The sequence below is a fragment of the Bemisia tabaci genome, chromosome 10 (assembly GCF_918797505.1).
Source record: "Bemisia tabaci chromosome 10, PGI_BMITA_v3".
Lineage (NCBI taxonomy): Eukaryota > Metazoa > Arthropoda > Insecta > Hemiptera > Aleyrodidae > Bemisia > Bemisia tabaci.
The window spans coordinates 20075885-20147973 of NC_092802.1; the positions used below are offsets into that span (position 1 = coordinate 20075885).

A 72089-nucleotide genomic window follows, 5' to 3' on the forward strand; every position below is an offset into this window, starting at 1 on the left:
GCGTTGCCACCCATGTAAGTCTTGACAAATCATAAACGCAAAGATTGGATCATTTCTAGATACAGCTACGGTCAACGTCAGAGAGTTTCTTATTTTTTAAATGTTCAAATTCGAAGGCGATCCTGGTTTTAAAAGTTGATGTGTGGATGGATTAGAAGCCTCGTGCAAGGAAAAAATAAAAAACATTTTTACCCAGTGCTCAAACGACTAAAGTGGCACAGGTTGAAAATTGAAGAAAATTGGCGCGCCGTAGCGCAACGCGTGCGCATCCTGTGCACTGCTTAAGCGACATGCCGCACGCACGCACCAAGCTTACGCGGGCCCGAAAGTTCTCTTCTGTTGCAACGCACAGTTATGAATTGAACTGGAATCACTATAACGTTAATAAACAGCCGGCATGCATAAATACGCATCAAAAAAACAAATTTTCTCAGTAAAATATTGGATATATGTAAGATGATCAATTTCAACAAATGAAACAATTCAAAGTTAATCAACTAAATCAAATATTCAACCGTTTAATTAAAGGCTCAGAGCCTGGAAATCTTTAATAGATATTCTTTTGGATTTTTGTACAGTTTTGTTGTTTTGGGCTGCGACTTGTAAGAGATCATAAAAATTTTCTTCAGATGTTACCCTAGACATTAGTTAAATTGTATGTTGTGACGGATAGGCGGATTAGGCATATCGACGGTGTAAGTGGGCAATCACATAACTCGGTTTGTGACGTCGCAGACTTCCTGTCAAACTTCATTTTTTAGACAGAAAACTACGCTACGGAAATTCTTTAAAACTGCCGTGACTTTTCTTCTCTGTGCGAAGAAAATTCTGCAAAATTTTTAAGGAATGATGTCGATTTGTTCTCTTTCAAAAAAATAACATACAGGCGGAGATTTTCAGACACCGCAAACGAGAAAACTTCGTCGCTTGGCTGACATAAGGGCGTAATTACATATTGAGATGAGCCCGGAAAAGCACTGCATTGCATAGAGGACAAGGTTGATTGCAGAGTTTAGTTACGCCCTAATGTCAGGTAGGCGACGATATACAGTGTTTAATATTGTGAACAAAGACTCTCACACTATCCAATGGAATCCTCTCATCAAGTAGTGCCAAGAGAACCAAACTTTCATTTACATAGGTACCATTAGTGGTTAGATACCTTTCGGATCGCAACACTAGCTGCTGTACCTTCATGAAAGCTGTACAATTTTTGAGGTCTGGGATGACCCCCAGGTCGTTTTTCGGGGCCCTAATGTGACAGATGTTCGCCTCGATGTGTACCTACGCCGAAGAATGCCCGGTAATGTCAGACCTCTCAGCAAGCAACAGTATGGCCTTTTTTCATTATCACGGATTTGCCATTTCCATTTCCATTCTTAGTCTCTGATACAACCACGTGGCCATTTACTTCCGAATATTTTGAGGTGAAAGAAGTAGTTAAGTCATAAAAATTGTCATTGATCATGCTAGACGCAAAATTAAAGTGATTTCCGCGCACAATAGGAGGTTAACATCGGAAGAAAATCTATGGTGAAAATGCAGAAGCGCGTACCTCGATTTTTGACAGTTTTGAGTTAAGAAGAAAAGTTGTGTCGCCGTGGGTTATGAAAGACTTAGGGCGAAATGTTTGAAAACCAACTTGATAAATCAAGAAGAATGATGTCTCTGAACTTATCCATGCTAAAAAATGTGATAAATTATTATTATATATTATTATATGTAATATGAGACTTTAAAGGCCGAAAATGTCTGATGGTCGATTCAATGGTTAGTTTATCAATCACTATAACTTTGTACGGGATCAAAATAGTTCGTGCCAAAGCTGGAATGAGGAAGTTTAATACCTTTAAAATGAGGTAATGAAATCTTGTTAAAATTGGTGCACTTTTATTTTCAAGGTGTTGCACATTTTAGCTATTCCTGATATCGTGAAATCACCCATAAACGTGTTGTTGAAGATGTCGCCTATCTGCCAGAAACAGATTTTGATCGAAAGAAATCGGGAAGTCACCTAAAATAGTGGACATTTTTTCGCGTATCTCGGGCTTAAGTGCAGAAATGCGTATCTCGTTCTGTCTCCTTCATTTGATCCGGCGCGCCTTGCGGACACCGCGCGCCTTTACGCACTCCGCGCGTCACCGCGCGCTCCTCAGCGTTTCTCCGCCAACAGCGCATCAATTGATCAGCTGTTCTGTGTTTTAATTTATTTTTAGGAATTGGGTGGTTTTAAAAAATTGCTGAGTGCTTATCACTCGAAGGCCCCTTAGGACCTATCATTTCTTCATAGGTACATACCTATTACCGCAGCAGCGCGCGACATTCACTCTCTGGGCCAAAGCAATCATGAACTGACAGTTCATCACAACGGTCAATTGTATTAGAGTCAATCGAGTCATACAATGTTTCATCCACCGTATTGGATCAACTACAGCTTTTAAAAAAGTTTTAAGTATGCAGGAACTTTATTTTTTATCTTAATTATCAAGAGCAAGTTCAAAACGCTAATTTCAGAAATGCGTATATCGTTATGAAATGTCATTTTCCAATCATACAAATGCTTGATCCGGCCGTAAGATCAAACTAAAGTCTCTGCGGGCTGATTATTTAAATTGGTAAACAAAGCTATAGACAAAGAGGACATAGGGAGTATGGAGCGATCCCATTGCTTGAAATGAGTGGCTCCTGTAGACTAAGGGAGAAAATGATGGACTTTTAACTATATGGATTCTTGAGTGTTGCCGTTAGTTAGTCTATTACCTAGGTACATCATTTGTCCATTGCAACCACCAACTACCACCAATAGGATCTACCCATATTCCCTTTGTCTCCTTTGTCTACAACTTCTATCAATTTCAATAATCAGCTCGCAGATAAGGAATTTTATGCGTGAGACTCTTTTTTAGCCTTTAAATGATCAAAATCCGCCAACAACAGGTATAAAACACTGATTGCAAGTGCCGAAAACGCGAATCTCGGCATATCTGCCATATTCTCTAACAGCTCGAGAAACTTTTCTAAATGCTAATGAAGTCTGAAAAATCATGTTATTCTTGCGCTATCCTCAAGAAATATTACCCTTCTACTGACAATAAGGAGGAATGTAGACAGTTTTTTACTCTCGTGTAAAATCGTACTCTTCAAGATACGCACTTCTACACACTGAAAAAAAATTCTCGGCGTTTTTACCAAGGTCCGTTGGTACCTTTACCATCTCACTTTTTTTACCAATTATTAGTAATTTTACCAAGACAGACTGGTAAGCTTACCTAAAAACCGGTATTTATACTGTTTTCTTTTTCAGGTAAGAATACCACTTTTATTGGTAATCAATGCCCGGTAACTTTGCCATTTTATCTTGGTAATTCTACCACAGTCGATAAAAAATATTGGCGTTTTTACCAAGGTTCAGTAAAATTACCGGGAAAGTTCAATAGTTTTACCGAGATTTCTCGGTAAAATTACCAATTCCATAAATGGTAATTTTACAAAGAAAAAACTGGGATCAAATAGAACCCTGAATTCTTGGTAATTTTACCTAGATTTTTTTTTCAGTGCACTTTCACCATCGAAATGGAGCTCTTGCATATTTCAGAAGTTGGCGATTTAAATACTGATTCTTATGTACAATTTCGTGAGAAACACGATGGGTTCATGGTTTCCTCTGAGACAAACTTTTTTTCTCAAGTTTTCAAGTTTGGGGAGTTTTTGAGGGTTTTAGTGTTCAAAAAGACGGCTTAGCTCGGTGAGCTGGTTATACCGACTCAGCTGATTTTTTTTTGTTTGTTTCTTTTTGCGTTAATAATTGATGTATAGAAACCTTTTGTTGCAATTCGCTCCGGGTTCCTCCTATTTTCTCGGTCCTTTACTAGACTACCTACAGACTTCCTACCCAGCGAATTGTACCCCCACTCTAAGACCGTCCATTTCCTCCACTCTCACTTTTTGTAGTTTTACTATCAGTGAGAATACCCACCGACCCTTCCAGCTGATTATTGTTAATCTTTCCCACTCCTCATTTCTGCCCGGACTCTTTGACCCCTCTTGTAAGTAGTGCGTTGCTTCTCGCGAATTTTCTGAAGTGAATACTTGTATTTTTGAGAAGTGAATACTTGTGCTCTTTAGAAGTGAATACTTTTTCTCTTTAAAGTGATAGTGAACAAATTGTAATCATTGGATAGCGAGAAACGTAAGTACTTAATGTAACTTTTTTAATTACTTTTGTTGCATGTTTATCTCACATTTCTTCCACTAGATCATTTCCTTATCAAAACTTAAAATTAATATAGATACTCATTTTCTGATGTCTCCACACTACGGCATTGCCATGGGAAAACAAAAATTTCAAATAGAAATCAAGAACGAGACTAAGAATCCCTCCCGCGTAGAGATCGCTTCCGCAGAGGGCTAAGCTACGGGGTCCTTTCCACGGTACTTCCGGTGCAAGTTTTTTTTATACTGTCAACGCTCGCTCATAGTACAAACTACGCCCGGAGTCGCTAAGTTTCGGTGGTCAGGCCAGCGACGTAGAGTACCTAGTCCCTTCCACCCCCTCTAACTTTTTACCTAATTGAGGTAAAGATTTGAAACTTGGGGAATATTCCTAGGTCAAAGGGAGCTACTTTTTGGCCCCCCTAAAATTTTCAGGGGGGCCCCCCTTGGGGGGGAAACGGCCCCCAACTTTTAATTTTCAAATGGGAAGACCCCCTTTGTGATAGTTCTTTCGAAAGAGCATAAAAAAAGAAAACTTTTCGCGCAAACCCGAAGTCAATATCTCAAACCGTTTCAAAATGGCGGCCGGTTAAAGTTCAAAATGGCCGAAAATTCACACCGGTTATTTGTCGATGGATTTGCGCAAAAATCGGTATGAAGGGGTATTTTGACACGAGAAAAACGAATTTGACGTTAGATTTAAAAAAAAAACCGAAATTTCCAAAATGGCGGCCGGTTAAAGTTCAAAATGATCAAAAATTGATTTTTTAAATTCTAAGTTCAAATTTGTTTATCTTATGCCAAAATACTCTCAAATTCCAAGTTTTATATTGAGAGAGTATGGCCACTGGTGTTACCACCTCTGATTGGCTCAGCCATCTTAGGCTGAATGGAGCCCTTAGGACCCAAAAATGGCGGACGCCATAAATTAATGTAATGCAAAATGACTCAAAATGTAGTTTTCTTTCCTTATCGTAACGAGAAATTTACTCGAATGCACTATTGCGACTTCTTTACATATTTTTAAGGCTAATCGTGTGCAATTTTGAGAAAAATTATCTTAGATGTAGTAAGGTTGGCAGCAAGTGCAGTTGGTGATAACCGTCAAAAGTTGGCAATGACCCCCCTCCCATCCACAAAAACCGAAAAAAAGCACCGCCATTTTTGGGTCCTAAGCCTCTCCATGGGGCCCAGTGGCCATACTCTCTCAATATAGGTACTCTACAGCGACGGAGCCACTAGGTACTCAACTTGGTGTACATGAAGTGACTGGGCGTAATTACGCCATTTGAGGGCCTTTTCACTATTCTTAAATCAGTTATAATGTCAGTGAAGTTTTTAAAGTTACGTATTTTTCTTAATGAGTAACCAAAAGAGTTTTAAAAATTAAAACTAAAAAATAATAAAACCAATAAATACGTATCAGGTACATTTAAATGAGAAAGAATGCGGAATTAGGACTGAGAATAAAGGAGAAGGTGAAATCCCAGGCTGAAGACTGAGGCATGTAGAAAAAAGAGACTCTTTATTCTAGGACTGAGGAATCCGAGGATAGATGAGAGTGTTCCATTTTGACAAGACTCTCTCTGACAGTAACATTTGTTTAAGGAGATGTTTACTTGTCCTATTCAATCTTATATCAAAGGAAAACACCTGATTGGTTCATTTGAATTTCGCTTTACTCTCGAGGAGAATTAGAATTTGAATGAGCCGCTCAAGGTTTGCTTTTGCTTTATGAACGTACTGAGGTGTAAAAGGGGGGATTTACGGGTTACATAGACATACCGTCTGTTCAGCGCTCAGAGACCGAAACTTCCGGGTGCTGAAGCCGCAGTTGCGGGTGCTACGCCCGGAACTTTCGGACTTTGAGCCCGGGACGCGGACGGTAGGTGTATATAGCCTGTAAGTACGGCTTAGACGGCAGGAGATTCTTTTTCAGTGTGGAGCTGATTCAGAGAAACTAGGAATACATTTTCGGGATACATGAGTAAAAATCATTACTATGAGGTAAGACGTTTAGAATACAATTGAATACCTCGGAAAGAATAGGGGTAGGTAAATGTGGCGACTTATGCCGGAACACAATAGAATGACTCGAGGATTTGAATAATTCTATAGATGATAAGGGACGAATCAAGATTTTTATCGGGATAAACAGGGCCAATCTGGGATCCACAGGAGTAAATTAGTAACATAATTAGTTCGCCGAAAAAAAATGTAACGGCAGAATAAATTTCACATGATGTAGAACTGTGGCTAAGGCATTTAGATTCATCCATGCCAAATTTTAGGTCTTGAAAAACCATGACTGGTGAATGGCTCCAATACCTTACGCAGCACGGTTACTCCTGCTACTTCTAAATAAATAAAAATCAAGAGCGTGTCTACATGTGAATTGTAAGGCAGGCTCAGAACTTCGCCAGTAAGAGAAGTCTCCCTGATTGTCCAAGATTTTTAATGAAATACTCACTATCCTTGGCATTGTGTTTCGCAGAACTCAATAAAATGCGCCAAGTAATAATAATGTGTTACCGTCCATGGAAAAGGAAATCTCAGTCCACAGAGATTGATTTTTTGTAAGAGACATTCTTCTTTGATTTGGCGTTTCATTCAGACGTTTTAAACCTAGCATAATAGGGTCACAATGTACTAGAGCGCCGATGAAGTCACTTTTGAAGCTGCTTTGTCCAGAACTCCTGATATTTGCTGGCGATGCCGTACACGCGGGTTCTCTGCTTCGGTCATCCCTCAGAAAATATATGGTTCAATATAAAATTGATTTCATAAAAACTGGTAAATTCGTACATTTTTTAATTTGTTAAATAAGTATAGATTTATAAACAAATCCCAAAAACCACTCGCGGCCCTCGATTCTTCCATCAGCCGCCGTGTTAAAACATGCCGTATGGTTCCTAGATGGCTCCTACTTTTCGGCGAACAGGAGGTTACAAATGCATCGTTCATCGACTTCGTCGGCGCTCTAGTACATTGCGACTATATTGTACCTGTACTCTATGTTTCAAACGAGGCAAATGTCTCCCCTCTCGCTCGTTGACCTGTGGACGAACTTCAGCGAGGACACGAGGAAAGCAGGTGCGGAGGGCGACCGCGGCACCGCGGCGTGTGGGGGATGGAAGAGAAATTAGACCTTTTCCTGGAATATGACAGTGTAAAAGAGGGATGCTTTTTAGACCGTTGAGCCGAGTGATACCGATGCTTTGATGAGACGACGTTGTGTGTGCTGAGGAGGGTATGGAAAAAGAAAGGCCTCGTCCTTCAACATCGGAGCCCTTTATTTTCCTCCGCATTCCGCGCTTGACCCTACTGTATAGTTGTTGACCTTAATTCGCCGCATTAATTGACGTTCAACGCAACGTTCAATATTGACAGAGATATCCTGCATAGTGCCGGGTTTTTGAAGTCATCTACCGCGGCAGTGACACCCTTATCGTTTCTTACTCTTTTGTCGATCAGTGATGCAGTGGACGTAACGCGAAACGTTAACGGCATTAAACATAAACGAACTGTGGTGAACAGACTGACCGCCTCACCTCTTTGCGTCGAGTGCGTTATCTCCTGATAAGAACTAAGAGAATCCGTAAAGTGAATCTTCAGCTGTAGTTCCGAAAAAATCCACCACGTCACGCTGCTAAAATTCGACTCCGAAATCAGGGATTATTTAAATATCAAATAGATATTTGAAATTCTAAGACTCATACGTTCTAGCAGCATACGTCTGGAATCCTTAGAAACAAAAGCGAGCTTTGAAAGTTTAATAATAAAAACTATAACTTGATCCCAGTTTCTCTCACGGGATATCTGCATGTGCGAGAATCCAGCTCACGGTGGGCGAGAGATATCTGCAACTACTGAGAGCGATCAATCGCGATTGGTTGCATCGAGGTCATCAATTCATCATGCTTAACCCTACTTTTTTCTGGGATCAAGTTTCAGAGCTTCAGAAATTACTTTTCACGTCGTTTTTAGTGCCAATAGGAAGAAGAATGTAATGGCTAGAACTTATGACTCTTCGATTTAAACAGAAATTCCTTTAACTTTCATAAAGCTCAAGGACTTACGTGGAGCTGTACGGACTCTAATAGCGTGGACCTAAAAATCAAAAACATAGCGGTGGTACCCCCTGCACGGAGAAATTTCTTCCTTCACGGAGCTGTAGATAAACCTTAAAGTGCAAATTCGTTGGCTTCTTGAGTGTGTTTATGTTTAATGTCGTTAAATTGCACCCTCTGTATCTCTGATCGAACAGAAGAAAAGAAACCTGGGACGTAACTGCCGCGGTGGATGACGCCAAAAACCCAACTTCAAACCTTTCAAAGTGCGATATCTTTGTTTTCTGCAGGATCACAAACCGGGGTACGTTACTTGGCTGTTTCACCGTGAAAATCCCGTTTCTTCGAACATTTTTGCGATTTTATCTTGTTAATATTGAACGTAGAGAGTTGCTGTTTAGACAGATCTTTTTATATTTAGTCAATCTACAAGAATTAGGCATCAAAATACGATTCTGTGACTAGCGCAACACTGAACTATTGATCGAAAAAATCTAAGGATTTTTAAATAAAATGCGAATCATCTCAAAATATCCACGACCGGTTACCAATATTATTATTCTTCCAATCTAAACAATGGCGTGAATAGCTGTGGAAATTTTCGTGATTTTTCTTTGTAAGTTTTTCCGAGAATAATCATTGAAATTTCCAAAGCTATTAAGGACGTGGTTGTTTTTAAAAAAAAATAATACGTTCATAGAAATTTTGAAACGTCGCTTTGAACGTAGCGCAATATGTTATCCTTAATCCGAGGTTTCTTATCGGAAATTCGGTTCTTTAAAAACATCGTAATTACTTTTTGCTGTTCGATGTGTCGCATTGTTAGATGATTGCCGTAAAAAGCGTCGAAATTCCATTTCAGGGGGTTTGTTGCCCTAAAAAAGGGGTTGCGGAGCCCTAAATTTCGCGGACGCTCGGATCTTTAAACTACCTCCTAAGGCAAGCTTATAACAAAAAAAAAGAAACTTTATTCATTTTTTCTTCTTTTCCCTTTTTTAGGTCTAATTTGACGGTATATTAAATATTTGATCGGGAAGAAATAACGTCTCAACCACTTCAATCACTATTTTCGCAAGACATCTTCACTATTGTAATTTATTCAAAAGATGTCTTCCATTGAACTCGCTAAAATGAACGATTTATCATCAGCGCTAATCGTAGATCCTTACTTGGGTTTCAAAACCCACAAAATATATGACAGGTATGTATTAAGAATTAAATCTAGAAATTAGTCAAATATTTGGTTGCCTTTTAGTTCTTAGGCCTCTGGTGGCTATTTGAGCCATCGAACTCATGCAGTGCTTCCTTTGTAAAAATGTATCAATAAATTGACTTTGTTTTTATTCATCATAAAGGTTTCGATGACGTACCTACTCATCTAGAAATATATTTGCATCAATTTCGGCCGAAATGAACATGTGTTTTGATCTAAACTCTAGGTGCTTATGACCCATGTGATGTTAAAGCACCTTTATATAAATGTATCAAGCAACAACGACGACAACAACATCTGCTATTGTAAAAATTAACTCGATACTTAAATGTTTTACAGGAGTATGGTTGGGTGCGTTTTTTGAAAGTTGTAGGGAACTTTCTCTCTGGTGAAAAACAAATTCCTTATGAATGTATCAAAGCAATCGATACCCAAGTTTTACCGTAAGAAAAAGAAAAAAATATCTTTGATGAAAGTTGGCAATAGCTGATGTGACTTAATCCTCTTCTGCTGAACCTAGTAGATCATTAAATTATTGGTTTTTTTTGGTCGATTTGGCTGTCCTTCATACCAATGATACTTATATTAGACTTAAATTTTTAGGCGCCTTCAAATAACTTTCATACTTAAGACTGTAATTTTTGTATTTCCTAATTATTATTTCAGCATGGTTTATCAATAATAGGCCTGCTGCAAAGTTTTTCTAGAGCAAAACTGAGAGGGAGTTTTTCTCAGTAGGTAGGTACCTCAAAAATCACGATGAGCGCATGGAAAAGTTTGAAATGCACTCTTATCTTCACAATCTGAAAGCAATCTCGCGGTAGCGTCGGCTTTGTTGGGTATTGTTATTGCGAAAGGGTTGAATGGAACGACTTCCTCTAACGAAATTTTCATTTGTGCCGTAGTATCAATTTTGAAGCGGGAAGCTAAAAAAAACGCTAATTTCTCACGCAAATTGTAAAGTTAGTAGTGCTTCTCAAACTTTTCCAATCCACTCATCGTGATTTTTGAGACACTTACTGATGGAAATAACTCTAATTATTGCTCTAGCAAAAGTTTGCAACAGGCCTATTGCTCATAACCATCTTCTTTGTCATCCGTAGTCTGCAGTCACGCATGAGGAAAATTTATTATGAAGCGAAAGGTGAGAAGGGCAGATTATACATGAGAAAGGCTTTAGACGCAAAAAGGGTTTCTTGGGCTGGATAAAGGTGAACCACCACCCCCCCCCCCCCCGGTACAATTAGAAAAAGAAAACTGTATCTTTGTGGAGTAATTGAAGTCTTTAACTTTTCATCTGTCGTTTACAGCTACCCACCATCACTATCAAATGCCGAAGTATTTAAACTGCAAGAAATTGTTCTTGAGTATTTGCAAGACCAGTCATTAGAGGAGGCCTATAAAAAATTTCGGATTTTTTGTACTGACTACACTGATCTCAATGAACAGCTATTAAGAAAACAGGTAACTATACAGTCAACTCAGTTGATTTCCTTTAATACACTGTGAACTTTTACAGCTTTCCCTACAAGAGACTTGTGAAAATTTTGCGAAAGCTACCCTAACCAAATAGAAACTATCTTGTTCAACATGTTTTGTTTGCGACCGGCACCAGCCAATTTGGTAACTGTCATGCAGATAATTATATTTATGAGGGTTTTCAAAAAGGCATATTGATGTGAAAATAATTTTGAAGAAAGACACCGCAATGTCCTCTTGTCAGTTTTCCATACCAGAATATGGTATAACTAGGGGGCTGCGTCCCCTGGCCGCTCTTAATAATAGGAGGGACGCGGGGAAACCTAGCTGCAGTAGGAGAATTTTAAGATTTGAGGGGATACGTAATTAAGTCAAAAAAGTAGAGATACAATTTTATTTTTTGAAAACTTCTGAAACTGAGGGGAGTTTATTCATAATTGACGGAAATGTACATTCTTAAGCGTATGTCAACATTTTTGAAACGTTTGGAGAAGAGGCTCAAAGTGAAGTGGATTTTTTGCCAAAGCATTCAATCATTCATTTTGTTTTCATCAAAGCAGCGCAAAGGGTCAAATGTTTAATAACCTTTTAATAAAATAAGAGCATTTAACTTTGCTGTCGTTCTGTCCTAACTGTGAGTACCTACCTATATGATTTTATTTCTGAGGTGCTTGAGAAGTTTTGAGATAATCTCGTATTGTGGAGTTTTAATTAACGTGGCTTACCGAACGAGTGAATTTTGAAAGTTTGAAGTGCTGCGCTAAAATTTTTGATCGCAAAAATGAATCAAAAAGACTGAACGAAAAGTGTTTACTTCATAGATCGCTCGTACAAAAGTTCAATTTCTTACGATGAAAAGGAAAATATATGTGGGATTTTTGTTTAACCGTAAGTCTTTTTAAAGTGGAAATCCTGTGGGTAGTTCGGTGCAATTCATTAGTGCTACAAATTGTAGGTATTGTTTTCAAATAATTTTTAATTGACGCCTCTTATTGTTCAAATTGTTCTTCACCGATGCCTTCATTGCATAAGGGTTGCTTCAGTCATTTTTCCCCGTGTTCCCATATTTTATTATACATTTGCCAATTTACAAAATAAGTTTCGAAATTTGAATGAGTCCCTCATTTCTCTTTTTGTAGACACACTACTGGAAAACTACTGTGTTGCACCCATCAGCTTGTTTTCTTTCTTAAAGTGCCTTTCATATTGTAACGTATTTGTCATTATGTTGATAAACATTTCGTTAATACTGAATTCTCAGATGGCAAGTCACCTGCAGACACTTGACGAGGATGTTGGAGCTGGCATTCGACCATGCAAGCGTTACTCCAAAGATGAGCAAAATGGTGTTCAAATTATTGCCACTAGAAAATGGTTCGTACCTCATATGTTACATGCCAACGCCAAAGTCCACGCTAGAATATGAATCCAAATAAGTCTCACAACCTGGACCCAAGTAGCATTTTTCAACGGAAAAATCGCGATTATCCTCGATTTTATCGGCGATAAAATTGCTAGGATCATCAGCATCTGAGCGATTATCCTCGATCTTTTCGCGATTTTATTGCGATTGTATCGGCCCGAAAAAATTGCGATTTTATCGCGATAAGATCGAGGATAATCGCTCAGATGTTGATGATCCTAGCGATTTTATCACCGATAAAATCGCCAAAAAAAGGAGGATTAACGTTGTTAGCCGATTGCCGTTAGGTTCAGCCATCAGGTCCCTTGACGAAGACGAGCGTAAAATCCCCGGAGCCTCCGCGGAGATTCGAGCCCCAATCGCTACGGTGGAAGGCCAGCACATTGCCACTATGCTATGACCGCTATATGACCAATAAGTGCGAATTGAAGCCTCTTATTAATGGATCGGCGCTTCGCAACCTTACAACTTATGTCGTTGCGTTGACTGACACCAAGTTTTCATTGAATTTTTTTTTTTTATTTTCCCTCCTCTGTCTTTTATTTCATACCTTGAAATACGGTCGGTAAAATAAGGTTCTATTGATAATCTCATCATTCTGTCTCTGTAAAATTACCATTAATAGTGAGATGGCAAAGTTACAGATGGACCTTGGTAAAAACGCCAATATTTTTTATCGACTGTGGTAGAATTACCGAGATAAAATGGTAAAGTTACTGGGAATTGATTACCAATAAAAGTGGTATTCTTACCTGAAAAAATCAGTAAAAATACCGGTTTTTAGGTAAGCTTACCAGTCTGTCTTTGTAACATTACCAATAATTGATAAAAAAAATGAGATGGTTAAGTTACCAACGGACCTTGGTAAAAACGGCGGCGGCGCACTATGGTCCACAGACCCTATTTAACGGAACTTTAGTCAAATTTTGAAGGTGGGAAAAATTAAAGTTTGGCACTACAGTTTTATCATACATACTCCCATGGATCGTCACCTAAGTTTTCATCGACTAATAATGATTTATAAGATTGTGACGGACCCTAACAACAGAGCGCGCGACAGGTCTTCATTAGCTGATTGTGGGCCGCATTCGGTGGTGCGTTACAAGGTGTTTATTTTACCGAGTTACGCATCATCTATGTAAATTTTTGGGCAACATAGTTCCACCTGGTGGCAAGTGACTTCCTTTTCACCCAGTTTCATTAATTTTGAATTGAAATTTGTATGCTTTTTAACGCTGCAAACATACGCCAAAAAATGATAGAAATCAGTGAAATTCATAAGTTTTAGGAAGCTCCAACTTTTTTTTAATTCTAGTTAATGCTTTGCGGATTGAAAAATCTTGTTCTACGTATCCTTAAGTTTAAAATGAGGCCAATTTAAATGTCGCCTTTTGTCGCCTAATGGTCGAAATGAATTTTTTTCGGAGTGCACCTCCGTGCATCAAAATGTGGAATATTCCATGCATTTTTGGCGTTTTTGCGACTGTTAAATTTTTTATCGGTACGAAATGAAAGTATTCCGATATATTTTGATCTACTGAGTCCGAAAATGACCTTGGTTTTTTTTTATAACCTCTCACTTTTCCGAAAAAGCGACTTTTTCCCGGGAAAATGAGCAAATTTGACGTATTTTTGCCATAATTGCAATTCATGTTGATAAATTATACTGGACCCGCGGTAAAGAGATTCTGTTATGTATATTAAGCTGCTAAATCCGAATATGACCTAGGTTTTTTTTATCACCCTCCAGTTCTCCGATAATGCCGATTTTCCCGAGCCTTTTAGGAAAAACCTTTTCCGGACTCTAAGTGTGTTAAAAATACATTTTAAAAATGATTTCGATGTGCGATACATCGATTCTTATGCATTCTGACTTGCTAAACCCGAATATGGCCTTAGATTTTTCCTATCACCCCTCATTATCCCGGAAAATTCAATTTTCCTTAGAGAACAAGCTTTTCCGGGTAAAATCGGTTTTTCCGAAAAATTGAAGGGTAATGGACAAAAACGGAGGTCATATTCGGATTTACCGCCTAAAAATACATAAGAATAACCTAATCTCGACCGACAGACATTTTTGTTATTATTTTTATACATGTCAAAATAGGGTGGAAAAAATCTTCAATCTTAAAAGCGCCAGAAATTACATTTGAAGTTAAGTTTCTCGGTCAGGATGTTAATATTTTGTTTAACTAAGATGTAAAATGAAATCAGCGACCCAAAAATCATAAGATCCAACACCTTTTATGGCGGTGCAGTGCATTTTCGAATAAAGTTCCGTTAAATCCAGTCTGTGGACCATAGTGCGGCGGCGGCAGAGAAACATCCTTCATATGTGTCATTCATGCGTTAGTGGGCGTTGATGAAAAATTGCAATTTATTGCAATTTTATCTCCATAAAATTGCGTTCGATAAAATCGCGATTTTATTGCAATTTATCGCGATTTTTCTCCCGATAATATTGCGATAAATCGCCGTCGATAAAATCGCGATTTTATTGCAATTTATCGCGATTTTTTATCCGATAATATTGCAATAAATCGCGACGTCGATAAAATCGCGATACATTCTCCGATTAAATCGCAATTTATCGCGATCACTGCTACTTGGAGAACTCAGAAAAAAGGTTGATTTTCCTAAAGGCCTTGTCCACACGAGCGTGGTTCGCAGAACTTAGTTCGGGGAACTTGTTCCCGGAATAAGTTTTAGCTGAGCTGAAACTATTCCTCCAAACCCCGGAACTTCCCACGTACTTCGAGCATCTATGTTTCTTTTGTTATGAATTTGTTTGTTTTGTTTTTTACTCCTTTATGTCTTGACCTTTGTTTTTATTACGCTCGCGGCCGTAGTAATCTATCATTTTGCAATAATTGTATAGTTTTACTAGGGGGCCCTGCCCCCTGACCGCTACGCGGCCCAACCCCCGGGAGGGCGCCTCGCGCCCTCAGGTCCGCTTTGCGGGCCCTATACGCATATGTATAGGCAAAAATGTTCTTTCATTTTAATACACCATTTTGTGTTCGAGCTGCATCGATTTCAAAATTTTTGACGTAACACTCAGATTCGTAAATGATGAGGAATAGCTGGATGTACATAATTTCACAGTCCACTTACTGGAGAAATTTCCATTTATTATGTTATTTTTAAATACTTAATTAAAAAAAAATCGGATTTCGACCGTTAAGAGTTAATAATATTTGGTCCGTCCCGACGCGACGCAGCGCCTGCCTTCTCACTTTGTATCTGCTGTAAATATTAATAGAAATTCAGCGATCAAGTAAATTGATGCCACAAATCGAAGCCGGAAGAATGCAGGGAAAATTGAGTGAAACCTTATACCTTAGACCTTGAACCTTGAACCCTGAGCGATGCACCGTTCCTCAACTCTTCGAATGAGGAGCCCTTCAAGAGTTTTCCATTGTTTTATTGTTTATTCGAGTCACTCAGGTAGAATCCCACACCTTGACGTTTCTAGCGGAAACGACATATCTCTCACGCTATTTACATTGGACTTAAGTGACATGAGCTTTAAAAGCTCTACAACATTAAAAGTTCGGGGTTTCATAATTTTTTGCACATCTACATCTACTGCAGATGGCATACATGTAAAGATCATCCTTATCGGTCCGGCAGTTCGTCAGAAATAGGTCTTCCAAGATTTTGCTTGTAGCTGTATAATATAGAGAAGAAGATATAATATAGATGGAAGTTCCGGCTCCAGTTCAAGCGAACTCGTGTGAACAGCATCCCTCGTTTTGAGGAACAAGTTTCGGGAAGTTCGCCGAATAAGTTCCTCGAATCGCACTCGTGTGGACAAGGCCTAATGCTACCCTTGCAAAACGCTCGGGCGATGGAAACCGTGGCACACAGGTTTAGTGAGTGACGAAGTAGTATATTAATGAAATAGTAGTAGTATTTAAAAATAGTATTTTATTGCAAGATCTGCCATGTTAAATGCTGAGATTTTTCAAAGCTGAATGTATAGGGTGGTATCCACTATTACAAAATTCGGTAGGATACAATATGTCAGCTCAGCCCTTTAAACAACGAGCTAACATTGCACTGTCGGTCTCATCCACATTCTTTCATTTAGGCAACACATTTTATAATTTTCGTATTTTAGAACTCTATGAAAGATTAAGACTAAGGAGCCAATCAGAAGCGTCGCTCAGCTGGCGATACTATTTTTCGTTAAATACAGTAGATAATTTGAATTTAGAAAAAATGAGGTGGGTGTGATCTAACTACTAATCACAATTGCAGGAAAAAACACGAGGTGATTCCCAGTTTATTTGGTCATGTAGCCCAAATAACGAATGAGGAAGAGAATACCTTGCGTGTGGCGAATAAAAACTTCTCTGTCATGGAGAGCACCCGCAACAATGCCAAGTACCTTTTGCTGGGATCAATATCTTTTGTTAATAGTTCTTGCGATGCAAACTGTGAGGTAAGTGTACTTCCTTTGTGCAAAAATACCTATGCAAACCTCAACGTCGTCTAGTATCTGAACATAGGGGCGGTCAAAAGCATAATATGAAAGGACGCATAGGAAATTGAGTTGAGAAGTTTTTAGAAGTATGACTTCAAATGGAGGGCCCGAATAGGGATAAGTTTTAAAAGAGGATTTTAAGACAAAACCCTCCAAATGTGTCCGTTGAGAAGATTAACAAAATTCATATCAGTGATAGAAGGGCACCTCCCTATCCCGAAGCTGCCATTATTTTGAGGTAAAATACGTTCACATTCCTAACTAGTGTGTTCTGGTAGAGATACTGCAATAAGCGGTTTCTTTTGTTTGGTAATTTTTATACATTTTGGAAAATTTAGCCGAGAATATAACATTTTTTGACTATATAAACGTTTAAAAGTATGCGGAAAAACGAATACATAAGTTTAGGAAACTCAGCCAAAGAGCTTTTTTAACCAATGGTTTCTGTTGATCCAAGCGCGTTGGCAGTATTTTTTTGATTGATTTAATGTGTTTTTACACATTTCTTCTTCTCTCCAGTTCTCACAAAACTTGTAAATGATACTGTGGTAGATAACGGTAATATCCCGACTAGATCATGTCTTTTTGAAGTGAGAACCTACACAAAATGCAAAGAATGAACGTCATCCGAAGTGCAGGTCGAAAAATGCCAGGCTTGTAAAAGAAAATTAGTAGGAGCAAATTCGGAAAGGAAGAGAGGAGATAAAATCTTAATCTATATAATCTTCTGTCGTGCTATGGAAAAACGCTGTATGAACCTTCAGGCGTTGCCAAATTTATTTTAATAAAACACAAATTTCTTGGTAAGCTAATGAATATTTTACTTTCAATTTTTCAGAGAATTTTGTTCGTATTTTGTTCTAAAGTTCCTGAAAATTTCAAGGAAAAATATTCATAATTTTCCTCTCAAATGAATATTTTATCAAAGGAAATTTGGCAAATCTCGAATGATCATACAGTGTTTTTCCTCAGCACGGTAGTTTTGCTGACAGGCAGTGACATAAATCTTCGGGAGTGCGGAGTGAGGCTATACGGAGCGGTCAAGAGGCCGACCCGCCGACCCCCTATTATGCGTTCGAATTGGTAGAGAAAAGAGAAGACACGTTTATTTTAAAAATATTAGCCTGTAAGTGATCGAGACCCAAAAAACTGGATTCTCCGGGGCTCGGACCAGATGTGGCATAGACAAAACAAAAGATGACACGTAGGTTAGAAAAAAAGGAGAAAAGAGCAGTGACCCATATAGACTGCGGCTATTTTTACCTTTCCCGGCACTCAAAAGATATCAAACCGGCGGTGTTGATTACAAAATATTTTCGAATTGTTGCATTCAACCGGTCCGGAAAATTTTAACTCTATTTGGAAGAATTTTGAGGCTTTCATGACACAAATTTTTGAAAAGGTAGCTGAATGAGCACTGTCTTTTCATTGAAAGCTCTACATTAAAAGAGATAAACATCGTCGACGGAGGTTTTTTCCCACCATTCAGAATTTCCGGGGGAAGGGTGAGATTATATTTTTATCATTTGGGGGGGGGGGGATAGACCTCCCCTTCCTTTGTCCATGCTCCCCGTTGGAGAATTAGAACAGGAGATTCAATATTTTCGCCCGATAAATTCAGAAAACTTAACTTTAATGTTACTCTAAGGTACTTTAGGGTTAGGTACACCTCCTTTCACAAACCCTACGTAAATCAAAGGCTAAAAAGCGAGACCACGTTTCTCCACAGCGGTGTTTCAAAATCTCTGCTCCTAGTTTATTTTTTGTAAGAGGAATAAGTCAACGTTATAGCTTAAAATGTACACAACGCACTAATGCAGAAACGAACTAACGTGTATTGTACTAACGGAGAAAAAAAATGAAAGAAGTTATCAAGAAATTACGTTGACTAGTTTTCCAAGAAAATAATAAATACGACTGAAAGCTTACAACGTCGAAAACGGAGATACGTGGAATTGCACTTCCAGCCATCGATATACAAGTGAAGGAGTAAATTTGTAAATGCGACTGCGTCTTACCTCGCTAATTACCAAAACAGTATGGTGCAAAAAAAAATATTGAAACAAATTTCAATTTATTGCAATAAAATTACGATCTATGTATATCATGAATCTTTTTCCATGAATATTTTTTCATAATCTGGTCAATAAATGCCGATTTTAAAGATCCATGAAATGAGCGTCATGTGTAAAAGAGAATAGATGAATTTTGAAGGAAGCTTAATTTTGAAAATTTGACACTCACGGCTCTTTTTGCTATCACGGCAGCAAATACCGGCCCGGTTTATTATGTTCGATACATTTCCCAGGCTTAATTTGCATCAACAACAAGCCGAGTCACCGAATTCGCCGATCATGTGGGTGCACCGTGACACACTCTGGCTTGATACTGCGTAAATGGATAAAAATTTCAAATTTGTACAATCCCATTACATGATAGACGTTTACTTCCGAATTCTCGGGAAATTTTATTTTTTAGACTCCCCGAGTCAAATGGATGGATTTTTAGCACCGCATCTACTCTGCGGTGCTAGAATTTATCAACAGAGAACCAATCTAGAGGGGCTCTCCTACTTCCGCATTATGCAAAAAACGCCAAATGACCCTTCGGACGTTGGCATATCTCCTCCAACAAAAACAAAAATTTCTGGGAAAATTGTAAATATATCACTTTAAATTTTTTAGATAATGATGTTCACAAATTAATCTAAGAAAATGTCAAAATTTCGGGGGAAAATATACATAACTACCTTTTGACTTTTTTGCATTTCTGAGCAACAAAAAGGAGCTTATAAAGTTGTGGTGGTGAGAAGAACGTCTCTCATTGACTTTCTCCTCATGACGTCATAAAAGGTGACGACCCATGGTTTCAACGACCGTGAATATCCGTGCATCATGGCTGCCGTAAGACCGGCATGTACATATATAAACAATCGCAGGTGAAAGGATTGCGCCGGTCAATGATCCTTTTGGTGTCACGAAATCTGTTGCCACGATGTTTTTCCGTTTATAATGGAGATAATCTTTCAGCAACTTTGGAAGTCGTTTTCCTACCTAAAATTCGATGAAATGAAATAGGGTAAAAATGAGTTTCCTCATTTTTTAGGCACTTTAAGAAAATCAATTTTAAAAAATGTGCAACAGCCCCATTATATTTTCGTACCTAAAATATGAACTTGTTAATTTCAAAGTTCTTCTCAATTCACTGTTTCATTGATTTGCAGTTGGTAAATACTTAGCTCGCTACAAGTATCTTCTTTTATGAGAAGATGAAAAATGTCTCGTGGCCTCTGATCCAACTTCCCAGCTATTACTATTAATAAACTTACTTTCAAATTGTGTAGGACAGTAAGAAAGTAATAAAGCGTTTCATTTATTTTAGACTGATATCTTGAATGAATTGATTCGACAGTACACAGGCGCCAGTGCAGAGAAAACGACCGTTGGAATACGAACCAAAAGAACCTTAGCAAAGGATGAAGAAATAACAGTTTTTTATGGGGAGGATTACTTTGGTGATGAAAATAAAGAGTGTGAATGTCCAGCGTGTGAACGGTGAGTAGTCTTTATGTATCATTATTGATGAGGCAAAATGGACCAGTCCACAAGGTACAAATTTAAGCAATCTAATCCATGTTCCTTAACCAAAATTTTACGTGAAACACAATTCGCGCAACGAAAAATGACTAAAATTATCTCCTAACCAAGGTATTTAATATTTTTTGTGCGTAAATTCAAATCTGCTGTTTATGATAAAACAAAAGTCCAACAGCGTCAAATCTCACACTATACATTATCCTGACTCTCTATACATACGCATGAGTCGCTTTTATAGCGCTCTCTGGAGCTCTGCGACGCCTAATGGCCACAAAACTCCGTCTTTCCACAATCGATCCCACAACCCCGACTTTCTGTGGTGCAAAAATAAGGGCATCCTCAATCTCAGTGTTTTGACTCAACCTGAGTACGTTATCAAGACTCTGAAAAGCGCAAGGCGGGGAAGGAGCATTGCTCAAAACTGTGGGAGCACGGCGCGATCTGATCGAAGTAGACTACTGGTTTTCTTGTGAGCTAGGAATTCAAATTTCCTCCAACCAATGTGAAATTAAAACGTCAACACCTCCAGCTAGGAATTGATTTCAGTGGTAATTTTAGTTGTGCGAATCGTGTGATAGGTAGGTAAATGAAATTCTAATTAAGAAACATGTATTAGAATGCTGAAATTTGTACCTTGTCTACTGGTTCATTTAGACAACACGATCAAAATCGTGATCGATGAAAATGTAAATGCTTGAACCTGCTTGCTTCTGCAAAAATTACAATTATAAAAAGTTTGATCCCGAGAGTCAGTGTAGCTTCTTTGGCAATCAACCTCTGCAATATTTGAGTAAAAAATAATTGATTTCATTTTACATGAACCTCCATACAATTCCAGAGGGTACTTGGAGTCTGCACAAGTATTTGAGATTGCAATTATGTAAATCTCCTTCGAAAATACGCTCATAATATAGGTACTTTGCTCAGAAATCCAAAATTGATTTTTATTTTTTTCTCTGCGTTTCATGGCATAAGTACTGAGTAAATGGGAGAGGCTTCTATCCATTTCACGATGAAAGGAGTGGTTGCGATTTGGGCCGAAATCGGCCCCTCCACGGATTCGGAAAATTTTTGGAGTGCGTATTTTACAGAAGTAGTCGGGTGTCGCCATTACTCACATTTTTGGCTCCTAAACTGGGGCCTAAACATGGCTTTGGATCCCAAAGCAGTTGATGATTCGCGTTTTTCGCGGTTCTACCTCCAATTTTGACCTGGGCCCGTGGGCGCCGGGCCACGAGATCCAAATCGACGGTGTAAGTCGGCAATCACATAACTCGGTTTGCAACGTCGCAGACTTCCTGTCATACTTTATTTTTCAAAAGGAAAACAAATCAACAGAAATTCTTTAAAACTGCCATGATTTTTCTTCACTGTGCGAAGAAAATTCTGCAAAAACTTCAAGGAGTGATGTCAATTTGTTCTCCTTTAAAAAAATAACATAGAGGCGGAGCTTTTCAGACACCGCAAACGAGTTATGTGATTGCCGACTTACACCGTCGAAATATGTTGTGAGGGTTTTTTAAAGACATAATATAAGAGAATGTGATCAGCCGTCACCTTCTGGCTCAGTTCAAAATCAAACTTTTCTAACTCTTTAGCCGAAATTGGCTAAAAATCTGTGTTTTCCGCGGTTCTCCCTCAAATTTCGACCCGGGCCCATGGGCGACGGATCGTGAGCTCCGAATATGCGATGAGGAACACAAAGACGTAATATATTTGAACTAGTCGTGATTAGCTCGCTTTGCGAGCTGACACGTCTAGCCGGGGAGTGCCCCTGGACCCCAGTCCTACGCTTCGCGACGAACTTGCGACTCGCTCCGCGAGCCGCCACCGCCCCGCACAGTTTTTAACATTGATGAGACAACATCTATGTCTTAATCTTCTTTTTCACCAAGTTTTACAGAAATTGATGTTCTAGGAGTCCGGACCGCGTTTTCGTGCGGGGCCGCCATCTTGGATTTGGAAATGTTGAAAATCTGACCAAAAATGCGAGTTTTCCGTCGAAATACACCTCCTAATACCGAATTTCAAAGAAATCGATGGATCGGAAGCCGAGATAACAATTTAGACCACGTTCGCCATTTTTGAATTTTGAAAATCGGACCTAAAATTCTAATTTCCCGTCGAAATACACCTCCTAATACCGAATTTCACAAAAATCGATGAATCGGAAGCCAAGATAGCAATTTAGACCACGTTCGTCATCTTGGATTTTTGAATTTTGAAAATCGGACCTTAAATTCTAATTTCCCGTCGAAATATACCCCCTAATACCGAATTTCACAAAAAGCGATCAAACAGGAGCCGACTTAGCATTTTAGGCCACGGCCGCCATCTTGGATTTGGAAATTTTGAAAATCTGACCAAAAATTCGAGTTTCTCGTCGAAAAATACCCCTGGATACCAAGTTTCACGAGAATCGAGCGAACAGGAGCCGACCTAGCATTTTAGGCCACGGCCGCCATCTTGGATTTGGAAATTTTGAAAATCTGACCAAAAATTCGAGTTTCTCATCGAAAAATACCCTTGGATACCGAGTTTCACTAGAATCGAGCGAACAGGAGCCGACTTAGCATTTTAGGCCACGGCCGCCATCTTGGATTTAGAGATTTTGAAAATTCGACCAAAAATTTGAGGTCCCCGTCGAAAAATACCCCCAAATCAATTTCCACAAACATTCGTCGAAAAATACCTCCTAAAACCTTAAATTTCGTCTATAAGGCAGTGACGTCACGCAACAGGATTGAACCTGTTCGGCGCGATGCGCGTAAACAACCGCGTATCTCCAATGTAATACTAGGTATAGGGAGAAATAACTTTTCGCTCTTGCGGGCGTCCTAGGCAGCGGATTTGAATGGGAATAATTTTGATCAACTCCTCTCTACAATAGCTAAGCGTGTACCAAGTTTAAAGGAAATCGCTTCGGCCAATTTTTCTCTAGGGGGGGCAGAGTGAGCCCGTACGGCAGATTTATATACAGGGTGAGCGAAAAGTCCCCGACCCCCCCTCTAACTTTTGAACGAATTGAGCTAAGGAAATGAAACTTTGGGAATGTTCCTATCTCAAAGGGGACCATCTTTTGAGGGGGTCAAAATTTTGGTCCTCCCCTCAGGGGGGGACAGGGGCCCCCAACTTTTTTTTTTCAAATAGCAACCCCTATCTTGTGATATCTCATTCGAAAGAGCATGAAAAACTAAAAATTTTGGCGCAAACCGCAGATCAATATCTCAATTTTTGACCGAGTTATGATAGGTCAAAGGTCAAATTTGACCTATTTTCAAAAAATCATAACTCCGGTTCAAATTATCGTAAAGAAAAAAATAAAACGGGAAAATTTACCAAATTGTGTTCGCTTTTACGTAAAAATTGCAGAAATCACTTCGATTTAATTTTAAGGGGGGGGGGGGCTCGGACCCCCAAATACGTCAATTCAAAGGTCATTCAATTTTCCTGCGAAATAAGCCAATTTCCTCTGGATTTGCCTCCACATTATCTCACAATCAGTAAGGTCAAAATCAGTTCAACATTACGTTGGCAAGTCCCCAAATTTCGGGAAAAGTTAAAAAAACGAAATTTAAGGAGATTAAATTTGACCGTTTAAATTTCGTTTTTTTAACTTTTCCCGAAATTTGGGGACTTGCCAACGTAATGTTGAACTGATTTTGACCTTACTGAGATAATGTGGAGGCAAATCCAGAGGAAATTGGCTTATTTGGCAGGAAAATTGAATGACCTTTAAATTGACGTATTTGGGGGTCCGAGCCCCCCCCCCTTAAAATTAAATCGAAGTGATTTCTGCAATTTTTACGTAAAAGCGAACACAATTTGGTAAATTTTCCCGTTTTATTTTTTTCTTTACGATAATTTGAACCGGAGTTATGATTTTTTGAAAATAGGTCAAATTTGACCTTTGACCTATCATAACTCGGTCAAAAATTGAGATATTGATCTGCGGTTTGCGCCAAAATTCTTAGTTTTTCATGCTCTTTCGAATGAGATATCACAAGATAGGGGTTGCTATTTGAAAAAAAAAATTGGGGGGCCCCTGTCCCCCCCTGAGGGGGGGACCAAAATTTTGACCCCCTCAAAAGATGGTCCCCTTTGAGATAGGAACATTCCCAAAGTTTCATTTCCTTAGCTCAATTCGTTCAAAAGTTAGAGGGGGGGTCGGGGACTTTTCGCTCACCCTGTAGAGTAATATGATCACGCGTCGCCTGTCGGCCCAGATCGAAAACGGAGGTAGAACCACGAAAGCGTAACGCGAATTTTCAGCTATTCTGGGTTCCAGCGTACTGATTATTGAAATTGATGGACAAAGCTATAGACAAAGAACACATAGGGACTATGGAGCGATCTTATTGGTTGACGTGGTTGGTTCCCATAGACTGAGGAAGAAAATGATGGACTAACTGTCGGGTCTTTGGTGGGTTGCCGTTAGTCAGTCGATTACCTACTACCTATGTCCATTACCACCACCCGCTTCCACCAATAGGATCCCTCCAAATCCCTTTTGTCGTCTTTGTCTAAAGCTTTGTCTCTCATAGTTTCAATAATCGGCCCGCAGAGCCATGTTTAGGCCTAGCCCTAGTTTTGGAGCGAAAAAACGTGAGTATCGGTGACACCCGACTATTTCTGTAAAATATAAACTGTCAACTGCCAAATATCCAATAATGTTCTGATTCCAAATCGCTACTCCTCCTTTTATTGTATAAAATTTAATGAAATTTTACATCCCTGATGACAAGACAAAAGATGCGATACTATCTCTTAGCGGATTAGTTAATTTGACGAATTTTATATTTGAAAGAAATATTACCTCGCAGTCAGCCTCGGCCACTCGGATGGCCTCTGGTCTCGACGGCGTAGTCCTTATTATATTATACTATCTTTTATGAACAGTAATATCTTTTATGTATATCAGTTCTTTTTTGGTGATTTTCCAGCACAGTTATACTTTATAGGTATTACTTATGGGAATTTTTTACTTACAAAAACGCAGATTCTAAAAAGGCTGCGAAGAGAGGTCTAATTTGTCAATTTTATTGTTGATTTTCTACTTAATTTGTTGACAGATCAGGAAAAGGTGCCTTCTGGAACATTTCTTCCTCTTAACTTAAGAAATAGCAGTGGCGTGGGCACGAAGCACAGTACTATCAAGTAGTCCTCCCGAATGTCCTCTCTAATTGCCTTCATTCTAGTGTACATTTTAAAAAAATTATTTTCATTTACGAATATCTTTTCCACATTAAAATTGTTTTACGACCAAAATAAGGAACGACTTTTCTTTTTGTTACAAGAAAACAAAATAGCTGTTTGTTTGAAGTTTCAGTCGATTTCTTGATGGCAAAAGATGTATTTGGGTACCATGAGAGAATAATAGGAAATAACTGTTTGAGATTCACGTTCAGTATAGAGTATATTTACAATTTTTGCAGCAGATTGCAACAGACGTATTGCTAGATGCTACATCAATATTAGGTAGAGAAATCGAAGATGATCTTAATGTCTGTTGTGACACGCTTTGTCCTCTCTATTCTGATAAAGACGCTCGATGGACAGGGTGAGGAAGGGGAGAAAAACGATCAATGGGCTGGAGTTCAAAGTCCGTAAGTACAAAAATTCTAATAAAATCATTTTTAAGACTCTCGATGAATGAGGTGAGGAAGGAGAGTAAGAAGAGTAAGAGGCCGCCTTCGGGGGCGCACAGCGCCCTGGAGGTTGGGCCGCGTAGCGGCCAATAGGCGGAGCCTCGTAGTACTCTACAAAGTGTAAGTCTTAGAATTGATCGTTATTCATTCTAGAGTGTATACACTTTGATCTACTTACCAAGTTCCGATGTAAGTCACCGACAGTGGCCAGAGAGAAATAATAAAAATTTCAAGTGCGTTTTTCTCACGACGCAATTTCTCAATGCTCATTTTTCGGAACTCTTCTCAATGGAGATGTTGCATGTGTGAGGAATTTGCGATTTGACTATTAATTCTTATGTAAAAGTTCGCGAGAAACACGATGGTGCCACTTGTTTTCTCTGAAATCAACTTCCAAACTCAAAAAAGCTCTCAAGTTGAGGCCAAAATGGAGGGGATGTCCTACGCTATCCTGAGAGTCCACCTCTACATCAAGACAAACTCTCCATGCAAAGATAGAAAGCAAATACGTTTACAGGGCTGTCACTTTATTTGGGGACTCTAAAACCGAAAACACGGCAATGTATTGCTAATGTATTTGCTCCCTCTCTTTGCATGGAAAGTTTGTCTTGATGTAGAGGTGGACTCTCAAGATAGCGTGAGATATCCCCTCCATTTTCGCCTCAACTTGAGAGCTTTTTTTGACCTTGGAAGTTGATTTCAGAGAAAACCAGTGGCACATCGTGTTTCTCGCGAACTTTTACTTAAGAATCAGTAGTCAAATCGCAAATTCCTCTCACATGCAACATATCCATTACGGCCACATATAATGATACCCTGAGCCGTGAAAAATCGAAACGTGGCATACCAAGAAATGGAGGGGAGTAGGGTGATTCACAAAAATAAGGAAGTTCGAAAAGTATATAGCTCCATAGCGTTTCCCCCATTCCATTTCGTCTCGATAAACAAATTGACGGTGTAAGTTCGCAACCACGTATCTCGTTTGCGATGATTGAAAATCTCTTCTCCTATATCATTTTTAAAGAAGAAAAAATTAACATCATTGGTTGAAATTTTCATAGACTTTTCTTCGCACAGAGAAGAAAGATCGCGGCAGTTTCTAAGAATCGCCGTTGAGCAGTTTTCCATGAAAAAAGTAACTGAATAATAGGAAGTCTACCACGTCGCAAACCGAGATACGTGGTTCCGGACTTACACCGTCGAAATGGCGAAATTTGAACGCTCTAGGTTTTAGGTCTTTCTCCGAAAAAAATTACATTGGTTTGAATAGGCAAAAACAGACCGATCAGGCGATAAACAGGTGGATAAATGCGTTCTGTGGCTGTAAAATGGGCCCAAATGAAAAAAAAAAAATCTCTTAAGACATCTAGGGGCCTATTTAAAGTGAGAAAATCACACGTTTGACCCATGAGGCGGGGGCGGGGGGAGACGCGGCGGCTCTCAATTCACTTTTCAATGTTGAAAAATCATTGCGGCTTCGCACTCAAGTATTAACACACCCAACACAGTCTCCCGATGATTTTGATGCAATAAATCCTTTGAACTCATTTTCTCTAACAAATCATCTTTAGAATGTGAAACTACTTTTTCCTAAAAATCAAGCACACACAGATGCAAATTTTTTCTTCTTCTCTCTTTCCAGCTCCAAGTCCAACAGGGTCCATTGCAAATTCTTTTAAGGCTCTCAGTGACATCTAACAGCTCAAGAAAGTTTATGAATAAGATGGATTAAATGGCGGAAATAAAGTTCAAACTGACTTTGATGCGAGAAAATTGGAATTTGGGAGCGAATGCTTTTACAGAGTATGCATTAAGACTAGTTTCACTTACGAACATTAATATCTCAGGTTTTTTAAAAACTGCACTTATGCGCCTTGTCCTCCAAGCCCCTCAATTAAAGTAAGACACTCAAAAAGACGTACGTATTGAAGCAATAAAAAAGTTTAGAATACATTTTTCCAGGAAAAGTTGTTTTATCTTTAAGCCCTACTAATACCAACAGGTGAAACGCAAGTAGCACAAGGGTTTGAAGAAAAATCAGGGAGTCTAGGACCTTTAAAACTGTTTGAATTGATCATCAGCCTAATACGTACGTTTTTACCAATTTGATTTATCTCTTTTCGTTCGGAAGATACAATGTAGGGAACCTTACTTTTTGGATGACCCTCGTACTATACAGGGTGTCTCACGGATAACGAGCCACCTTGAATATCTGCCGAACGAGTCGGAATTTCGACAAACGGTAAAAGACGTGTTCATTAATATCGAGGGGGACACCTTTTGGCGTATTTGACATTTTCCCAAACCGCGGGAGGGGCGCGGGGCGAGGGGGTGCCCCACCCGTAAGTCGAACTTTTCATATAGCACCCCTACTTTTTTATTTCAGAAATCAATTCTACGCAAAAAAACAAGCCACCCTGTCCATACCGAATGTAATTCGGACAATTTTTCAGTGATCGACAGAGGTTGAAACATTTTTTTCATGCTCTTTTCAAAAATTTCCTACGCCCAATGGAATTGCTGTATCAAACCAAACTCTCCGCCAAAAAAATTCTTAAACATTGCACTTTCGATAAAAAAATAAAAAAAAATCTGCTGCACTCGAAATCTGGAGCACGCGGAGCCCTTCTTTGCGACATTAAAATTCGTTTCACCGAACATTTCCGAGGGGCGCTCATCGGGAGGGAGTAGTAAGTCTTAGACAAGAATTATTATTATTTTTTCTGCAGCATAAGATACCGTGGCCATGAAGAAGCAGTTAAGTTGAAAAACAACGCACCGCGGAAAAATAGCGCCCTCAGAAGTATCAAGGTCCGGCTCAAGTCGTGGACACCCCCCCCCCCCCCCAAAAAAAAAAAGCTAATCCATTTGCTTTTCTACTTTACTGCTCCTTCATGGCCACGGTATCTTATGCTGCAGAAAAAATAATAATAATTCTTGTCTAAGACATACTCCTCCCTCCCGATGAGCGCCCCTCGGAAATGTTCGGTAAAACGAATTTTAAAGTCACAAAGAAGGGCTCCGCGTGCTCCAGATTTCGAGTGCAGCAGATTTTTTTTATTTTTTTATCGAAAGTGCAATGTTTAAGAATTTTTTTGGCGGAGAGTTTGGTTTGATACAGCAATTCCATTGGGCGTGGGAAATTTTTGAAAAGAGCATGAAAAAAATGTTTCAACCTCTGTCCATCACTGAGAATTGTCCGAATTACATTCGGTTTGGACAGGGTGGCTTGTTTTTTTGCGTAGAATTGATTTCTGAAATAAAAAAGTAGGAGTGCTATTTGAAAAGTTAGACTAACGGGTGGGGCAGCCCCCGCCCCGCGCCCCTCCCGCGGTTTGGGAAAATGTCAAATACGCCAAAAGGTGTCCCCCTCGATATAAATGAACACGTCTTTTACCGTTTGTCGAAATTCCGACGCGTTCGGCAGATATTCAAGGTGGCTCGTTTTCCGTGAGACACCCTGGATGAGTTTTTTTTTTTGTCAGTTCGGATTTTGCTCAAACATCTTACTTGACTACGAGGGTCATCCAAAAAGTAAGGTTCCCTACCTTGTATCTTCCAAACGAAAAGAGATAAATCAAATCGGTAAAAACGTACATATTAGGCATACTCTAAGCTTTTAAACAAGCTCAAGTTTTTGAAAATCGGTTGAGGACTTTGCGAGAAAACTCAATTTTCCTGAGACGACCTCCCGTCGTCGCGTGCCCACCTCCGAGGTCAGGATGCGCGGAGAGTCCCTTACTTCAGACTCGGCTTATTGCCTCTAAACATGAAATCGAAAAGGACTTTAAAGGCTTTTATCAAGTAGGCCTTACTTTACTTTTTGAGATAGTCTCCGCATCTTTTTTGACATTTCTGGTATCATTACAGCAGCTCTTTCATGCCTTCCGCGTAAAAGGTCTCGTCTTGGCTCCAAAACCAGTCATTGCCAGCGATCTGCACCTCTAAATCGGTTGAAAATCGCTTTCCACAGTGGGAGTTTTTCCTCTAAGGAATAGACGAAAGCCACCTGAGGCTAAATTAAGAGAGTACGGAGGATTGGGGAAAAATTTTACCACGGTAAGCAACTGATTAGGAAGTGCAGATCGCGGGCAATGACCGGTTTTGGAGCCAAGACGAGACCTTTTACGCGGAAGGCATGAAAGAGCTGCTGTAATGATACCAGAAATGTCAAAAAAGATGCGGGGACTATCTCAAAAAGTAAAGTAAGGCCTACTTGATAAAAGCTTTTAAAGTCCTTTTCGATTTCATGTTTAGAGGCAATAAGCCGAGTCTGAAGTAAGGGACTCTCCGCGCATCCTGACCTCGGAGGTGGGCACGCGACGACGGGAGGTCGTCTCAGGAAAATTGAGTTTTCTCGCAAAGTCCTCAACCGATTTTCAAAAACTTGAGCTTGTTTAAAAGCTTAGAGTATGCCTAATATGTACGTTTTTACCAATTTGATTTATCTCTTTTCGTTCGGAAGATACAATGTAGGGAACCTTACTTTTTGGATGACCCTCGTACTATACAGGGTGTCTCACGGATAACGAGCCACCTTGAATATCTGCCGAACGAGTCGGAATTTCGACAAACGGTAAAAGACGTGTTCATTAATATCGAGGGGGACACCTTTTGGCGTATTTGACATTTTCCCAAACCGCGGGAGGGGCGCGGGGCGAGGGGGTGCCCCACCCGTAAGTCGAACTTTTCATATAGCACCCCTACTTTTTTATTTCAGAAATCAATTCTACGCAAAAAAACAAGCCACCCTGTCCATACCGAATGTAATTCGGACAATTTTTCAGTGATCGACAGAGGTTGAAACATTTTTTTCATGCTCTTTTCAAAAATTTCCTACGCCCAATGGAATTGCTGTATCAAACCAAACTCTCCGCCAAAAAAATTCTTAAACATTGCACTTTCGATAAAAAAATAAAAAAAAATCTGCTGCACTCGAAATCTGGAGCACGCGGAGCCCTTCTTTGCGACATTAAAATTCGTTTCACCGAACATTTCCGAGGGGCGCTCATCGGGAGGGAGTAGTAAGTCTTAGACAAGAATTATTATTATTTTTTCTGCAGCATAAGATACCGTGGCCATGAAGAAGCAGTTAAGTTGAAAAACAACGCACCGCGGAAAAATAGCGCCCTCAGAAGTATCAAGGTCCGGCTCAAGTCGTGGACACCCCCCCCCCCCCAAAAAAAAAAGCTAATCCATTTGCTTTTCTACTTTACTGCTCCTTCATGGCCACGGTATCTTATGCTGCAGAAAAAATAATAATAATTCTTGTCTAAGACATACTCCTCCCTCCCGATGAGCGCCCCTCGGAAATGTTCGGTAAAACGAATTTTAAAGTCACAAAGAAGGGCTCCGCGTGCTCCAGATTTCGAGTGCAGCAGATTTTTTTTATTTTTTTATCGAAAGTGCAATGTTTAAGAATTTTTTTGGCGGAGAGTTTGGTTTGATACAGCAATTCCATTGGGCGTGGGAAATTTTTGAAAAGAGCATGAAAAAAATGTTTCAACCTCTGTCCATCACTGAGAATTGTCCGAATTACATTCGGTTTGGACAGGGTGGCTTGTTTTTTTGCGTAGAATTGATTTCTGAAATAAAAAAGTAGGAGTGCTATTTGAAAAGTTAGACTAACGGGTGGGGCAGCCCCCGCCCCGCGCCCCTCCCGCGGTTTGGGAAAATGTCAAATACGCCAAAAGGTGTCCCCCTCGATATAAATGAACACGTCTTTTACCGTTTGTCGAAATTCCGACGCGTTCGGCAGATATTCAAGGTGGCTCGTTTTCCGTGAGACACCCTGGATGAGTTTTTTTTTTTGTCAGTTCGGATTTTGCTCAAACATCTTACTTGACTACGAGGGTCATCCAAAAAGTAAGGTTCCCTACCTTGTATCTTCCAAACGAAAAGAGATAAATCAAATCGGTAAAAACGTACATATTAGGCATACTCTAAGCTTTTAAACAAGCTCAAGTTTTTGAAAATCGGTTGAGGACTTTGCGAGAAAACTCAATTTTCCTGAGACGACCTCCCGTCGTCGCGTGCCCACCTCCGAGGTCAGGATGCGCGGAGAGTCCCTTACTTCAGACTCGGCTTATTGCCTCTAAACATGAAATCGAAAAGGACTTTAAAGGCTTTTATCAAGTAGGCCTTACTTTACTTTTTGAGATAGTCTCCGCATCTTTTTTGACATTTCTGGTATCATTACAGCAGCTCTTTCATGCCTTCCGCGTAAAAGGTCTCGTCTTGGCCCCAAAACCAGTCATTGCCAGCGATCTGCACCTCTAAATCGGTTGAAAATCGCTTTCCACAGTGGGAGTTTTTCCTCTAAGGAATAGACGAAAGCCACCTGAGGCTAAATTAAGAGAGTACGGAGGATTGGGGAAAAATTTTACCACGGTAAGCAACTGATTAGGAAGTGCAGATCGCGGGCAATGACCGGTTTTGGAGCCAAGACGAGACCTTTTACGCGGAAGGCATGAAAGAGCTGCTGTAATGATACCAGAAATGTCAAAAAAGATGCGGGGACTATCTCAAAAAGTAAAGTAAGGCCTACTTGATAAAAGCTTTTAAAGTCCTTTTCGATTTCATGTTTAGAGGCAATAAGCCGAGTCTGAAGTAAGGGACTCTCCGCGCATCCTGACCTCGGAGGTGGGCACGCGACGACGGGAGGTCGTCTTAGGAAAATTGAGTTTTCTCGCAAAGTCCTCAACCGATCTTCAAAAACTTGAGCTTGTTTAAAAGCTTAGAGTATGCCTAATATGTACGTTTTTACCAATTTGATTTATCTCTTTTCGTTCGGAAGATACAATGTAGGGAACCTTACTTTTTGGATGACCCTCGTATTACATCTTACTCAAAGGATAGAATATTTGCGATCCGTTGATCCGATAGGTTCCGTTTTTTTGGATGCCTAGCACTTGATCGCAGGTTAACCGTACATTTCTGTTGTCGCTTTTGAGTAGTCTTCTTTTGCTTCGGTGTTTGTACGTTGTGGGCATCGTTTTTGTCCGCTTCGGTGTTCGAGGATGGATGTGTACGGGCTGGTGGTGTTACGGTCACTCCTGACAGTGACCCATCAGTCAGGTCAATACTCTCGAGTGTTACAATCTCATCCAACGAATCCTCCTCCGGCTGAGCGTTTCGTGGTGTTTCCACTAATTTCGAAATACATTTCTCGGGCTTCTTTGAGATCGACAGAGATGAGGGGGGATGGTGAACATCAACCTTAATACTTTTAGGAGGTGATTGATGTTGTTTTTGTTGATGTTGTTGTTGTTGTTGTTGTTGTTGTTGTTGTTGTTGTTGTTGTTGCTGCTGCTGCTGCTGCTGCTGTGTTGTTGTTGTTGTTGTTGCTGCTGCTGCTGTTGTTGTTGTTGTTGCTGCTGCTGCTGCTGCTGTTGTTGTTGTTGTTGTTCTTGTTGTTGTTGGTGGTGTTGGTGTTGTTGTTGTCGGTAGTCGTTGTTATGGTGTTGCTTGTTCTGTTGCTGATTATGGTGTGGGTATAGGTGTTGATCATGTATGTAGTGTTGATTTTGTAGATGTTTCTGAAAATATTCGTGCTGTTCTTGGTGTTGCTGCTGCTGATGCTGTTGTTGGTGTTTTTGTTGTTGGTGTTGTCGCTGATAGGGTTGTTGTTGCTGCTGATGGTATTTTTGTTGTTGATGTGATAGTTGTTGTTGTAGTTGATGATGGTGTTGCTGTTGCTGATTTAAGTAAAAATTTGGTGGTGACATATGTGATAATGGTGATGTCGAGGGTCTAGGCGGCACTATTTGTGGATGTATTGGAGAAATTTCCATTTGTAGTTGGTGATTTTGCGATCTATTCTTTTCAGCTGTTGCGGGTGTAGGCGGCACTGTTTGTGGATGTATTGGAGAAATTTCCATTTGTAGTTGGTGTTTTTGCGATCTCTTCTTTTCTGCTGTTGCGTTATTTACGCGGATCCTCTTATTCGTTTGAAATTGGATTAACAAGGTATAGTCTATAGGCTCATCTTCCTCGATTTCCAAACCTGCAAGCAAGCGATAATTTCTTTTCTGCTTCAGCTCCTTTTCATAGTCATGCTGGACATTTTTAAAATATTGTTTTAAGCCCGCATTTAATGCTCCAGCATTGTCCGCCGATTTGTAGACACCTGCAACATATTGAAATAACCAGCATGATATACCACAAAAAGAGTTAGTGATAGAAGGATTCTCAATTTTTTTAAAAAAAGATTATCTTCCTCATTCTTTCCACTACTCTCTTTTACTTGCATCCTCCTCTCACTAAACAGTGACAAACTTTGGAAATTTGAATCGCCACAATAAGTAACATTAAAGAAACATTACTTATGCATGTATCGGAAAGTAAATAAACATAAAAATGGTTTAATGTAGGAAACTGAGGGGCAAAGTAGCATCAATGCAGTGGCATGGCATGAATTGAGATATATCGATTGTTATGCCATTTAAACCTAAGATGAAGAATCGATTATTAAGGTGTTCGCTGCGAACACCCTGTTTATCGATCCTTTTCCATGGGTTTAAGTGGCATAACAATTGATATATCGCAAAGCACACCACGCCACTGCATCAATGATTAATTGGGCGTATTCCTACCAAACAAAACCATGTGCAGGTGGGGAAGATGGAGTGTGCTCGTTTTTCGAGGGCCTTGATAATGGATGGGAATTATAAAGCACCGGTGATGTCAGCGTCGACGATCTAGCCGAAAATCGGGAGGGATTGACTCATGAGCTTTGTCCGCAACGCTCTAGACACATGCCCACGGCTCAAAAGTCCCGCATTCAGTTGACACACAGTTGTTCAGTTTGAAAGAATGTATGATCCCGATTTTCCAATTCAGCAAACGAAACTACGTGTTAAATGAATGCGGGACTAATGAGCCGTAGGCATGTTATAGAACTTTGCGGACAGAGTTCATGAGTGAAAGCTGCCAGATCGTCACCCTTCGCACTGAAAAAAATAGTAGAGCCGTAGAGACAAGATAAACTTGTTAAACCTGCCTTGTCTTAGGAATAAGACTTTTAGTCTGCCAAACAACTCAGTTTGTTTGGGAAACAATACCCGTTTGTTAATGCAACAAGACCAGTCTTGTTTCATATTCTAGGTTTCTGAGCCACCCGACTTGATAGCCTTGTCACTGTGACAAGATTATCTATACTAACCTTGAGTAATGGTCAAATTCAAAGAGAGCGTATTATTTCATATATTTTGAAAGAGTATTTTAAGAACTACGCTTAGAAATTTTTCCCTGAAAATTTTTCTGGATGTTTAATGAAAAGGTAAAAACAATTAATTTATAATTCTTTTTTAAAAATAAATCGCTCATGCGAAGGGTTTTAAAATCAAATGTATCTAATTATATAATTATTCTTTTAACGTTTGATTTATTTATATATTATTAATTATTATCATGATATAAAATAAAAATGAAAATTAGAATCATAAACGCGAAACAAAGGAAACATCGTTGCTTGAAGAAACACATTTTTTCGGCCTAAATTGTCCATTTTTATCTGATGTAGAATGTAAATTCCTTTTCGTAAACAGTGAATGGTAAAAAAGAAAAAAACCAAACAATCTGATGCTCTACACACTCCACAGATTTGAGATAGCAGCAAAATTAAGAAAGTAATTCTGTGGGCTGTACTTGTACTTAAAATTCGGCTCGCCAAATAACTAGCTTGGATAGCTCGGTCAGTAGAACACTCGGTCCGTAATCAGATGGTCCCGCATTCAAATCCCGATCATGTCGGTAAAATTTGAAAGGTCGGATGGGACAATTCTGGTGTAAGAGGAATGAAGGAAGTAGAGGCAAAATATATTTTCATATAATTGTGCAATTCATATAAATTTGTGACATTTTTTTTTGCAATTTTAATTTCTTCCGAATACTGTGACAAGACAAGTCTTGTTCCCAGAACTAGACAATTTTGTTACCGTGACTAGACTTTTGACTTATGCAACAAGGAAGTCTTGTTCCCTGAACAAGACTGTATGGGTCCCATGAACTAGAATACCTTGTGGATCAAATATAACAAGACGGTCTTGTCTGGGAGACTAGAATCCTTGTTTCTCGGACAAGGCACTTTTTTCAGTGCGGGTCGGTCGTCGACGCCGACGCCACTTTATAATGGACCACTAGACAAGGTACGAATTTTAGTATTCTGATACATGTTTCTTAACCAAAACTTCACGTAAAACACGATGCACACAACAAAAATTACCGAAATCAACTCCTTACAAAGATATTTGATGATTCCTGATGCGGGAATTCAAACCACCCGATCATGAAAACTCAATGCTCTACGTGATTCACATCGCGCATTGCTCGATTGAGAAGCTTGCTGTAACCGTTGTAGTGCGTGATTTGACTCACGTAGAGCTTTAAGTTTCTTGAGAGCGGGCAGTTCAAATTCCTCGTAACCAATGTGAAATAAAAATGTTATTATCTCCGTTAGGAGCTGGTTTCAGTAATTTCCGTATTGCGAATCGTGTTCTACGCAAAATTCTGGGTAAGAAACATGTATCAGAATGCTTAAGGTGATTCGATGGACGCCATATCGACGGTGAAACTACCAAACCACGTATCTCGTTTGCGGTGTTTAAAAATCTACGCTCGCATTTTATTTTTTTGAAGTAGACCAAATCAATATCATTCCTTGAAATTTTCACAGAATTTTCTCCGCACAAAGAGGAAAAATCACAGAAATTTTCAAGACTGGACGTTAAGTAGTTTTTCATTTAAAAAATAAAGAATGACAGGAAGTCTGCGACGTCGCAAACCGAGATACGTGGTTTGGTAGTTTCACCGTCGATATTTTGTATCAGAACGACGTGCGATATATCGCATTGATTAGCTCTACTTTTTCAGCTACTAATCATTTTTCTCGAATTTTGAGATCGCAATTCTGTTGTCGGAAGACTAAAGCACTCGCTTACCAATTTTTACAAAGAAATTCAACGTAATAAAGGCGTGGTTTTTTTTAGAGAAAAAACATCGCATTCGAGTGCAGTTTCGATATCAGTATCGAATGCTATATTTTTCCTCTAAAAAAACCACGCCTTTATTACGTTGAATTTCTTTGTAAAAATTGGTAAGTGAGTGCTTTAGTCTCCCGACAACAGAATTGCGATCTCAAAATTCGAGAAAAATGACGAGTATCTGAAAAGATGGAACCAGTTGATGCGATATATCGCATGCCGTTCGGACACGAAATATGGCGTCCATCGAATCACCTTAAATTCGCACCTTGTCTAGTGGTCCATTCCAGACGAATTAACGAGCGTTTTGAAACATCGTGATGTCTGTCTCAAATAGCTGGAAGATTCTTAGGTGGATATAAAGAATCAACCTGGTAAAAAGAGCCAAATTTTGAAATAACCGGGTAATTTACGTAGGAGACAGCAGACAGTTGATTTTTTCAATATCCGGCAACAAGAATCTAATTATATACAGTTCGAGTTCGAAGACAATGCAACCCCCTATTGATTGGCACCGAGTGGTTGCACCAATGCCCCGCGTGTTTTAGTCCAGTCAACGAAGGGAAAATAAGGGCTGTTAGTGGAACACACTAGAAAAAAGCTGAATTTTTTACCATCGATTATATACTTCAAAAGGAGTATTTTCCAAAAAGCCCTCACTTTTCCTCCCTCTGCTTACCCCCCCCCCCCCAAGCCCCCCTTAAAGGCAAAAATTACCCCTTTTTTTAAACCTCTCTATCTCCTCGCCTAATTGAGATAATCAATCGCGGTTTGTCTTAAAACACTCCTTATACGTTGCGAATTCTGAATAGTATTAAGTTTTGAATCTTAAGACCACTTAAAATTAGTTTTTTTTTTGAAAACACTGAAATTTTAAAATTTAGAATTTTTTATTTCATTTTAAATGCTTTCTAATTTTTCTCCGGTTGCTCAGATGAAAAAAGTACGTGAGATAAACGTTGTAGAGGATGCAATTCCGCATCTTTTCACATATTGAATGACGTATCTTTCACAATTGTGAGAGGAGATAGAGGGAGGGCGAAATGACCTTACCGCATCGGCGGAGCGCGCTGCCGCGCGCCTAGCCACGGCTACCGGCGCTCAGCGGGCGCCTATTCAAACTGTCTTCAGAATCTTTGTACTTTTACTCAGTATCACTTCTGTTTAAATTATGATCTTCATTTTTTGAGGGCAGTCGGAGTCAACCTCCCCCCCCCCCCTCCCACCGGCCATATTCATCACATACATATTTGAATACCACGCGTGGTTCAGCGCATGCAGGACTTAAACTTGTCTGATGTTTCAGACTTTGGCGCGGCAGAAATTATGTTATGTCCTGTATGATTACCTGCATTTACTTTAAGAGCGCCGATGGGAGGGGGAGAGGATATGAAAAATATGAAGTATTAAGATTTCAGAAGTGAAGTTCTGGTGATGTAGCCTCTTCTGCAAAAAAAAATTAGCCCCTCGGCTCCCGCAATGGGAAAAAAGGGTTCAGGGCTTTAATATTTCGTCGCTCCTCTGACGTAAGGGCGTATCTTTGTTTTCGCATGAGCCCTGGGAAGCATAGAGTTATATAGAGGATAGGGCTCACGTGGAAATCAAGATACGCCCTTACTTCAGAGGAGCTACGATTTGTACTTCTTCTTTTCTCTTTCCTCCACATATTATCTCTCTCCCTTCCTTTCTTTGTATTTTTTCTCCCTTAAGACTAACTCTTTGACGGGCTGCCTCACTGGGGAAAGCCCCACTGGAGAAAGCCCCGCTGGTCCCGTTAAACCAGCTCGGGGCTGATTTTCCGACGTCATACAAATGATTTTCCGTTAGTTTCACAGGTATCGCCCGTCGTGTTGCTGTGTCCGTTCATTAATTACGTTGCGCATAATTCGTCATGCCGAATGAAGTTATAAGTGTCAAAAGTGTATAAGTGTGTGAATGTTTAAGTGCATAAGTGTGAAATTGTGTTTAAAGTTCGCTTTAAAATGGATCATGTGTGTTTAATCTGTAACGAAAGTCTCCATCGCGGTCAAGTTGTGAGAGATTCTCGCGGATTGTCATCTTTGATAAAAGCAAGTGAGGAACGTCAGGACGGCTTGCATGTAAAAATTAAAGAAAGTGAGTCCATTGAAGTGCATAGTGACTGCAGAAAAAATTACACTCGCAAATGCAGTATTTTGGCAAGTTTGCGTAAAAAAACTGTTGTGGATAGCGTTCATGATTTGGAGAAGCCCAGTGTGTCCCCACTTTACGATCTAACTTAGATATTTTTGATTTTAAACATCACTGTTTTATTTGCGGGGAGGAAGCTTCAAGTGATTTAAAAGAAGCTGTAAACGTGCGTAGATCTTCACATGAAGTTCGAACTTTTGAAATCAGGGAATCAGTTTTAACGCGAGCACTTGCTCGAAACGATGATTGGGGAGAAATCGTGAGTGTCAGAATTCAATCAGTGCACGACTTGGTGGCAGCAGAGGCACGTTATCACAGAGATTGTTACACAAAATTTTGGAAGGATTCGTCCGGTCGGCCTGACGGTAGACCCAAAAACTCTGAATTACACACCGCGTTTGAAAATGTGTGAATATTTTTAAAAATTTCTGAGGATTGTCAACATTTAGTAAGCGGTTTGATTTCTATGTTAAATGCAAACTTAAAATATTCTCACCAATACATCAAAGATTATTAAAGAGTAACTTACAGGACAGATTTGGCGACGGATTAATTTTTTTCAAGCAGGGAAGAAATTCTTACGCACTGGTGTCTGACTGCAGCAGTAGAATCAGTGAACAGTGGTATAATTTTCGGAATAAGGACCCATACGAGGAGAAAAAAAGAATTCTAGAGGCTGCTGCGAAAATTCTTCGCCGCGACATTTTACTTTTTCCATATGAAGGAGAACTTTCCAAGTCCCTGAAAGCATCGCAGCACTGGTAGAGAATCTTCGATTCCCATGACTTTAATGTTTTTCATCTCTGAAGTTACTAAACGGAAGAATAAGGATCGTGATGGTATGCTAGATATTATAAGGAAAAGAATCAGTATTTCCAATTCTATAATTGCTGCTTGCTGCATTATAATGTCTCTTTACATCGATTGAAGTTATGTATAAAATAGTTTCTCCTTTCCAACTGTTCCTGTCATATAATGTTCTTTTTTAAATGTGAATGTGATGTATACGGCCGGTGGGGTAGGGGGGGGGGGAGGAGGTTGACTCCCACTGCCCTCAAAAAACGACGATCATAATTTAAACAGAAGCGATACTGAGTAAAAGTACAAAGATTGTGAAGACAGTTTGAATGGGCGCCCGCTGAGCGCCGGCGCCGTGGCACGGCGCGCGGCGGTAAGGTCATTTCGCCCTCCCTCTATCTCCTCTCACAATTGTGATAGATGCGTCATTCAATATATGAAAAGATGCGGAATTGCATCCTTTACAACGTTTATTTCACGTACTTTTTTCATTTGAGCAACCGGAGAAAAATTAGAGAGCATTTAAAATAAAAAAAATTCCAAATTTTAAAATTTCAGTGTTTTCAAAAAAAAACCCAATTTTAAGTGTTCTTAAGATTCAAAACGTAATACTACTCAGAATCTGCAACGTATAAGGAGTGTTTTAAGACAAACCGCGATTGATTATCTCAATTAGGCGAGGAGATAGAGAGGTTCAAAAAAAGGGGTAATTTTTGCCTTTAAGGGGGGGCTGGGAGGGGGGAGGGGTAAGCAGAGGGAGAAAAAGAGAGGACTTTTTGGAAAATACTCCTTTTGAAGAATATAATCGATGGTAAAAAATTCAGCTTTTTTCTAGTTTGTTCCACTAAAATCCCTTCGTTAACTGGACTATTTGGACACATCAGACGGTTAGGGCGGAAGATGTCGGTGACGCCAATGACAATCCTCAATGAGGAAATACAGGTAATAACATCGGGTGGGTGTCCAGCGAGGGTCAACCTATGTCGACCGTGCGCGCCGCAATGGAAGGCAGCGTGGGGCAGCCTAGCCGGCGGCAGCGCGATGTGGTATTGGGGCGTACAGTGAGGCCGCGGGTTTTAAAAAAACTCAGGGCCCTGCGACTCCCCAGCTGCTACCACAATCGCCAGAGTTTCGAATCGCACGGTTTACGAAATGGTTCTGTGATTTTCTAGGTTTTCTACCTGCCCACCGATTTGGGCTGCCGGACGACAAACCGAATAGTATGTGAAACCGGCCTTGGGCACTACTATTATAACGTGATCATAAATAACGTGGGTCGTTATTTCCCAAATCTACCTGTGGAAAGCTGCAATGATCACGGCGTATAGGACGCCATAACGAACTGTGACAAAAAATGAAAAACTTTTGAAGCAGGGAGTACGTATCGATGCTCAATAAGTTTTTTGCGTAATAGGGGGTGTAGAGGCTCCGTTCTTCCATCTCCTTTTACAGGGGCGGTGATTTACCTTATGAAGCACTCGGGGACAAGTGGGATAGGTTGAGTTTTCAAAATTACGTGAAGCCTCACAGGGGAAAGAAAGTTCAGACTTATTCTTTGATGTTAAAAAATTGGATTTTAGTAGTGAATTTTCATAGAATACAATTTAAAACTTGTTTCAGATCTTTCAAAAACTGCACTTATTCCATTGGTCCTCCAAGCCCCTCTTAATGCGTAGCAGTCATTCGAAACGGTTTACGAAATGGTTCTATATTCTATGATACACACTGGAAGGTCTTCCAAATGGTGAATGACTTCACTCGTTAAAAACTTTTCAAAATTCGTTAAAAATTGGAATTTTGGATGGTCCTGTCATATATGTACGTAACTATGATTTACTAATGTGTAGAAAGTAATCATGAAAGGCAGCCTTTTGAAACCATTTCGCGGTGGTCATACATATGTACCTAGTTATTGACTGCACGACATAAAAAAACAGGTTTTGGGTTACTTTGGATAGGCTTTTGCTCGGAGGCAACCCTCGGAACAGTTTCTGAAAACAAGCTACAATCGCATTTCATTCGATCTTATTTTGTGTTGTGGAGGCAGGACTTATTTTAGTGCGCAAAATTTGGAAACCCTTGGAGCCACATTGTTGCACAGCAACTAACAACTTGCGTCTGTTTCTCTTTCTGTATTGTTTTCCGAAGCGACTCTAGAAAAAACTGTTTTCCGTTGCGAATTTGAACGTTGTTCTCTCATTGGCTGTTCAGAATCGAGTAAAGAAAACAAGAAGAAAAAAATGGAAACATGTTGTTGTTTCGAACAAAATACGTCTCCTCTTCTCGTCTCCGGTGATCGACACGGGGGAGCCGGGTGGTGTATTTTTCCTACAAACTGTACTACGAAATGCAAAAGTGCAGCAATCATTCTAATCAGTTTTTGTGGTGATTACGCGTGGTTATAGGCGCGGCAGCACAACTTGAATCATGTTTGAAATAAAAATCGGAGATGGTTGGATTCCCGGCCCCGACGAAAAGCGTAGAAGGATCATACATTTTAAAAAAACTGAGAATGACGGATTTGACTTTTTCTTTCATGTACTTCAAGTTTTTCTTAGGGATTTGGCCAACAACTGCAGAAAGCGTCGATTTTGATGGGTTTTCTTTTCAGTTTGCCGCTTGTCAGCAAGTTCAATTTTTCCAAGAGGAAGAAGAATTGAATTAAATATATGCAGCAAAAAATTTAAGCCCTCTTTACCAAATTTGGCAACTTTCAGGCAAACATTTGTAGACAAAAAGTTGAAATTCGAATTCAGCGTCGGAAATTACACGGGAAACTTCACGGTCAATGATATCCGATCATTTGGAGGGCTAAAATTCTTATCTGTCTGGGAGGGGAGGGAGAGAGGGGGTTCGAAAATTATTTTTAACTGTCAATGTAAAGAAACAAAACACATAAAAAAATAAACATTTCGTGACACTCACCTTTTAGAGCAAGGTACATGTCGGTTTCTAAGAAATTGGCTTTGGGCGCTTTCGGGTTTCCATGTAGACAGAAACCCTTGCCCATTTCAAACGTCATGAGGGCTGCCATCATCTGCTTTACTTGCGTTGTGGTGTTGCAACCGGAGCAATGTGGAACCAAAAATTTGGTCTAAAACAGACAAAAGTACCTAAATAATATATGTAGGAATAAGCAAATTTTTTTTTCCTGAAAAATGACTTGGGCTCCAAACTCATTTACCCGAGGATCGCTAAGTTCCCTCATGGGTTACTTGAACAAAATGTTTTCTCTCTCCCCCCTCCCCCCTCTCACTTTCTCTTTCATTTTAATGAAATCTCAATAAGGCATAATGACAGTGATTAAAGGAGAGGAGGGTAAAAATTTCCTTTGCTTACTTAACAAAAATATAAAAAAACGAGTAGTTTAGTAATACATTGGAATCATTTGTTAACCAATCCATTTTTCCCTCCTTTCAACGTCTGTGATCACTTGCATCTTCTGAAAGTAATTGAGTACATAGTACATTTTAAAAGCACACATGACTGAATTCCTCCCGTTTTTGACAAATAGGAGGACACTCCTAGGTCAAAGGGAGCTGCTTTCTGGTGCCCCTGAAATTTTTCGGGGGACCCCTTGGGGGAGGGGGGACGGAACCCAATTATTTTTTCAATTGGGAAGACGCCCTTTGTGTTACCTCGTTTGAAAGAACATAAAACAAGAAGAAAAAATCCAACATGAATATGTTGGAAAAGCGTGCCGAATAACTGAAATGTTGGACAAATACCTCTTATTTTCACGTCTTTGCTTTTTACATCAATTGGTACTTATTGCTAAATTTGGGAGAAAATATTGATTCATGAACGTTGAATGTAAATTAATTTTAAAGATTCCGTCCAATTATCTTGATTTTAAGCTAATATGCGGCATTTTCGCACGACCGTGATTTGGGCGAACTGCCGTGCATCGAAATCGCGTTCAGTTAATCTCTTCGGATTTCGAACTGTAACTTCTCTCCTATTCGGCCGATTTGTACAAATGAGGTCTCTTTTTATTTGTACTCCAACGGAAAGTAAAGAAAAACTCGCTAAATAGACGGAAAACAATTTTTGAGAAAATTTGGTGGATCCTGGCATCACGGTGAATGGTTAATCGGTTAATCGCTTCGCCGTCTTTTATTGCCTTGCTCGAAACCGGACACCCAAAGCTATATCGCGAGATAACTGTAGTGGTTTAAGTGGATTTCGGCAGGGGCCATGGTTAGTACATAGTATAATGAGTCACGAGGCTCATCACAGATTGCACTTACAGTGCAGGACGCTCATTGGCTATAGAGTTTTGGCGGGAAAGAAGGTTCTAGAGTTGAGTCCTCCGAGCGTAAGAAAGCTCCTATGAGGTTTCTGTCAAATTGAATAATACGGTTTTGACAGAAAAATGTTCTCAATGGTTTCCAATTAGCAGTTCATTAGATTTTTTGGTAAAAGACCATTAGGGCTTGACAGTGTAATGGTTCAAAGACAAATAAACGGGTGCGAGGAAAAAAGTATTTGGACGACCCGTTGAATAGCATTGGTTGATCTGTGTGCTGTACTATGGTACATCCGAGTGATTTCAAAAAGCGAGCCCTACTGGCACGCTTAAAAAGGAAACTTTTCAGGCAAACCTGAATTCAGTATCTCAAACCATTTCAAAATGGCGTCCGGTTAAAACTCAAGATGGCCGAAAATTGACACCGGTTATTGTCAATGGATTTGTGGGAAAATCGGTATCTATGGGTATTTCGTAGAAAAAGAACTTTGAAGTCAGATTTTCGAAAAAACAACAAATTTCCAAGATGACCGAAAATTGGTGTATTTTTTTAAATCTAACTTCAAACTTGTTAAGCTCGTGCCAAAATACCCCCAAGTCCCGAGTTTCTGAATTTTCGGCCGTTTTGGAAATTTGTAGTTTTTTAGAAAATCTAACTTCAAATTTATTTTTCTCCTACGAAATACCCATTGATACCGATATTCGCGCAAATCCACTGACAATAACTGGTGTCAATTTTCGGCCATCTTGAATTTTAATCGGACGCCATTTTGAAGTGGTTTGAGATACTGACCTCGGGTTTACCCGAAAAGTTTCCGCTTTTATGTTCTTCGAACGAGATATCACAAAGTGGGTCTTCCCAAGCGAAATAATAATTGGGTTCCGTCCCTCCTCCCCCCTCCCGGGGGTTCCCCGAAAAATTTAAGGGGGACCAGAAAGTAGCTCCCTTTGACCTGGGAACATCCCTCAAGTTGCAAAACTTTGCCTCGATTAGGTAAAAATTTAGAGGGGATGGAAGGGACTTCGGATCACCCTGTATATCGCACGAATTTCGCTATAAATATTTTAAAGTCAATTTCCTATACATTGACACATTTTTTACATATCACACGATTTTCGCCGTATATTTTGAAGGCGATTCCACAATATTTACACATTTCTTCATATATCACCCCAGTTTCGTGTGTGTGTATGTGTAGCAACACATTTTTACTTAATGATGGCTCGCCCACCCACCTCTCCTCTGCCACACGCTCTTTCTCTGCCATTGATCTCTCTCTCTGCTCTCTTAATGTTGCCCCCACAATAACATGGATGGTTCATGATGATTTATGTTCATCAGATCATTTTCCCATTTTCATAAAAATAGGTCCTGAGACACCTAGAACCAAGAAGAAAAAATGGGTGGTAAATAAAGCTGATTGGGAATTGTTCAAGAATTCGATTAATGTAAACCCTGAGAATAATCAAAGCCCTCAAGATATGCTCTCTCATCTCTCTGATCAAATGCTACACGCTGCTGCCGTCTCCATTCCTCAAACTTCCACAGAAATTTCAAAATTTCCCGTTCCCTGGAAAACTCTTCAAGAAACTAAATTTAAAAATTTAAAATTGCCTAGTCCCCGACGTAAATAGCCCTAGATGCTGATCGTCGTTAAATAAATTAACTAACTAACTACATTATATCCTAGATGCTGATCGTCGTTAAATAAAATTAACTAACTAACTAACTAACTATTCTTATATTTTGCCAACATTCATATCTTTAGTGACAAACGGTCATTCATATGCATAGGTATAACTGTCAATTGCGATCGCAACAGTAAGAACGTAAACATCTTCTGTACGCTATACTACCGGCCACTTCTCATTATTTTTTAAAATTTATTGCTTTTCTTTCTCATTAAAATGTTCCTCAATTGTTTTCTTTCTATTCTATTTTTTGTTTTTCTTTTTTCTCTTATTTTATTCCTACTCATTTATTTTCCTCTATCCCTTTTAATTTTTTAATCTTATTCCCTTTTTCTTCATTATTATATTATGCTTCACTTATAGAATTTTCTTTAGTAGTTTCTTTAAACCAAAAATTTATAGAATTATCTAATTAATTTTCACCTTTTTCTTATTCATCTCTGTTTCTTAAATTGTTTGTTCTGCTTCTTTATTTTGTATTTTTTTACAAACCATCATTTCAACTTTTTCCCCTTCTTTTTCTCTATTTTTTCATTCTCTTTCGTTTTTTCCCTTTTTTTATTATATTGTTATCCATTATTGTTTCTATTTCTTTTATTTTAATTTTTCCTCTTCCTCCTGTCTCTCTTTAAAATGTTCACTTTTTTTAATTTTCCGTTAGAATGAAGAGGCTCGCAGAGCGAGTCGCGTAGCAAGCGCGGAGCGATTGCTTCGGGATTTAAGGGGCGGCGCCCTTTGGCCGGCTGTGACGGCTCCCTATAGCGAGCCCGGAACAGCTAGTACATTTATATCATTATTACGGTGCAATTAATTGGGTCTTCGTTCTGAAGAGCCGTCCGATCGATTTCTTTGGTTTTGGATCAGAACGGAAGCAACTAATGTGAATGTCTAGCCTGGAACAATAATAAAATAAAAAAATAAAAAAATTAAAATTTGCTCTTGGGTGTCCTTGGCTTCTTCGATCCCAGAGAAAATCATCTGTCAATGACAGTGAAAATTTGCCAGTACAGACACAAACTTACCAATTTTTCCCTCTCTCCGGGGGTCTCCAGTTGCGTTTCTAGTTTGGTAAAGTCCGTGACCGTCCTGATCGGCAAGTCGAAGCATCCATCCTCCACCCCACACGAGCATTCCACGTTGGGATTGGATGAACGTTTCGCAATTTCTCTCAGACCAGTTCCGAGAGCACTGACGTCGCTTTGGAGAGCGTCTATTTTAGGGCCAAACTTCAGAATAGCGTCTACTTTGTGACTAAGCTCTGACATCTTCTCTACTGTAAAATATGACAAACAACTTACGTTAAGATTTTGATTGACAAAGTAGGTGTTTCGAACAATCAATTAAAGTCCGACTAGGTGCTGCAAAGTTGTAATCGAATTAGATTAAAAATTCGAGAAAATTTCCGTTCATCAACTGGTGAACAGTATAAAATCAAAACAGCAACAAACTTACATTGCAAGAATATTTAAAAGAGCAATGTTCGACCACCCTCTCCTGTAAGCACTCCGGGAGCCAACCATCCCTCTTTTTGAATCATGTAAGATTGGCGCTCCCCCCCCCCCCATATTTCGCCTCGCAGGAGCGAAACGGCAGCAAACTAACGCATAGTATCAATAGAATATCTCAAAGTAAGGATAGATATTTTTTTGTTTCAAAATGTAAGTTTACACCAGGATTTCTTAAAGCCAGAAATATGTATCGTAATATTCTTTTCGTATATGTTTTTCAAAATGAGAAGCTTACGTAAGCATAAACTTGACCCCACCCCCTTCTTTTTACATTGGATCCCGTAAGGGGCGCTCAGCTCCCCCCTCCCCCCTCTCGTTTCTCCGGTAATACGTAAACGGCTCACACAAGGCTCTAAATATTTTACACTTACATGTGAAATTGGGAAATCAGATAAAAGAAATAGTCTCGGTGTTTTTAAAATGGCTTTTACCTAAAAGAAAACGTTCTAAAGGTGCGATTTCATCATGTTTATACTCACACAACACGTTATATATGCCACCACTAGAGTTATTAAATTTGGAATGTTTCGATGGCGAGATTGTCACATGCTGAGTGTGGGTTAACTCATAATCGCCGCCGCGAATGGTGTTGGCAAATGCATTGTCCAAATTTACTCCAGGCAGCAGTCCGCGGCCATACCGCTTGTTTTCTAATGGGGTACTGGTACTCATCATCTGGAATAAATGAGAACAACTTTCATTAGTCGAAACATATTTTGTTCGCCGTAACAGCTCGGGACAGCTCGCAACAATGGTATTTTTTTTTCGAATTCAGTTACTGCTAAGATGGCGTGGCTTTTTTTTATTCGGTTCATAACGCAACCTGGCAATGTTATTGACTTTGTCACGGAACATTCGCACACCGCTTCCGGAGCACGTACGAGTAAAGGTACGGAACCTTATTAGGCGCGTCTTTCCAGAGCGCCTGGACACCGCAGAAAGACGCCGATGAATCGGACTGCATTTTGCAATTTGGACCTGTAAATTCTTATTAAAAACATTAAAAAACACTTGTGTGCATAAGGAAACTAATGGTACATACGTTGTTTTTAAACCGGGCCGGAATTTATAGGTCCAAATTGCAAAATGTAGTCCAATCTACCTGATGCTTTTGCGTGGGAACGGCACCTTAGCGGTAGATAGACGCTGCGGAAAACGCCGATGCAGGACCAGAGACAAGAGACCCTCCACTAGTATCTTGGCCATTGTGGAAGCTTTTACTTTCGGGACTTCAGCATTCTATTGTTGACTTACCTACATGGTTGATGTTTAACAACGTGTTGGCAGTTTCGTTTTCCAAACAAGCCGAAGTTTGGGAAACTTGTTTGGCTCATGACGTCATCCGAAGCTCATCATCGACCATGTAGGTACCTAAGTCACCAGCCGAAACTAGGGCGATGACTGTTGCTCCCTAGTAATTGTCCATGTCCATAAGGAATTGCTGGAACCCCGAAAGTAAAAGCTTCCACCTGTCGCTAGGAGGCCAGTGGAGGGGAGGGTTTCTTGTCTCTGTGGAGGACGCTCCGATCTGTCGCCAACAGAGCGCGCAGTGCGGCGTCCTTATGGACGATGCGGACAAAAATCGGTAACAGACACTTAACTTTAAATAATGAAGATAATAGCACCGACATAGGAAAACTCTGTGGCACTGTCAAAGTAAAACACTCGAGGAATAAAAAATGTTATATCTCAGGATTTTTTGCGTATTTTCGAGAAAAGTTCATTTGAAGTTGGCAACATGTTAACAATGTAAAAGCAACGTGAAACGCCCAAACTTTAACTTCAAATATCTCTGATAGTCGCAAAAAGTCGCAAGATCTTTTGCGTTGAATTGAAGTTGGATATTTGAGTATTAAGAAAATGCCAACCACTCAGAGCATTTTGCGTTTCAAGAGAGAAACCTTCGTTTGAAGTTGACGTCTTTTTCCCGTGTATTTCCCGTGGGCCAGTGTTTTTCGACCCATTTCCCGCCCACTCTACCCAAATTGGAAAAAGCGTTCAAGCCCATAAGCGCAAATCCTCCAAGTCGACAGCCCAAAAGCGCAAATGGGACTATATTTGCGCTTTTGGGCTGTCAATTCGAGGGGCATCGGCCTGATCGATACATCGATATAATCGGAGAAAGCTCGTGTTGAATGTGGGCTGAGATTCCCAATGCCCTTTCTCCAACAACCACGAATGGGGCAGAAATATTTCATCATCATTTCAAAAGTAACTTTTATGGGCCACACCTTCACGTTTGCTACTTCCTTGAAACTTTAAGAGATGTATATACAAGCAGAAACTTATGTTAAAATTCGAAGTGTCCGAAACCCACCTCTTAAATGTAAGAAAGAAACTCAAAAATTAATGTTCTTACTGAAAACATACGATGAGCTTGTCAGCAATGAATTATCTACAATTCAGTTTTTGAAAAAAGTTGGCATGAAATTCCAAGGCAAGCGCTTGTAAATAGTTTCCATCTATATATTCGACGCAAACTTTCGCTAAAGTGTAAGGCTCACCTCAACAAACTCAGACCGATTTAGAAAAATAATATAAATAAGGCAGGGGGGTGGGGAAGAGATCCCAGGTTTCGCTTTTTGCATGCACAAGTCAAAAGCAGAGCCTGGAAACTTTTTGACAACCGAACCTTATCAATCATCGATTTTTCACTGATTTGCATTCTTCTGGACTAAACTACCAAGGAAAAAAAGGTGAATAACGTTGCGCCATTTTCACGCTTCTGCTTTTATTCCTCCCTTTAATGACGCTCCATTCGATATAGGTATCGAAATTCTGGTCGATTATTTCATTTGCGCTTATGGGCTATGAATAATTCCGCATTTGGGCTGTCGCATTTGCGCATTTGGGCTGTCGATTTCGGAAATTTGCGCTTATGGGCTGTCACCGGAAAAAGTTTTGAGCGAAAAATTTGGAAATGAAGCATTATTGTGAGTCAGAAATATCTTTAAGATGACTAACTCCAAAAAAAATATTCAGATGTCGAGTTGTGAATTTTTGATTTTTGTCCACAGAGGGCCGCACTGTGCCGCGTTGCCGCCTCATGACGCCGCGGAAAGACGCGCCTAAGGTTCCTTACCTTAAGTGAAACGCGGGTATGCTAATCCCCCATTCAAGCACCCGAAATCGATAAAGCACTCCGTTCCGTTCGTTTCGTTTCAGCATTGGCGGGAAGTTTGGATAAAACTGACAATTTGCAATATTCGACTCTCATTGGTCCAATGGCTCCCTGTGCAAGATTGAATTTTCGACTTCTTAAAATTTGATTTAACATTCGAGCCTCCTGTTAAAAAATATTCCCTCATACTTGTATGTATGTATAAAGTCGCTTTTATAGCGCTCTTTGGCGCTCTGCGACCCCTAGCCGCCAAAGTCCCCTATCCTCCCAAAGCCCTTCAGGGAGTTGACAAACCCTCATTTCTTCTAAAATCCCCTGTCGCCACCCTTTCACTGGGCGTCCCCTTCGTCTCCTTCCAGGAGGAACCCAATCAAACAACTTCTTTGGCAGCCTTTCGTCCGTCATTCTATTGACATGACCATACCAGACAAGCTGTCTGGTCATGACGTCGAATATGATGTCATTTTCGACTCCCATGATCTGACGCACTCTTTCATTGCGGACCCGATCTCTCCTAGAAATTCCAGCAGACCTCCTCCAGAAATCCATCTCCGTTGCTCTTAGCATCCCCTTTGTCCGCTCCTTCAGCTGCCAAACTTCACATCCATATGTAAGAATACTCTTGACTACAACGTCGTAAATTCTCCTCTTGTTCTCCTTGGAAATCCGAGGGTCCCAGAGGATTCCATTTAACATCGCTGTAGCCTTCCTTGCCAGGGTGTTTCCTTCCTTAATCGCTTGATCAGTTCTTCCATCCTGGGTCAACCGCACTCCCAAGTACTTATAGTGCTCGCAGCCTTTGATCTGCTGCCCATCCTCCAACTCAATGCTTTGCTGATCACCGCCAAAAGTCATCTTCTCAGATTTGGATATGCTGACTTCCAGACCCCACTTCCGATACTCTTCTACTAACTTGCGCATCAGGTATTCCGCGTCGTCTTGATCTCATACTTAATTTTACAAAAATCGGTTGGAACAGGAGCTGAGGTAGCATTTTTGGCCTCGTCCTCCATCTTCAATACCTGCATTTTGAAAATTTGATTGAAAGTTCTAGTCTTTCGTTAAGAAGTACCCACTGACGTAGAGTTTCAATAAAATTGATGGAACAGGAACCAGCATTTCAGACTATGTTCACCGTAGAACCGTCCATAAATTACGTAATGCACTTTTTCGGCGTGTCTGACCCCCCCCCCCCCCTCCCCCCAACATCTAAAACTAGTCGTGGATTTGTTTAGAAGCGCCGGATTGCGACGTTGCCAATTTTTAAGTGAAAACCTTCAAAAATTCATAACACCGCTGCGTCTCAACGGAGTTCAATTACCTTGTTTTAAATTTTCCTCTTAAATAAAAATTGCCAATGGTGTATAGATTTTTGGGGTTTACTTAGCACTGGGCGGTAATCATGCGGGTTTCGCAGTTTTTGGTGAATATACAAATTTAGTTTTTACTATCCTATAATCCTAGAGTCAACGAAAACTGGACGAAACCAGTCTAAATGAAAGCCCTCACACCTTTCTAATGAACGCAAGATGATCCCGGAGAAACGTCTCGTTTCTACGCTACGCGACCGTTCAAAGTTGAATCATTTATATGAAATCTGGAATAAATAAATAAATTAAAAGCAATAAGACGTCTGACTTGGGCAGTTAATTTTTCTTAGGCAGCTCGGTTGCGACGTTGCCATTGTTCATAGGGAAAACCTTTTAAGATCCATTAAACCTGCGTATTTGAACTGATTTAAATTAACTATTTTTTTAAAACATTTTTACTCTTAAAGAAGTCTTTTTGATGGTGAAAAGGTGCATGGGTGTGCTCGGCATTAGGCGGCATTTGCGCTACTTTACCGGCTCTTCGCTGATATTTTCTGTAAAAAAAAAAACGGTGTTTGCATTTTTCTTTGGTATATAATGCCAGAAGTCAAATTAATTTTTTTTGGAGGATGAATCATTAGAATTACCTTTCTAATGCCCGTATAAATTAAAAAAGCCTTTTGCAAAATTGATATTGTTGCAATTTTTTAACTATTGCAGGTTTAAGCCAAAGCAAAATCTGGGCCCAAAATTGACAAGGTTCTGTTTTGATTATTCCATTGTTAGTATTTTTTTTTCCTCCTCAAAATTTATTGTTTCTTCTGAAAGCTCTAATTAAGATTAAAATTATTCTTAAAAAATTCATTTAATTGGTTTGAATACGCCAGTTTATGAATTTTTGAAAGATTTCTCTTTAAATAATGACAACATCGCAAACCGGCAGCCGAAAGAAAAAACTGTTGTTTTTTTTGTTGTAATAAATGGATAAGCGAGAGCTCTACTACATGAATTACGGAACGCCGTATAGCTCTATCAGCGGTTCCCGATTGCATGTAATGCCGGAATCACATGCCGCAATCATATTCAGCGTGTGATTGCGGCATAAACGACTTTGACCAACGCATGTCGCATGTCGGAAACCAGACGTTTCCTCCGGCTGATCTCGCGCTCGTTAGAAATTTGAAAGACTGAGCTTTCAGTTAGGGAGGTTTTATGGTTCAGATATCGTCAACTCCAAGATTTTAGGAAAATAAAAACTGAATTGTGTTCACTAAAAACTGATAAAACCGTGTTGCCCTTCTCACACGATCATTATGAGCTATCAATATGGCGAGATCATGAATGCGCGCGCAGCTTGTACGACCAATCACAGCTCTTCGAGTCATCAATACAGAGCGGCGCTGCTCTATATTGATGAGCAAGTTGCTCCATTTTAATAGCTCATATTGATCGTGTGAGAACCCCTTTCGAAAGCCGCCCAGTGCCAATATAAGTAAACCGCGTGGACACACTTTAGGCATGGGAACGGAGCTCCCCTGTCTTTACAATCGTTCCGCTGCTACGGCTATTTAATTCCCTATGTCTATGTGTCTCTAATCATCCGACAATATCCCTTAGCTCTTCCGTTAGGCTCCTCATTTAACAGAGGAAAAACATTCAAGTGGAACCACCCACAAAGCTCTCAAAATAATTTCTAAGAGATGGCGTCACGGTTGCTTATCTCAAAACATGCCAGTTTTTGTCACTCCCCATTAATGTGTGAAGTCAGGATTTTTTTTTCAAATTTCTGAACGTTACACTGAAAAAAAGTTATGTTGTCACAAACCAGAATTTCTGGTTGTATTTCACAACCAGATTTTCCGGTTGATTTAACCAGAATTACAGTTGACTCAACCAGAATTTGGTAGAGTCAACCAGACGTCTGGTTGAGTCAAATGTAATTCTGGTTGAATCAACCGGAAAATGTGGTTGCGAAATACAACCAGAAATTCTGGTTTGTGACAACAGAACTTTTTTTCAGTGTACTACAGAGAAAATATCCTCAGGATTATGCAGCTACGATATGTTAACCTTGAATGAAAATTAGTATCGGAAAATATGCACGCCGTAATGAGTATCTTCACTTTATGGCTTATTCATCAAACGGCCCGCGCGGGCGGACGTGCCACACGGAGCAAAAAACTTCGTGCGTGGGACCCGAAGTTTAGGTCACATGGATCTCTGAAGTTTTCGAATTGAGCATCTGAACACTTTAGGTCCAGCTGCTGAGGTTTCGATCACACATCTGAAACTTCAGTTCTTACATCTTAAGCACTTCGGTTTTCACATCCGAACAACTTCGGTTCTCACATCCGAAAAACTTCGGTTCTCACATCTGAAGTACTTCAGATCTAAGAACTGAAGTTTCAGATGTGTGATCCGAACCTCGACAGCTAGACCTTCAGTGTTCAGATGCTCAATCTGAAAACTTCAGAGATCCATATGACCTAAACTTCGGGTCCCACGCACGAGTTTTTTTTCTCCGTGCACATGTCTTACAAAAATCACGATACTCCATCGAGAATAGCGGACTCAGGCACCGATTGTTTCGGCTCGGACAACAGTTCGAATACCCCACTTCCGAGAGTCGGTGCAGTTCGACGGCTATTCTTTCTCTCATAGTGGGGCCGATAAGTGGAAAATATCATAACAATCGTGCACTTCTGGAAGAAAGCATGAAAATTTCAGGGATTCATCTCCACCCTATAGACATTCGATTCAGACATAGACCCCAAGAATCTGAGTCCCCTGGGGGGAGGGGGGGCAGGGGGGCCCCCAAATTTTGAATTTTGAATAACTACGGAACGGCTAATGTTAGCGTAATTTTTTTACAACAGAACGATGGGAAATTTTATTAGGAACAAAACTGATTCTTATGAATTTTTCCGTGGGATCGATATTTTAGGCGTGAAACGGGAAAAACCATCGGGGGACGGGGAGCCGGCCGTTCTGAGGCAGATCCGCGCGCTGCGCTGCCTGCCCGTGACGCGCGCGGCGGCGCGGCGCGGTACGGTGTTACCGACGAAACAACCGCTTGTCTTTGTTTAATCTCAACGATGCGCAGTTTTAAAAATATTATAAATTTACCGTACTGCCTAAATACTTTTCCGTAGTAATAAAAGCCTTACTTTATATATTAGTAATAAATAAAAGCAAGCAAAAGGCGAAACACTCCAATGTGAGAGCGCCGAGTCAATAGGAGGGGTCGGTCATCGCGCATCACGTGTCTTGTTTTCCATGAATACAGAGCTTTTCCGACCTCAGTACAGAGTAAATTACCTTTTCCTCACGTAATTTTTGTAAAGGATTACATTTTTTAAGATATTAAAGCGAAATAAGATTTAAGTAGATAAAGATTTTAATAGATTTTGACCCACTTATTCATGATTACTGGAAATGGGATCCTTGATAACTTATTTCTAGCTTATTTTTCATGTTACTTTCGGCGAATGGGACCATGAGCTGCTTACATAAGCAAGAATTCTGCAATACTTGACGCAAAGACATTACTTGAGGAGTGAGGAGGGGGGGGGGGGGTGGCTTCACAGTCCCTTGCCACTAAGGTGCCCAGATTTCCTTCATTTTCCTCTAATATCGTTTTTCGTTCATGTTAATTGGTTTCTCGCAATTGCATAGGTACTGATACACACGGAACATTCCGACAGTGTTCTTTTCTTCTCTTTTTTACTCCAGCCAGTCAACGGACGTATTCATTTTCATGAACTTCCCACTCTTTCAGATATTCAACAAATATACATATTTCACAAAATAGAACGATATATCAAATGAATAATAAAAAAGAAGATATCTGAATACTATCGCTTCTTTTTATCGAGTCACACTTGAAGATTATTATTGGTATACTAACCACAAGACATAAAAAATGGAATGAGCAGTAAAAAAAATTCATGTATATTATCTTTCATTTTGTTCTATGGAGTTTGGAGTGGAGTTGGTAACATTTGTATTGAAAAAAATATTAATATAGGAGGAAATTTATTTATCATATGCAGGTTCTGATCCTTTGAAGAACCTCTGAGAAGGACCAGTAGCTCAGGAAGAAATTCATTGCATTTCTTCTTTTTTAACCCGCAAATCTCGTACCAATTTTTTATTTGTATAGAGCTCGTGGAAGAGTTCTAGGTATGTCGGAGACAATTTTCAAGAAACGGGACTTACGAAATATGTAATGCACAAAACGCACACATTAAACTTTATCGCACAGTATAACACTGATCAAATTAGCTTCAGAGATTATCAGAGGGTTAATTTCTTGTCAAAATATCAACAAATCAGTCAAAATCAGTAATCGGTAATCAGTTGCAAAATTACCGAGATTGAGGGAAATCGTGTGATGCGAGATTTTATTGATGACATAAGAGCAGGATATTTTCCCAGTAGGCGCGACTTCATATCACTCAAACGGACCGTTTTCGCAGATTAGCGGATATTGGCGGCTAATTATTACTTAATAATATTCCTTATACAAGTAGCAGTCTAACAAAGGTTTTTGGGGGGGTCTTTTATCCATATCAAGCTTTCTCAAGGTTCTTTTGGCGTTTCTTGGAGCAAGTTTTGAATGTGGTTTTGGTCCTCTTAAAAAAATGCCTATACGTAGCAATGATGTACCAAAATGTTCCATCATGAGAAGAGAATAAGCATGCTTGTTTTTTACTCATTTTTTTTACAAAATTAGGTACCCTATCTTGAAAGTCTGGCTAGAAGCCGTCTCCCGGGAACTTTAGGGTTGGTAAGCATATTTAGATACCATCCTGGTACAAACACTTTAAAATCATTTTTCAGGTCATCGTGGTATACAAATAAGATGTGTGACTTTTAGCCCCCCCCCCCTTCCCGAGACAACTGTACGTCAGATTTTATTCCGTTCAACTGATGACTGATACAGTTATCTTGGATGCTTTAATACTTGAACTTGACAAATCCATACAACAAAACAATCCAGAACTCCAGCACCTAACCCCTTCTCCTTCCGTTGCCGTCCGCTCGCTTGTATACATATGTATGTACATATATTACCTGCAAAAGTTAAGCCTTTTATAAGGCTTCATAGGTAGTAAGATATATTCATAATATTTTTAAAACTGCGCATCGTTGAGATTAAACAAAGACAAGCGGTTGTTTCGTCAGTAACACCGCACCGTACCGCGCCGCCGCGCGCGTCACGGGCAGGCAGCGCAGCGCGCGGATCTGCCTCAGAACGGCCGGCTCCCCGTCCCCCGATGGTTTTTCCCGTTTCACGCCTAAAATATCGATCCCACGGAAAAATTCATAAGAATCAGTTTTGTTCCTAATAAAATTTCCCATCGTTCTGTTGTAAAAAAATTACGCTAACATTAGCCGTTCCGTAGTTATTCAAAATTCAAAATTTGGGGGCCCCCCTGCCCCCCCTCCCCCCAGGGGACTCAGATTCTTGGGGTCTATGTTTGAATCGAATGTCTATAGGGTAGAGATGAATCCCTGAAATTTTCATGCTTTCTTCCAGAAGTGCACGATTGTTACGCTTATCGGCCCCACTATCACCATTTCTCCTTCGCTGCGCGGCTGATCTCGCTCTCATCTGTTCTCCCCTGCCCTGCCACCCCGCATGACGCCTAGCAGTCCTGTTTGGCTGATTTGATGACATAATTTCTTTAGGCGCCGTGCGTGCCGCACGAGGTGGCACCGCGCCGCCGCGGGGGTGTGTGTGACTTTTCCGCTACAGCCCCTTCCTCCTCCCTACCACACTTGCTACCTGCCACATAGCACCTAGCCGCGCCGTTGCCCTTACAGCTGCCTCTTGATTTTGCTGCATTAATCCAGACACTTCGACACCGGAGGGGGGGGGGGAGAGGGGTGCAGCATATGCAAGTGTCTACCCCTCCGTCCGCAGTCGCCACCGCCAAAATTCTCTGATCCGCAAACTCCACGGCCCTGCGCCTGCGCCACTCCTCCGCAATCGCCACCATCAAAACATGCGAATCCGCAGACGCTACCGGATTCTTAGAATCCGCAAACGCCACGTCCACAATAGCCACACTGCACCCCAACCCGGAGCCTGATCCCTCCGACAAAAAATATACCTATCATGACCGCATTGACGCAAACAATGAAAGACACCTGATACTCACGATTCTCTATGAGCTCACATATCGACGGTGTACGTCGGCAATCACATAACTTGGTTGCGGTGTCTGGAAATATCCACCTCTATGTTACTTTTTTAAAGGAGAACAAATTGATATCATTCCTTGAAGTTTTTGCAGTTCTTCGCACGGAGAAGAAAAATCACGGCAATTTTAAAGAATTGCCGTTGAGTAGTTTGCCCTTTAAAAAATAAAATGTGACAGGAAGTTTGCGACGTCGCAAACCGAGTTATGTGATTGCCGACTTACACCGTCGATATGTCTTAAACTCAGTACATTTTTGCAACTTTTACATAAGCTAACATTGAATGGAAGATTCGCATTCTATTCAACATTCTTATGCAGTTAGGTCCAAATTCCGTGCTGATATCTCAACATGACACCTGAAGCATTGCGTTAAGATTACATGAGACAAGAGATTAAGACATTCAACGTGCATAAAAAAGTGTTATGTTGAGATAACAGCGCGAAATTTGCACCAAATTTAATAAAAATTTTCAGCAGAGTCCGAATTTTAAATCAGAAGCACACAATTTCCGCAAATTTAAAAGTCGCAAAAATGAACTGGGCTTTAAGGCGTGAATTTATAGGAAATCGTAATCCTCAGTGTCTTCCATTGTCCGGGTCAATGATATTGGGATCCCCCCCCCCCCTAAAAAAAGTCCATAAGGAACTGTCATATTTCTGTCACAATGGCGAAGCTATACTACAAATATCACAAGGAGCGTATTGGAAATTAGATTATACCGTTCCATCTTCCTTTTTCATGGTATTGCATTTTTGATGGATGTTTTGCTTCTGTAAAAATATGGAACATTTTCCCAAAATCTGAATGAAGCGGGCTCATTTAGAGGCCTGTCGAATCTTTTTTCTTTTCTTGTCTCATTATTAAAAGGATATTGTAAGGAAATCTAGATTTGCACTTTCACGTTAAAGTCAATTGCCTTTCCCCATAAACTACGCGTTATTAATTACTAAGGGGTTACGCCTCCTGGCCGATCCGCGGCCCAACCCCCAGCCAGAGGGCGCTTCGCGCTCTTTTAGGCATGCGTCGACAAAAGAACAACCGAAAAAATTAAAAGATTTCCAAAAACTCAACTCTCATTCATCCAATCTCCCTCTGGCTAGGAGCGATTGAAACTATAAGAATCGAATGAAAAAATCGGCATTTATTTCAAACTTCACGTGAAGACTGAAACGAAACGGGACGATCGGAATATGGAACGGAGCGTTTCATCGCTTTTGGATAGTCTGTAGCAAAGGAGCATACCTTTGATTCCCTTATCCTACTAACAGACCAAGATTCAACATTTCCCGCTTAGTTCAATTTATCCCCTAAATTTGAAATTCCCACAATTTATCCCCTAAATTTGAAATTCCCACAATTTTTGTTGGCGAAAATTTCAAATTTTACCCCCCTCCCTAAGCTCTCACTACTCCTATATGAAAAAACCTGGGTCCTATTTTCAAATTTTGATCACAACGGGCTCATCCAGGGAATATCACTTATCGATAAACGCAGAAATCATGTAAATCGGCTCAATGGAACGCTCAAACAATTTGTGACAAAAAATAAACATTTACATTGTTTAAATGGGAGAATTCGCAACTTTACCACGTAATATAAAAAAACCTGGGTCATATTTTCAAAGTCTGAATGTAGCGGGCTCATCTAGGGACAATTGGACGTATTTCTATCAAACGGAACTATGTGCATTAAGACATGAGCCCTGAGACTCATAAGGAAATGTGCATAACAGGGCTCACGTCAAAATGCACATAGTTCCGTTTGATATTAATATGTCCAATTGTCTGTCGATAGTCGCAAAAATCATGAAAATCGGCTCGGTAGAACACTGGAACTAAGCGTTATCACATATGCAAATTTAGGAGGTCTCGGAGCTTATAATATTAGATTATTGCCTTGCCAAACATTTCTCATGGTTTTTCGTCACTTTTGTGACATTATTTCCGTGAGGCTGAGAAATTACAAGTGAATTGGCAATGCCATTGTTTTCTTAAAAATAATAAGTTAATAATTGAATTGTATCAATGAGAATAGTCCTGAGTTCAACATTTGCGCTTTCTACAGAACTAGTATCAGTCAATCGCTCAACTCCGAAGAAAATAAACAAAGATTAAAATGTAAATAATGGCAACGCCCTTTCCAGCTCAGATTTATGCACCACGGAAATTTGGTCCTACTCGCACCCAATAGGTAATTCTTTGCAAGGTGGTATCCTGCTGTGTCACAAACCACGCCCAGTAACAAAATGTTGCAGTGTTTGTTTTCTCTAGGAAACGCCTTCTTTGGACATTTAAAGGTGAAATATAATGGAGAGTGTTTTTAGGATTTTTCACCTGGCATGCCTCCATTGTTCCCTTATACCTGTGAATAAACAGCGTGCAGGTAGAAATGAATGGCGTATCACAAACTAGGCAAAATGCCACGAGCACAGACGATTATAGGCAATGAATTAAGACAATTATGCTCATGCAGACTTACCGGAAGCCGAGGTGTTTCCGCTTTCAAAAGTACCTCGTCGATGTTGATTGAATCTTCAGTTTTCCGGCAGATACGGAGTAAAATCTGGTAGATTACACTGGTAAACTAGTTCATTACAGTGCATCACACTGAGACACAAATGAAAACACAAACACAAGTACACCCGCGTAATAAAATTAAATTAAATAAAAGAACCGAATAGTCACTTCGTGATTAAATGGTGCAGTCACTCTGCCGCGTGCAGATCCTGATGCATCGGAGGTCTCAACTGGAGTGGTGCATTTTTTTAAAAATCGGATTTTCTCGGAGAAATTCGGCATTCGGTTCTGACTTGCCGAACTGGTTTTTTAAAAGGCAAGTGAGTAACAGTAACATAAATTAAGGGACTACAGAAATATTGTGTATAGAAACATCAACACCAAAAGCAAAAGAAGAGCGCCTTTTCCAAGAAGAACAATGTAAGATGAAAAAAAGTGCCGACGAGCAACCATTGACCATGCGGCAGCAGCGGCCTTTTGAATTCATTGAGAGTGCCGCGTCTAGCCAGACAATGCCTTGATATTTTTTACGACTGGGACGGTGAAATTTTTCTTCTCAAGGGTTGACATTCCTTCGAAAACAATAGCATGTGGAGTAGGTATAGTCGAGGGAAATACGGCCGAAAATAGGGTGAACCCGGAACTAACTGTATTTTTGAGTTTTTTGGGCTCATTTTCTTCAGGAGATCAGGAATCATCTATTGAGCTAAAATTTGCCCAAATTACCCCAAAAACTAAAAATTGACAAAAGAAATCGACAAATTTTTCATAAAACTGCGAATTATGTCAGAAACAAAACATCTGAGCATAAAAATTAATATGATTAAAAATGAAAGACGCTATATTTTACACTAGGTGAATAGGCAAATCTACGGAATTCGCATTAAAGCTAAAAGATTGTGGAGTCAAAGCTCCCAAAAACTCGCTTTTCCACTGAATTCGGCGTCAAGTGAGAACATCGCAAAAACCAACATGTTTGTGAGGAAGCGCTTCAATTTACAAGGAAATCGAAACGGATAGAAATTTAGGTACTTCAACTTTCATGGCTAACAGCGTATCTTAGACAGAAATTTTTTAAAAATGTCCCCACAAAACACATATTTTAGGAAGTCGAGACCGAGCGATAGGTACCTACACTCGCACAGTCATCATGGTGTTTCAGGGGTCAAAATGATCCAACTAGATGTAAAAACATTTCTTCCAATTTTTGCACTTACATATATGTACGATAATTGTGCTTGTTGACCCGAAAATAAAATTCTGAATTTGAATCTAAAGAAGTAGTTTGGGAAGAGTAGAAGGGAGGGGGAAGTTTAGAGAGAGCATGAAAGCCTATGAATGCAGAAAATGAGAGCAATATTTTTTCAGGTTACTTTTTCTATTCATTGTCCACATACCTCTGTTTTTTGTCAGTGCTGAATGAATGATGGTATATGAGAACTCAGTCAAAATTCACAGATAAATAGAAAATGGAGAATGATGTGTATCCCGCCGTGCAAATATGACGTGCATTCAAGGACACTCCCGGCTCCCTTGTGCTAATTCGTAGGTAGGTCGAGAAGATGCATTGGGTTTGGTTGACAAACAATTCTCAGAGAATTAGGTGTTCCGGGAGCCCTCCACAGCTAGCAATGGTGGAGCAGTAGCTTATTTGGAATCGGAGCAATTAGTTGAATCCATTTAATAATCATGATAACCGAAGGAACGTGGCGGGAAGGATGGCTGAGAGCGTAGAGGGGGGGGGGGGGGTTACGTAGGGACGGGCAAGCAGGCAGCAACAGACGATCGCTCGAAACAGCTGAACTTTATACTCGTCGATAAAAGTAAAAAAAAATTGAGAAAATTGAAAAAACTATTACAGCCTGCAAATCTACAGATCAGAAGCTTTCAGTTAAAAAAAAAAAACCATGCAAATCGGTCCGGTGGTTCTCTCAAAGATAATGTCCCAAAATTCGGACTTTAGTCTGAATAAATGGGAGAAAAAATTGAGCCCAGCTAAACTTCACTCGTCGATTAAAGTAAGAAAATTTGAGAAAATCGAAAAAACAATTACAGCCTGCAAATCTACAGCTCAGGAGTTTTCACTTAAAAAAAAGATAAGGCAAATCGATCGGGTGGTTCTCTCAAAGTTAACGTCCAAAGATTCGGAACTTTGTGTTTTAAAATATAGGATTTTTCATCTTCAAAAAGCATGGTCTGAGCCCCGTCCCCTCCCTCTTCCCCTTCTCCCCAAGCCCTTGCCTTAGATTCTAATCACTTGCGAATATTATTTCAAACGCGCCGCGAAAAAACAAAAATATTTGCCCGCAAAATTTGTTCTATAATCTTCTTATCATCTCCTCCTTCTTCTTCTTGTTCTTCTTTTCCTTAACTTCCTTCTTGTTTCAATATTTTTCTTCAGGAATAATAAAGAAAATTTAATGTGGGAGACGAAGTCTGCCTCATGATCCGGTTGCAATAGTTGACTGTTATAACAAGAGGATCCTTGACAATTTTTGCACGCAAAGGTGCACGAGATGCTGTATTTTTTACAACTACCTACATCGTAGATCAGAGCACCCGTCTTCTTACAGGAGCATCTTATCACTGTTAATAAAGTGGGGGTTATCGGTTGTTTTTGGTAACAAAATGTTATTTCCTTTTTCCGAGCCCCAGTGTTTCTGTCGCAAATCAACGCCCATCCACTGCATCTTTTGGTGAAAAACGCGATAAAAATGATATTTAGCTGCATCATCGTAGGAGGCAAGACTTTCAGTTGAACAAAGTTTTGAAAAATAAATTAACACAAAAAACTGCTAAGTTGCGTTCATACTCAACATTTCATTCATTTTGCATTTCAGTGACGCGTTGATCACAGCATTTATCCGTTTTGGACACGATTTAGAAAGGTGTGTCTACGATATGACTATAATGAAATGTCCTTTTCAAACCATAGTACACGTAAACAGAACTTTTAGTGTCAGCACAAAATGAAGATGTTTATGATCATAAGCATTATCAATGGCAAATCGGATGCGCTTTCACTCGCGATGACTTACTTGGTTACAACCATCACCGGGAAATTAAATGGACATCGGGACAGTCCTCTAGACACTAACGAAGGGCATTGGCGGATCTAGCAAATTTGCAACATCGTTTTTCTGCATTTAAACCTATGGAAATATTTCGATTCTTAGAGGGGCCAGGTTCTCCGACAAGAATCGATTATAAAACATTAAAACGGAGGAACCCGGTGTTGCCAAATTGCTGGATCCATTTTTGACGAGGGGTATTTTTCTCTATATTTCCAAAAACTTAGGAATTGTCCTGTCGTATGGCCGCCTTGGAAAAGGCGTGAGAACTTAGACAGTCAGAATTCACGCAACCCGGCCTTAGTGTTCATCAATGAGGAGGCATACAAATCTAAGCATTTAATATTGAATTTCCTTATAAGACATAATAGAAACTCTGGATTTGAGCACATATTTGGCAACATGAGATTTGCTTAAGCGTGGACAATATGGCACGATGCTCTGAAGGCACGTGATACCCTCTTCAATCATAAAGGGATGGGCCGCGCGGTCTATCAACGCTTTAAGTAGTATCACCAATACTGGGCAGCTGTTCACCGTATTCACTCCACTCCCTCTCCACCCCCCGGTTCTTTTACGTAAAAATTTACCAACTCTGTGAAAACCGATAATGATTAAAAGTTAACCCAATTTTTTCTCTTGGTGATTCAATTATCTGCTTCAAGTTCAGTGATTGTTTTCATGCGAAGACGATTGTAATACTAGGTACTAAGCTTTCCAAAATAAGTAATTTGGAGGAAAATATTTAAAAATTGTCTGTCTAATATATATACTGTAGGCCATAAATATTGAAGTACCTAAGCCTCTATCCGTTTCGATTCCCTTGTAAATTGAAGCGCTTCTTCACAAACATGTTGGTTCCCGCGATGTTCTCACTTGACGCCAAATTCATTGAAAAAGCGAATTTTTTAGGAACTTTGACTCCGCGTTCTTTTGGCATTACTGCAATTTCCATAGATTTGCTTATTGTGAAATTTAGCGTCTTTCAATTTTAGCCATATTACGTTTTATGCTCAGACTAGCCACTGTGGCTCGCTTCCCTCTCCTCGCGTCCAGCCGGGGGCTCCGCCCCCTGGACCCCCGGTCACTCGCTTTTCGAGTGACTTACGGCTACGGCTCGCAAGCGAACCGTATTCCGTGCCGTAAGTGCAAAAAAAAAAAAAATGATTAAATAATGTAATTCAATAAGTGGTCGTTTCTGAATACATGAATTCGAGAGGCATTCCTCCCTAAAATCCCGCGAATACAGATGCACTATAGTATCTCCGTATGTCAGACACTCAAAAATCGCAAATGCTCCGTAAAAGGGAAAGAAAAATTGAGCAGACTTCGCTAAGTATCCATTAATCAACTGACACGATGGTAAAAGAACGTATCTGGCGGAAACAGGTGTACAGTAGTCTTGCACTGGGGTGGACACTAAAAAACCGAGAATGTTCCGTGAAAAAAGAAAAAAAAAGAAAGTATAAACAGAAATCGCTAAATATCCATTGATCAACTGGCGCGGCCGCAAAAGAACGTATCTCGCGAATACAGATGCACAGTAGTATCGCCCTTCGACCAATTCCTACTTAGCATTCCTGGCCATTCGAGAAATCGTGTGAGATTGTGTTAGTAATAATTGCGGAGAACAAAAGGAAGCCGCCGGGCTACGTTTGGCGGGTGGCATCCGTTTTCATCCTGACCTACCTACCCTTATTCCATTTATTGACATACATTTCATAATTTTTTCTTTCATTTAAGATGTGATTATACCGAACAAATTTGTTTTTTTCGATGAAACTTGCCAAAATATTCAACTGAAAATTCCACGCCCGGAATGAATTCATTTTCTTAAGCAAGAAAATCAACTTTTCTAAAGTCCTCCACATACGATACCGTGTGTTCTCCACAGTTACGGCCGTATAACTTCAAACCAATGACCAGAAAATGCTAAGTAGGAATTAGTCGGACACTCAAAAATCGCAAATGTTCCGTGATAAAGAGGGGAACAATTAAGAAGATGTTGCTAAGTATCCATCGATCAACTAACGTGACCGTAAAAGAACGTATCCGACGAAAGCAGATGAGCGATGGGCAACCTCTCAGAAAGTCGCGAAATTTAGAAATCTAATCCGTGTTGCTCTCGAGATGCAGAATGCAACTGAGTTGACAGCGTATACGAACAGATCGACTTTCGGAGCAACTCAGTGGAAGCAGTAAAGTCCCGAAAATACTTGTTTCCTGTCTATTCCCACGGGTTTCCTTTTCCCTTCGAAAGAGGTGACAGTTGTAGGGGTACAGTAGGGTAGAGAGAAAAACCCTTTTTTTGGAAATTGCTTGACGGCTATATCAGAAAAGTTGCCTCTCGTAATTTAAACGGATCTATGTTCTTTCTTTTTCGGAAATTCTAACTCCTTTCGGTGGCACTCAAAGTTTCGAATTTTACGAAAAAAAATCACGTTTTTTCACCTAAAAAACGGGCTAGCGCCGATTTGTTTCAACTTTACGTCTTACAAATGGCTTATATCCGCATGATTTCGACCGCCAACTTCATTTATGACCATTGCAATGTTGCCAGAAATACGTGAATTAGAAAATGTTTCAGTGCTGCCGCATCGCACGTTTGTAAAATTTGCGATCTCGCGATAATTGAGATTTTTAACGATTTGATGATTTTTTTAGGGACGAAGCAGTCACGCTAGAGCCCCGAAAATTTGATATGATAGCCTCCTAACACACTATTTTTGACATAAATTGAACATTCTTCCGTGAAAGCCTAGATGCGCAAGTATTTTGTAAAAATTCGGAAACTTGACCGGGAACGCTGTTTACGCGCAAATTATAGAATACATTTCAGCGAGTTGACTGACTTTTCAAGGTTGGAGGGAATATTTCTATCGTCGTAAAAACGCATGATAGTTGACTTCTTATATACTTCTTTTGATAAAAATTACACATTTAAGCGTACAGGACGCGGAAGTATTTTCTAAAAATTCGAAAAATGGACCGAAAACTCTGTCTGTAAGCAAAAATATACTTCGGCGAAAATTGATTATTTTCTTAAATTTCGGAGAAATATTGCCAGCTTCGCATGAGCCGCAGGTAGTCGACGTCTTAATAACTGGAAGGAATTAGAATTTCGGAAAATAAAAAACACGGGTGCGTTTATATTACGAGAGGCAACTTTTCTGATAAAGCCGTCAAGTGATTTCGAAAAAAAGTGTTTTTTGCTCCATCCTAAGGGGTAAGAGGAACCAAAATACAAATATTGCCTTTCATTCAAATGAGGCCATTTTCGGCTTTTTGCGAACTATTTTGACTGAACTCCAACGCAGTAAAAGTGAGGGCGCTTGGATGCCTCCATTATTGCCTCCTCCACTCCTCCAGTGAATTTCAAAATACTGCCTTCAAGTCTGCGCGCGGTGCTAAGGAAAAACGCCATGTGAACATTCTAAAGTTGCCGAATTTTCCTAAATTTTTTCCTAAAAAATAAAACATGTATTTTTAAAGAAAGTTGTGCGTATTTTTCCTCAAAGTTTTCCGACTTATTAGATTAAAATGGGAACAAACTTGTCTGAAAAATTGGAATAAAAATAGTCAGAATTTTCTAGTGAATTCGTTGGTTATAAAAGAAAATATGGCAACGCCTGTAGGCTCATACGGCGTTTTTCCTTAGCACGGCAGAAGTGAAGTCTTTGTCGGCTTTTTGCAAAATAGATGAAGATACAATAAGAGCATTAACTCGACGCGTTTGGACGCCACCATCTAGTCGGAGAATCATGTTTTGATTTGTTTCTATGCGATAAATGACGACTAGAGAAAATCTTGTCAAAGCGTCATGGGCCGTGCAGCTGACGGTCCCAAAAGATCTCATTCTCAATTGGACCGCGTTAAACAGAAAGGAACCAAGCCACATCAGCTATTGCCAAATTTAATCGGGCAATTTACTTTTTTACATGAAAACGGTTGTGCAGATTTTCGTGCAAATTTCAGTGAAAATTCTCCATGGTGCGAAGCAAATTCCTTAAAACTTTCAAAGAAATCCGAACAAAAACGTTCTCTCGTAAAAAAATTAATTGCCCAGTTAAACTTGGCAATAGCTGATGTGGCTTGGTTCCTTTCTGTTAAACTCGGTCCAATTCGTCACCCTTTTCTCCCTTCCTGCTCGGCGAATTGGAGCACCAAAAAAATCCATGAAATTTCTCAGTTCGCGTTCGATTTCAACTTCCTTAGTAAATTTACATTATGCTAAAAAAAAAATAAATTACAATGAACTAAATTTATTCGTGATATGTTGATATGTAACGGAAATAGCGTTCAGCAAGTTGTAAATGCAGCAGGGATCTTAGTGTACCGTAGAATCATGTATTTTCATTAGTTTGACCACCATTCTGCTCAAAATTTTACCGTGAATCCAAAAATGTAAACTGTAATAACATTTGTGGAATAATAAAAAAAAATTGTATTCTTGCTATCTTTAAATTTTGAGGGTCAGATTTAGGTAGGCGAGAGACGAAAGGACAGAATCTCGGTATCGGGGGTTGCTGATTCGCCAAAGGGCTGAAGAACCCATGTCATCGCACCGCTTTGGCAGGTTTATGACATAGAGTACATAGAGCGCTGGCGCCATGTTCTGCTCGACGAGTTCCGAGCCCGTTGTGCGGGGTCACTTTTTCGATACATATTCGATCCAAAATGGCGGGGTGGAATATGGCCGGGTCCCCGAGTATCGCATACAATCGATTATGTATGGAAAAAGGGTCCCGGCGCCGCACAGGAATCTCCGAATTCGGGACCTGGAAAATGCTTAAAAGTGGCGCCAGCTCTCCCACTTGCATTACGACTCTATGTACTCTATGGTTTATGGTACACGGGCTGCGACTTTCTCAGACAGAGTCCGAGTTTGACCTTAGGACGACGGGAACTCAACGACAACCCTCGGGAACTTATGGTCGGAGGGGGGTGGTTTGGCTTTGAGAGCATCCCAGGATAAGGAGGCTGAAAAATTTGACAACTATGCGAGCATCTGGAAGTCAGGAGCTTTTAGCGGAATCAAGCGTCGTCGAAATCGGCCCGGTAGAACTCCAGAAATAAGCGTTACAAAGAAATCCCAACCATTTTATTTATATAAAGATAGATAGATAGATAGGTAGAATATTTAAGTTTTTGGGATGTTTACAATAATTCATGTTCTGTTTTTAAAAAGTAAATGATCCAAGGGATAAGAAAATTGATCTACTCCTACTTAACAATAATGGATATACTTGGAATCGGAATATTCAGCATAATGGAAATTAAATCGAGTGCAAATAGCTGCACCAGCATAGAAGGATAAAAAAAAGAAGTTCCAATGCAGCCGCTCCGGAAGGCGCACCAGTCAATGATTTTTTTCTCTTGGTTATTTTTACCTGAATATCGTTTCAACACTTAACTGGCTGATTTCCCATTGGAGTTAGGTTTGGATTGTTCAAGCAACTGAACTACGTAACGTTGCAGTACAGCTGATAGTGTGATAATCAATTGAAGATGCATAAATTTGAAGTTTTTTGTATCATTTTTACTGGTATGACCTGTAGGGGATTCTGACTACACTGAATATAGGACCATTGAAGCTAAATCTCCATGAGGCATGCAGTCAAGGTTTTGACTTTGAACAACTAATAGGTAACATTTTCTAAGAAACACATCCGCATATTAATGAGCACCTTTACGTAAGTAAAATGTTTGTATAATGCAGTATTTGAATGGTTTTCTAAGGGAGCAACGACAAAAAGATACAGTTGAGAGAAGCAAATTATCTCCTAACAAAGAGTTTAATAAAATCCCTCGCGAGAAATTAGGAGTACCTTGCTATGTTGTAGAATTCTAAGCCCTTAAAATTTTGGAGATCTGGGGCGTGCTGTTCTGGAGTTACCACTAGAACGAGATTAAGAAAGATATACGAAGATGCGACTCTTTTTTGCTGTCATGCACCTCGATCGCCTTTTTACTCTAAAAATTAGGTAGCCGAGCAGCACAGTGTTGCGCAAATGATGAAATAAAATTGCGACATACTATTGCAATAAAATTGCAATTTTTTTTACCACCATTCTTACGACCCTCAACTAACGAGCACACTCCTTCTTTCCCACCCGTCTCTCATTCATGTTACCATAAATACGTTCTTTTTGAAGTTTCTAAAATTTTATAAATGATGGCTATGTTTCCTAACGTGCGGATAAAAACAAATTAAACAACAAGCGGGAAAGCTCTAATATATGGGTATTAGAGAAGCGCTCATCGGTCAGGGGAAGTTTAAAGAGTTACAGCTTTAATTTGCTTCATATTACGGGTACGTGTATGTTGAAATATGCGATAGTAAAATTAAATAGTTCTCAACAAAGTAATAATAAAAACATCTAAACTAACACTTTGTCCCCCCCCCCCAAAAAAAAAAGAAATATATATCCAAGCTCCTTAAGAAAAGATAATTATCCATTACTCCGGGATTGAATTTTTTGTACTGAAAAAATCATTGATTCCTCATAAAAATAGAAAAAATTATCATGGCTCCTAAAAGAATATAATTTGAACCTACACATAACCTAAAATAAAAATAATCCTCCACTTCATACCTCGATCCGAGAGAGTATTACCATTTGAATCCTTTCAATACAGAAGAGATGCTTTGTTTACATGAGGGTAAAACAACGTCAGGGAAAACCTAAAACTGATGAACCAATCAGAGAGCGACGAGGGGATGGCAATACTCTCCAGTGTACCTAGGAATAGGACTCAGCTGCTTTCTATGTAGGTGCGTTTTTATAAGTTCCCGAGGAATATGAGCACTGTTGAGTGAAAGAACTTGCATCGTGAAAATTTCAACTTTTAATTTTGAGAAAAGCGCATTACTGTTAAAACAGTAAATTGAAGAAAAACGATTATCATCATCCGTGGTATCATATCAGAAGCATCAAATAAAGGTATTAGAGATTAATCTATTCGAAATATTTGAGGCCCCTATCTGCTATCTCATCGATGAGCTGGTGCACCATTTGAACGTTTTGCCACTAGTATTTCTAGAATCCTAGAGGCAAGTTGAAATCGAAAACCGCTCCCTATTGGCTGAGCGCTTTGTGGGTCTTTTTAAAATCATTTCTTGTTTGGCAATACTGCCGTCATAGCAAAGAGAGCAGCAAGTGACACATTTTTGAAATTGAGCTTCCTTCAAAATTCGTCTAATCTCTTTTATATAAAATCACTGAAATAGCTAAAACACCAAAATTCATCTTAATTTTTTAAAAACTAGGCATATGAGAAAACTGTAAGTGCGCAAAAAATGACGTAGTTTCAGACAAGATAGCAGTAAGTGACATTATTCCTCCAGGGAGCCAATGAAAACTGTGCTTTCAAGGCAAGTGCTGCCTGCTGCCCTCCTCTGCCAATTGCTAACCTGCATGAAAATGTGTTTGTTGTGTGTCCAAAACGCAGCCATGAAAGCATGCAGAAAATAGCACTTACACTTACGGCTGTCTTGCCTGACAATAGCCGAGCATGGAAATAAAAAATACCCTTTTTATGCGTAATTGAAATAAAATTAGTCAATTTTTAATCATCCAAACGCTCTCTAGGAGTCTTTCGGATGATTATAGTGGCAATTTGACAAAGGACGAATAAGGCTTCTTTCAATAAAATTTTCCGGTCAGACGCTTCTGAGCCCGTTTTCTCCCAACTTTTTTTTTTAGCACTTACTGCTATCTTCGCTATCACAATAGCATACGGATCTGCAAAAAAGATAAAACGTTTCTGAAAACGCCAGAGATTCGATGGTAAGGAATGGAATGAATGGGAAGAAGATATTCACGGGAAAAGTGGAATCCTCACCATAAATTTCAGCAAAAAATTTCATCGAAGTTTTGTCGGAAGTTAATAGTAAAAAAACTAAATTCAATCATGTCAAAAATTCTATTGAGATCTTGTTTATATACACGGGTTTTACAGTAGGTTTTTTTTGGAGGGGGGGGGGGGGGCACGACCCACGAGCAGGGAAAAATGGTGCAACCAATTAGCATGTGACACAGTTTTTTCTGTACTGGTAGAAACAAGGTGTAGCAACACTCTCCTTTCTAGCGTCGTTTTTTTGAACAATCTATTCTCAAAGTAAAATCATTTGTCAAGGATTTGAGTCTTTCCTCTTGTAAATTAAAGCAATATTTTTAGAGAACATGCGGCAAGAAAAAATACGTTATTTTTCCGGCAAGTACATTGCACTGCACTACACTTCCTTCAGAAAACAAAAATCGAAATTCCGTTGTATAATAAATCCTAACAAGTGCCAAACTTGAAAATTTTGCCCAGAACGGAAGTTTTTT

At 39.8% G+C, this 72089-nt stretch overlaps 3 protein-coding genes across 7 annotated transcripts; 1 reads left to right on the forward strand and 2 right to left on the reverse strand.

Moving 5' to 3' along the window:
* The first annotated feature begins 3713 nt into the window (after positions 1-3713).
* LOC140225624 (histone-lysine N-methyltransferase KMT5B-like) lies at positions 3714-25753 on the forward strand. 5 transcript variants are annotated; one of them, XM_072305161.1, is made up of 8 exons: positions 7264-7810; positions 8279-8586; positions 9282-9483; positions 10806-10959; positions 12236-12348; positions 16661-16844; positions 20268-20440; positions 25555-25753. In XM_072305161.1, exons 3-8 carry the CDS (start codon positions 9389-9391, stop codon positions 25592-25594), a joined length of 759 nt encoding a protein of 252 aa, XP_072161262.1. In that variant the 5' UTR covers positions 7264-7810; positions 8279-8586; positions 9282-9388; the 3' UTR covers positions 25595-25753. The 5 variants fall into 5 exon arrangements, with proteins under 5 accessions (XP_072161264.1, XP_072161262.1, XP_072161265.1 ...); XM_072305164.1 differs by having other exon boundaries at positions 8480-8586; XM_072305165.1 differs by having other exon boundaries at positions 7264-7776; positions 8480-8586.
* Positions 25754-31841: 6088 nt separating this feature from the next.
* On the reverse strand, positions 31842-34434 carry LOC140225653 (uncharacterized). Its single transcript, XM_072305243.1, is given in 2 exon segments — positions 31842-33456; positions 33459-34434. Coding segments are annotated over 2 exon segments (1035 nt in total). The 5' UTR covers positions 34011-34434; the 3' UTR covers positions 31842-32973.
* A 6937-nt stretch (positions 34435-41371) lies between these two features.
* Positions 41372-51125, reverse strand: LOC140225687 (uncharacterized). Its single transcript, XM_072305336.1, has 4 exons — positions 48008-51125; positions 47043-47293; positions 43005-43173; positions 41372-41421 (listed from the first exon to the last, which is right to left on the reverse strand). Exons 1-4 carry the CDS (start codon positions 48201-48203, stop codon positions 41372-41374), a joined length of 666 nt encoding a protein of 221 aa, XP_072161437.1. The 5' UTR covers positions 48204-51125.
* Between the last annotated feature and the right edge of the window lie 20964 nt (positions 51126-72089).

Coding starts and splice junctions, on each gene's coding strand:
- LOC140225624 (XM_072305163.1), top strand. CDS start 9,389: ATGTCTTCCATTGAACTCGCTAAAATGAACGATTTATCATCAGCGCTA. Junction 16,845..20,267: donor CTTGCGATGCAAACTGTGAG/GTAAGTGTACTT, acceptor CATTTATTTTAG/ACTGATATCTTGAATGAATT. Junction 20,441..25,554: donor GAATGTCCAGCGTGTGAACG/GTGAGTAGTCTT, acceptor ATTTGTTGACAG/ATCAGGAAAAGGTGCCTTCT.
- LOC140225687 (XM_072305336.1), bottom strand. CDS start 48,203: ATGATGAGTACCAGTACCCCATTAGAAAACAAGCGGTATGGCCGCGGA. Junction 43,174..47,042: donor CCGGAGAGAGGGAAAAATTG/GTAAGTTTGTGT, acceptor TGTCTGTTTTAG/ACCAAATTTTTGGTTCCACA. Junction 41,422..43,004: donor CATGTACCTTGCTCTAAAAG/GTGAGTGTCACG, acceptor TTTTTGTCACAG/TTCGTTATGGCGTCCTATAC.